Raw genomic sequence first — 64,588 nt, forward strand, 5'->3', positions numbered from 1 at the left:
GTGAAGGGGTTAATGGATTATCCCTACTTGGGTCACCGAACAGGAAAACATGCAAGTATATTTATCTACTCAGTGCAGGAGCATAGATTCATAAATGGTAACTATTTCATACAGGCAATTCAAATGATTTCCCACTCTGCTACAAACATCTCTATCATTGTCAAGACAATCAGAATGGGTATGCTCAAGTGCTCAATTGCAGCTACATTTGAGGTATATCATTCTCTTCTTTGATTAAAAAAAAAAAAATCAAAATATGTTTCACTCAGGAGAGACAACAGCTGGTTTACACATTCAAAAAAGGTGCAGTAATTCAAAAACAGGATCAACACTCTGGCAAGAACTAGACAGCAGCCTGAGGTGATAAAAAGTGCATTGATTTATAATTTGTTCCTATATAGATGAATCAAATAATCTAAAGGGGATGTTTCTCTTCAGGTAATGAATGAATGGATAAATGTAAATGTTGCAATTTGTATTATTATTAATAATATAATTGATATATTAAATAATAACTTATCATTGAGCCTTATTATTGACTGTATCATTCATGAATGTTTACATTACACAATGTGTAATTTATGACACAGGATCAAAGACGTGTCATGTCCTACTTTGATTTAATTACATTTCTGTAGGACATTTTTTTTCTGATGTAGACTTGTACAACAGTTTGAAGGCAAAGAATTCCATATTCAGTTAACGATTACAGAAGCATACTGTAATCGTAATAGAGTTTCTATTTCACTCAGCTTTAAATCTTTTTCCTTGAAAAGAAATCTATATAGAGAAAAGATTGTCATCACTTGACAAGAGCATCAATGAACTCTATTGAACTCCTTCACTCCTTGTCCGAACAACAGACTCTTAAGTTTTAGATCAGGATAAATTAATTCTGCATGAACACGATATCTTAAGAGTCCAATACAAACCCAAAGTCCTCTCATGCAACAATAATTAAATTGAATTATCTGTCATTACATTTAGAGTATATTTCATAAATAGATTACAACACTGAAAGTGAATCAAGTGACCACAAAGGCACTGCCTGTCATTTCTACTTTTACTGGACAATATCAAATATCAGTCCCCATTCTTAAGACCAGGGTCAGTTAGATTAGTGAAGGAGCAGATTTTGCCCAGCTGGTAGTGATCCATTATGGGCTCATCCACCTGCTCCTCCTGCCTCTTCTTCTTCCTTCCATTCTTTCTATCAAACTCTGCAGTGATCTCAGCGAGTGTCTTGCCTTTTGTCTCTGGTAAGGTGAGCCCCAAAATCACAGCAGCCACCAAACACACAGTCAAGAATGGCAGGAAGCTAAAATTCCCCAGGTTGTTGACGATGAAAGGAAACAACATTCCCGTAACGAACAGACTGATCCACATAAATGATCCGGTAATCATGTATGCTGCTGGCCGGGCTGACTGGTCAAAGATCTCAGCAGGCAAGATCCCTGTCACGCCCGCAGGACCCAAACCAAAACTAAGGATGCTGCAAAACACACATACCATGCTGAGATAGGACATCCCCGCCACCCCACGTCTTTGAAATGTGAGAGCTACAGTTAAGACTATAATCCAGCAAGACATGAGACTGTATCCTCCAACAAGAAGATACTTGCGGCCCACTCGTTCAATCAGAAGGTTACTCAGTATAGACGCAGTTAGCTCAGCTGCCCCAGTGCCGATAGTTGCGTACTGGACTTTCTCAAGAGGGATGCCTGCCTCAAGAAAGATGTAATAAGCGTAGAAATAGAAAGAGTCATTGCCACAGAGCATCATGGCACTACTAGCAGTTATAGCCATTTTGAGCTGGGTTCGCAGGTCAGGATCCTTAAAAAGAGACCACGGCGTCTTGGCAACTGCACACCCAGAATTTAAGTCAGTGGATACTTGCTGCTGCTCCTGAAGCATCTCCTCCATCTCCAAGACAGGAGCTGTCCCGCCACGGAGTCTCCTAAGTGCCCGGACACATGCCTCCCTGTCTCCCCGGTCAATGAGAAGGTATCTGGGGCTTTCAGGGAACCAGGGTAGGGTAAGCAGCTGGATTAACCCTGGCAAAGAGTTACTAGCTAGTAAGTAGGGCCAGAGAGGCTCTGTTCCCAACAGCTCAGTGAGTCCCACAACCTGACCTAAGAAAATCCCAAATGCAGTGAAAACAGCAGAGGAAAATGCCACAGCACCACGGAGATGTTTGGGGGCACTTTCCCCAAAGTACATAGGCTGGACATTCATACTTACACCTGCGTTTATCCCCACTAGAAATCGAGCGAGGATGATCATCTCAAATGATTTCGCCTTCCTGCATGTTAACACTAACACAGTGCCAACAAACAGAAAGGAATTGTTCAGAATTAATGAGTTCTTCCTCCCAAAGTGGACTGCCATTGGCCCTGCTAGGAGGGCCCCCAGTAAACCTCCTAGTGAGAAGGCAGAGACGATAATAGTCCATACTAGTGTCACCTGAGGTGTGTCCAAACCTTTGCCCCAACGCTCCATATAGGTATCATTAATGAAATTCTGGATGTAACTGGTGGGAGCGTTAATGACTGAGATATTGTACCCATACTGGAAGGTGCCTCCGATAGCAGCAGAGCACACAGTCAAAGCAAGAGTTCTGGCACTGCTGGAAGGTTTGTTGGTGTTCTCTGGCTCAGTATCTTCTGTGGAGTTCATCTGAAGCATGGCAGTCAGTCCTACAGGAAAATGAAAAATGAAACAATCGTGACCTTCCTCCTATGTGGGCTATCACTTGCTCCTTAAGGGCACTACAGTTAGCCCTCGCTAGCTTAAACTGAAACAATTACTTTTCTTACTTATACTTACTTATAAATACTGAAAGCGTGTTTTGTACCATACCCGAGCTACTGTTGTCATTGTCATGTCGCTTTATGAGGGTAGAGAAATGGATATTCTACTGATAAAACGGCTTTACTGATTATAGTTTATTCCCTCAGTAAGACTTGTCAGGCAACTACTTCAGTGATTCAGACTTCAAATAAGACAAGAAAACTACATCACATGGCCATAAAACACAAACTCAAATGCTCTAACGGTGGTATTGTACCAGTTGGTCCGTTCAACTGTTACCATTTCATTTTCTTTTTAAACAGCAGGGCTTAATAACTAGCCCGTGCAGTAGCGGAATATTTTCCTTACAGTCCTCAAAAAGGGAAAAATTCCCCCAATGTAGTTTATTGCTGCCCGCGTGCGTTCAACGTTTTGATTGGCGCCTTCTAAACTACAACATTACGTCATCTCTTTGAGCCCGTCCCTGTCGTGCATTGGTGAAAATATGTAAGTAAACGCCATCATTTCCATTTAATATTTGTTTTTAAAAATAATATCTATGTGTGAACAATAAGTAGCAATGACATAATGTCGTGTAAATACGGTATTTTGGTTGCAAGCACACGCAGAACACAATGAACGCAACAGCGAACGTGCACAAGTGTGTGTCAAGCTAACTGAATTAGCATTAAAGTGTCTTTAAGTTAACGTTTATTTGCTCCGAGTTGACCCAGTTTCATACTCTATTAGTGTATATTGATATCTTGGTTATTTTCAGTGGATATTAGAATCAATTGGCAGTACGTGATTGTATTAATATCAGGGCTGCTTCATCATTTTCTTTCATTCATTTTCAAATTAATCCTATTACGTGATTTATTCTATGACGCATAATTAATTACGCAGCCAACATGTCCATTCAGGAAAATAATTCAATTAATTTGTACATAGTATATTAAATATGATATGTTTTTGATATTGAAGTATTGTAATGTTACTCTTATACCACCAATGCAATTACATGTTACTATGACATGATATCTTAACGTAAGGAGGTAAAGAGCTGAAACGATTTTTTTTTTTTTTTTAATTGGTTTTATTTTTTATTATTTTGTGATATTTTTTCAAGGAATATTCCATAATATTTATGCCAAACTAAATCACTTTTCTTCATTTTATGTAATTGTAATATCTGTGTGGGATTCTGACCATAGGTTAAACACAGCAAAGTAATTTAATGATGTCAACTTGGCATTTTGGGAAAAGCTGACATGCAGTAATCAAAATAAGCACATTAATTATGCATGTTGTTTAAGTGTCAGACTTTACCTCGTCTAAGTAATGTCTAATCTTTTGAAGTGTAACTCTTGTTTTTTTCCTCTCCCACCAGGGCGCCTTCACCAACAAAGAGGAAGGATGATGACAAGAGTAAACAGCGAGGTAAAGAGAAATCAGGAACCACAAAAGAAGGGGCAGACAAAGATAGGGGAAGAGAGAAGAACCGCTCACGACGCAGTGCTTCCAGCGGGAGCAGCAGGTCAGAGTCTGTTCTTACTAAATACATCTGGATGCTGCCATGTTCCATTAAGCGTGTTCCATGCCCCATCTTTCCACATTGATTTATTGTTCAACCAATGAAAAGGAAATGTAGTGTAATTTATACAATGGATGATCAGTCTGCTTATACTGTCTTTTATGTGCTGACTTGTGCTTGTTTGGCTGTAGTATTTGCTTTGTACAGAAAAAGATGAACACTTCAAGTTTCTGCTACTCCCATCCTGAAACCCGCTGTGTTTTAGGTCCAGCTCAAGCTCCAGCAGTAGCTCAGGTTCCAGCTCCGGCTCCTCCAGCGGCTCCAGCTCCTCTGCCTCTAGCCACTCGGGCTCCTCCAGCTCCCGCTCATCTTCCTCTTCCTCCTCATCGTCATCGCCGAGCCCCAGCCGGCAGCGTCACAACAACAGACGACGGTCCCGCTCAAAGTACACAAATGATACTATTACTGATTATGTAATGATTACTATGCAATAGTTTAACTAACCCGAACCCTTACACACACACATACACACACACAACATCCAGGAAAAATTATTAATAATTATAACAAGGGAGAATAAACTTATTATGCTATTAACTGTAGATCAAAATCAGCAAAGAAGGATGACCGGGACCGACGACGAAGGAGTCCCACCCCTAAACCCACCAAGGTCTACCTGGGCCGGCTGACCAGAAATGTCATCAAGGTAAATAATTAACCACCACTGATATCAGATCACATCGCTGTGAGTCGGAATATCAGAACTTCTACACGAACAATCTAAACTGGTTTCTTGTGCTTACATTACACAACTCACTGATTCAAGCATAAAACACGTGTAACTGGTGGAAACAGTCCCTGAGCAAAGTTTCAAAGATCAGAAGAACCCCGGAACAAGTAACAAACAGCTTAAGCACAGCAAACCAGTGTCACAGTACAGAATGTACATCTTTTATGCCTTCAAAACCTTTTGCTCATGGTATTGAAAGGAGCCAATACAAAAAACAATTATTCACACAGTAAAAGAGGTGAAAGATGACACTACAGGGGTTATTGAGTGATGATTTCAGGCTTCTTGTTTGTCAATGAACTTGATTAAAAGCCTAAAAGAATTGAGACACAGATAGATGACCCAACCCCAATAATGTTTATACCTTCATCCTATTATGATTGAATTACTAGAGGGCCATTTTTAATAAGCCTCTGAGAGGAGGAAATCACCCCTAACTGGCCCAAATTCTCAGTGACACACTCTACTTTTAAGACAAGGAGTAAGAGCATTTGATCAATGTTCTTAAATTAGGAAATAATGCCTACCTCTACCAATATGTAGTAGAGCTATGAGTCTCTTTACAACTACATTAAAACAGGTACATGTTTTTCTTCTTAAACCTTAAGCATTGTTCCTCTAAATTGGGAACATACGTCTTGCAACACCTGTGCAATATGTACAAGATGCTGCAATGTTATAGGAATTGTAAAATCATGTGGTTGAACCGGGCCTGTTTCTTGGAACTGTTGAAACTGCAACTTCCCTCATCTGCCACTCACAGTAAACAGAAATGACGCTCTGGATCAATCTCTCAGCTGAATATGTATAAATCAACATGATGTTTGTGTGGAAGGTTTCAAAGCAATCACTTGTTGTGCTTTTTCAAGGAACACATCCAGGAAATCTTCTCCACCTATGGCAAGATCAAGATGATTGATATGCCAATGAACCGCGTCCACCCCCACCTGTCCAAGGGCTACGCTTATGTGGAATTCGAGACCCCCGAGGAGGCCGAGAAGGCGCTTAAACACATGGACGGAGGTGAGTGTGGTGTTGAGGAGACGAGACTGGCACTTACACTAATGTCTCAAAATGAACGTGATTATTTTTGATTGTTTTTTCCTCTTGTTTTGTTTTGTTTTGTTTTTCCAGGTCAGATTGATGGTCAGGAGATCACAGTCACAGCTGTGTTGGCCCCTACAGTGCGTCCTCCCCCTCGCAGGCTGTCTCCGCCTCGCAGAATGCCTCCTCCACCTCCGATGTGGCGACGCACCCCACCTCGAATGAGGAGAAGGTAAAGCAGTATGTGATGAGTGCCAGTGCTGGAGAGGAGGATGAGGCGGCGCCGCATTTAAGAAACAAATAATGTGTAGACTATGCCAAATACAACTGCTGCTCTTTTCCCTCACTTTTTATTCTTCTGTCCTAGATCCCGATCTCCACGGCGACGCTCTCCAGTGCGTCGCAGGTCACGATCGCCTGGCCGCCGCCGTCACCGGTCGCGCTCCAGTTCCAACTCCTCCCGCTAGAGATCAGGAAAACCCTCCTCCACCCTTCTGGATCTGCTAGTCTGCTGTGTTCTTTTTAATCAAAACAAACATGAAACAAATATTTTTATGGTTAACCGTCTCACACCCAAATCATTACTGTGTACCTTGGGCAGATTGTTTAGAGTCAGGGTTTTATGCTAATGTAACACTGAGAAAAAGAACTTAAAGGTGCTATAGGTAAGAACTGGCCACCTGTTGATATCATACTTCACAACAGTGACTCTAATGTCAGCAACATTGGTTAACCTGAGGACACATTGCAACATAAGTTAACAAGAAGTAAGTTTGCAACATACACCTGTGCAATATGTGCTGCAATGTTATGAATTGTGAAATCATATGGTTTGACCCCATAAAGAACATTACATTTTCCTAGGGCAAGCTGGGACTCACTATGGCCTAGATGTACAAGGTGATATTATGAGAAGGATTGGCTGGGGCTAGTTGGTTAGGATGCTAACTTAGTCGATATCTCTGCAACCCAATACATAGATGTCTCTGACATACTGTCAAAACTGTCCGTAATTGAGTAAAATTTTGAATGTTTTATACTAAAGTTCTTACATATAGCACCTTTAAATCGCTGTAAAGCTAAATAGCAGTTTACTGGTGAAGAATGAAGAAACTCTCCCACTGTACTCCACAAGGCAGCTTTCTACACCCACTTTCAATGTTAATAGAGGTCCTTTTGTTGAGAATAACTTAAGATTTTGATTTTCTGATAAATATCAATTTCCTCTTTTTTATTAGTATCCTAGTTAAATTTTTGGATTCATTTAAAGATGGATGGGTAGATTTAGCCAGTTAAATGCCAGAAAAAAAAGAAATACAGTATAAACGGATGAAGGCCAAAACTACATTTTGTCAAAAGGTCTAAAATGTCCTTGCTTTCACAAAATTGACTTCAATCCACTACTGCGTCTCACAGTGTTAACAATAACACTTCCCTCTCTCAAACAACTTTTTATTTTGACTGACTGTCATTGAAGTTTTTGCATGGAGACATGGGGTAAATCAGCAACTCCTGGGAACACATAAATGATTCTACCATCTGTTTTCTCATCACTAAACATAGAACAACATGGTAATCACAGTATGTTCTGAAATCCATTTGACAGGGCCTACATGTCCACCTTTTGGGTTCTCTAGGCTCAGTCAAAAAAAAAAATTAAATAGAGATTTTAAATGGTGCTAAGGGTCATAATTTAGATACCAATCAATCCTGTTTTTTAAGACCGTTTCTACTGTAACCCTCCTTTTTAGTTTAGAAGTCACACAGTCAATCTGATATTATGGCAATAAAGAGTCAACAGGAGGTTGGACAAAAAGACAGAAATATCACATAATACAATAGCCCTGCAGTAAAGTGCAATCTGGGAACATTTATGCTGTTTGTCTTTTTACACTCAGAGGCATGGATGGGATGGGGCTGGAATACTGTAACAGCTGTTGTCTTAAAGGGGCTTTCCCTGTGCTTGACATATGCTGTCATTTTGCAGCTTTTCTCATCATCATAAGACATAGCAGGAGTGTGTGAGTGTTACAGCAGGGTCTTGACTTACAGTAATTACAAATGATAAAGGCAGCTATACAGGTGAGTCATATGAAAGGTTAAATACCAGTTTATTGAACTGTAAGTCTAAAAATGACACTATTACATTATCAGATCCTGTACAAAAGGTTTTGTTCTTTTCTCCTCCTGCTTTTTAAACTGTGATCTTCTGATCCAGACGTTTGCGATGTGGAAATGATAATTGTGTTTTTGTTTTATCTCGCTGTGGTGGACCGATAAACCCTGTGTTACCGATCGTCCGTATCTGTGTGTGTGTGTGTGTGTGTGTGCGCACAATAGTATACGTTTTACACAAATCTCATTTTGTATAGCTAGCTAAATGTGCGGTTCAGCCTGTGGCTTGACAATAAAGGTCATGGTTCAAACGTTAAAAACATTGTTTTTTTGTGTGTGATGTCACTCCGTTATGCCTTCACTGAGGTCATTTTAATGAGGAACTTTGATCATCCAGTAACAAACACAGAGGTGTTGCTTCCTCTCTGCATGAGCAATGAGAGGGTGTGTGTTTCCTCCTATTTGCAGCATTTATACCCACAAGTGTTTGCCTTGTAAGTCAGAGATCTACCGCTCTGTGACCAGAACGTGATAGACCAGCGAGTGGTTGACTTTTACCAGATCTTTACTGTACAAAGACACGTTGATCACCTTGGACTCAGGATGGCTTTCTCCATTAGATTTGGACTGCTTTGCATGTGCTCTATCATGCTGCTTTTTCTCCCTGCACAAGGTGAGTGTGTCTTTGCCTACTAGTGAGTAAAGTAGTTTTTGAAGGATAACAGAATATGCATGTAAACTGTATGTTTCAAGGCTCAGATTGAAGTCTAACATGAATATCTGATGAGAGCCTTTATTATCAGTTATCACTGTATTCCTGGTTTAAAGGGTTAAGTAAATCACCACTTGTATTGGATGCTATAAATAGGTAAAACCGAATGTTTATCAAATTCAAATAGCTTTATTGGCATGACTGTAACTGTATATTATTGCTAAGGCACTGTATGAATAATGAATGTTGACAATAACAGAATATAAAACCTCTACATTTCTGTATTACATATTTTGTACAGTTTACAGAACTCCAACAGCAGAATTAACGTCTTTTCTTAATCAAGAAACTAACTGTACTTTTTGAAAGAAAAAGAATAAAGTTACACTGAAGAAAAAAACTCTTGACATAGTAGCTAGCAATTAGATTATTTTTGTCTTCTTTAATCCACATACTTTAGTGCTTATAAGGTTATTCTGTGTCTGTATGTGCTGTGTTTCAGGGCGATTTCAGCGTAAGAGGCGATACGTAGGGATTCCTGGTTGCTGTACCAGCACCTCAAAAGCCCGCATCAACTCTGCTGCCATCAGCTGCTTTCGTCAGAGCAAACTCGCATCACCTCTGTGTCCAGTAGATGCATACATGTAAGGGAAAGTATTCACTGACACATAAGCTTGTCTGTCTGTATTTGTGATGTCCTTGATCAATTTCAACTACAAATCTAATCATGAGCAAACACATGAGATTTAATGTGAAGAACTTTTCAGAATCACTCCTGGGAATCACATAAATAAATGTAGCCTTACATTGGTCTACTTTGACAGAGCTGTTTAAATCAACCATTTTGAGCCACATCATTTTACATTACCTATAATGTGACATCTTGCACATGTTCCACAGGACCATGTTGCAAACCATGAGCTGTGGTGCACTTTATTGCACCTTTTCTTCCACTGTGCAGTTCCCCTTTAATTATACCTCCTCTTAACTTATGTTACTGACATGATGTTGTTTAGATTCAGTAGCCTATCCAGCAAAGAGGACATGATTGTGTTCATATAAGCTTTATTTTGCTCTACTATGTCCCATGGAGCAATGTTGTCAAGAGTAGATCCTAATTTGACACAATGTACAATCCTCTCATTGGTGTGATGCTATGTTACTGATTGACAGATGGAGGAAAAGCACTGAAATATGCAGAGATGTATCTGTAAAGACAGTGAGGAATTAGATGCCTGCAAGTAAACACATGTTTTTTTAGAAAGTTAAATTCAGAAATGTTTTATGAGAAAGAAAATGCATTTAACATGTTTGTTAGACCTCAAATATACACATGATGCTTTAATTCATGAATGAGAAACACTCAATGTGAGCAGAAACTTTGTCCACTAGGAAACTTCACAAGTCACTTTTACATACTGAAATCACATAGGTGCATAGACCTGAATATCCTCAAAGAAATGGGACAATATTTAGTGAAGTGCTTTCTTGCCAAGACTTAGATGAGAAGATTGACAACTTATGATCATATGAATTGCATTGGCTTAGCTTAGTTCAGCATAAAACCAGTACATAAACATAAATGTAAAAGTTACAGTTTGTGGTTTTATGAGGCACTATTTCTCATGTACACCTGGGAATGAATTTACTTCCTAGAGTCTTGTCATCACCATGTTGATCATCAAGAGCCTGTTACATTATGGAACTACCTCTAAAACCATATACATTGTCATTTCTACATCTCTGTTTGTGTATGGATTAAATAAATGAGATACCATGTATTAATTAGTCTGGTTTGAGGTCCTACTTGGAGTAATTCAGTTAGTCAGGTTAGCTGTGTTGATGCTAAGCTAAGCTAATCACCCTCCAGCTTTAGAACTATACTTAATGTACAGACATGAAAGTGAGGTCAACTAACTCTCAGTAATAAAGTAAGAAATGTTAAAATGTTATAGTATGCTTTTATAGTTAATGCTGTTATCATGATTTAGGGCAAATTGTTTGTATGAAATATAAATGTTATTTTAGTCTCTAATTTGTCTTTTCAACCCTACAGCCTTGAAACGTACCAGCATAAGCAATACTGTGTGGATCCAACTGCTGAGTGGCTCCCACAGAGACTTGAGAGGTTAAGTCGGGTAAGTCTAGAGAATACACTCTTAAATTTACAGCTAAAAGAAACCTAAGAAGGAAATCTTGTTCTTGATGATTTTGTGTTTCTATATTCATGTTTACTTTTTTGATATACTGTCAAAAGTCAACAATAATCTTAATGATGTTGTTCATTTGGTAACACATTGTGAGATGCAGAAAACCTACCCAGTCTCCAAACTAGCTCCTCACAAGTTTTAATGTTTTGTCCTTTTTGGCATTTAGAAATTTTAGTGTGTGACTACAAATCGAATGCAACAACTTTTAACTAACCAAACTGATATGAACTCTTTTGCTCCACAGAAAGGAATAAAATGTACAGAGATTTAACAAAGCCTTCAATAACCAAGATGAGGATGATGCAACATGACCTTCTGAGCAGAATGGTGGCGCTAATTTCTGTTAAACTTTTCTAACTTTGATCAAATGTTTTACTTTCTCTATTTTTCAATACATATTTACCAGTGGCTTGGCAAAAATCTTACTATCTTATAAGCAAATTAAAAAACATGTGAAAAATGTTGTCTTGGTGCTGTTTCTGTACTGATATGCTGTATTCACAGCTTGGACACACATCACTGAACATACTGATGTATATTTATCATGTTATGAAGCCTGTCAGCTGTAGTGAGTTCTTCTAAAATAGGACTTATTTTCAAGTTTGGAATCAAGGAAAATATCATATCAGCAACATTTTGGTAAATACAGTTCTTCACTTTGTTGCTGAAAGTTAGTCTCATGTCTGTAGGATTAAGTTACAGTCAGTATTGCCTACCTTATAGTATAAAGACTGCTGGGAAACAACTAGTAAAGCACACTCTGTCCAAAGCTCAAATATCCACCTGCAACAGAGTTTGTTTGAGTTTTATGTGGAGTTGAACACAATTGGAATAAATATTTCCCCAAATGTTGATCAGTGTTTTTAATATTTCAGAAAATAAGGATTATAGCTAATAACTAATAGATCTGCAGTTTTAAACAGAAACACTTACCTGTATCTTGAAGAGGCTAAAATGCTGAATTTGTATCATTTTTACACCAAAGAAGTCAATGACACTTATTGAAAAGTCATTAAACATCCTTATTATAAAATATTTATTGACATGTCAAAACTACACTTTCATATATGATACATTTTAATGTTATACATGATTGATGAGAAGGAGGTCAAAAGTTAACATTGAAAAATGTTCTGAGCACAGTGATGTCACTAAAAAGTACCAACAGGTGGCTGATGCAGGTTCTACATCTGATTGGTGTTTTATTTATATACAATAAATATATGACAGGTGTCTTGTCCCAATCTTTCAGCTCACAGGCTGTTTATTTGAACACAACCTGTCTGATGCTCATCACCAGCGATGATGAGCGCACTGTGATCTTCTGATCCAGATGTTTGTGGATGTTAGATGTGGAAGTGATCATTATGCTTTTGTTTTACTCTTTGTGGTGGACCCATACACCCAGTGTGACCGGATGTCCGTATGTGTGTGTGTGTGTGTGTGTGTGTGTGTGTGTGTGTGTGTGTGTGTGTGTGTGTGTGTGTAATACTGTGTACATTTTCTACAAATCTCATTTTGTATAGCTAGGTAAGTGAGCGGTTCAAGCTGCGGCTTGACAATAAAGGTCATGGTTCAAACGTTAAAAACATTGTTTTTTTGTGTGTGATTTCACTCCGTTACGCCTTCACTGAGGTAACTTTAATGAGGAACTTTGATCATCCAGTAACAAACACAGAGGTGTTGCTTCCTCTCTGCATGAGCAATGAGAGGGTGTGTGTTTCCTCCTATTTGCAGCATTTATACCCACAAGTGTTTGCCTTGTAAGTCAGAGATCTACCGCTCTGTGACCAGAACGTGATAGACCAGCGAGTGGTTGACTTTTACCAGATCTTTACTGTACAAAGACACGTTGATCACCTTGGACTCAGGATGGCTTTCTCCATTACATTTGGACTGCTTTGCATGTGCTCTATCATGCTGCTTTTTCTCCCTGCACAAGGTGAGTGTGTCTTTGCCTACTAGTGAGTAAAGTAGCTTTTGAAGGATAACAGAATATGCATGTAAACTGTATGTTTCAAGGCTCAGATTGAAGTCTAACATGAATATCTGATGAAAGCCTTTATTATCAGTTATCACTGTATTCCTGGTTTAAAGGGTTAATTAAATCACCACTTGTATTGGATAGCAAGAAATTGGATGCTATGACATAAAAAGGTAAAACCATATGTTTATCAAATTCAAATAGCTTTATTGGCATGAGCATAACACAATGTATTGCCAACGCACTGTATAAGTAATGAAGGTTGACAGTTATAGAATACAGACACCTATACTTGTATATTTCTGTATAATATATTTTGAACTGTTTACCAAACTCCAACAGCAGAATTAACATCTTTCCTTAATTAAGAAATACTAACTGTACTTTTGGAAGGAACACTTAAAGAATAAAGTTACACTGAAGAAAAAGAAACTCCAGACATAGTAGCTCGCAATTAGAATTTGTCTTCTTTAAGCCACATACCTTAGTGCTTATTGGTGAGCTCTTATAACCGACAAATGTAGCTGAATGGCATTTGTATGTTGATGCAGCACAATTTAATGTCCTAATTAACTGATAGTATCTTATTACTGTACTAATGTTATTCTATGTCTGTATGTGCTGTGTTGTAGGGCGATTTCAGCGTACCACAAATGAGTCCCCAGAAGTTGGACTCATACCCACGTGCTGTACCAGTACCTCAAAAGCCCACATCAACTCTGCTGTCATCAGCTGCTTTCATCAGAAAAAGAACTCACACAAAGGTTGTCCAAAAGAGGCGTATATGTAAGGGAAAGTATTCACTGAAACATAAGCTTGTTTTATGACTGTATTTGTGGTGTGTTTGATCAGTTTTACCAACAAAGCTAATCATGAGCAGACAAACCAGATTTAATGTGAAGAACTTTTCAGAATCACTCTGCTCAGTCATTTTAGGATTAAAAACATTCCTACCTCAGAGCAGGACTAAACATTTATCAAGTGTGCTACTCTTACTTTCAGTCAGAAGATGACACCTAAGTGACAGTATGACATCTGTGTTTTGCTTCACTCAAATACACAAAGTAGAAACTCTACTAAGCTGTGGGGGGCATTTTGTCATCAAAACACCAAATGAGAGAATATCTTTTGGAAGAATGGTGTTCCTTCCTCCAGTAGAGTTCAGATACTTGGAGAATCAATGCCAAGGTGTACTGAAGCTGTTCTGGCAGTATGTTGTAATCCAACACCTTACTAAGACACATTATGTTGGTTTTTCATTTAATAGGTCACCTGTCTGTATTTACACGCTATGTAGACTGTGAACAAGGCTACTCACATTGGTTCAGATATTACATGTAGCCTTAGGTTGGCCTGCTTTGACTGAGCCACTTTCAACCACATCGTTTTACATTCCCTGTAATGTGGCATCTTGCACATGTTCCACAGGACCATGTTGCAAACCATGAGCTGTGGTGCAACACTATATTGCACCTTTTTGTTCCATTGTCCTCTCTACTGTGTCCCATGGAGCAATGTTGTCAAGAGTAGATCCTAATCTGACACAATGTACAATCCTCTCATTGGTGTGATGCTATGTTACTGATTGACAGATGGAGGAAAAGCACTGAAATATGCAGAGATGTACCTGTAAAGACAGTGAGGAGTTAGTCGCCTGCAAGTAAACAGATGTTTTTTTAGAAAGTCAACTTCAGAAATGTTTTATGAGAAAGAAAATGCATTTAACATGTTTGTTAGAAGTCAAATAATCTCATTATGTGTTAATGCATGAATGAGAAACACTTAATGTGAGCAGAAACTTTGTCCACTAGGAAACTTCACAAGTCACTTTTACATACTGAAATCACATAGGTGCATAGACCTGAATATCCTCAAAGAAATGGGACAATATTTACTGAAATGTGCTTTCTTGCCAAGGCTTAGATGAGAAGATTGACATTTTATGATTACATGAATTGCATTGGCTTAGCTTAGCTTAGCATAAAACCAGTACATAAACAGAAATGTAAAAGTTACAGTTTGTGGTTTTATGAGGCACTATTTCTCATGTACACCTGGGAATGAATTTACTTCCTAGAGTCTTGTCATCACCATGTTGATCATCAAGAGCCTGTTACATTATGGAACTACCTCTAAAACCATATACATTGTCATTTCTACATCTCTGTTTGTGTATGGATTAAATAAATGAAATACAATGTATTAATTAGTCTGGTTTGAGGTCCTACTTGGAGTAATTCAGTTAGTCAGGTTAGCTGTGTTGATGCTAAGCTAAGCTAATCACCCCCCAGCTTTAGAACTATACTTAATGTACAGACATGAAAGTGGGGTCAACTAACTCTCAGTAATAAAGTAAGAAATGTTAAAATGTTATAGTATGCTTTTACAGTTAAAGGGATAGTTCGGGTTTTTTGACATGAAGTTATATAACATCTTCACCATCAGTGTCGTGCATCAGTGGTGGCTTTTCCCCACTGCGTCCTGTGAGCAGAGTTTTGGCCTGCTTTTGGTTTTGAAGAAAGTAGTTCCGGCTAGTTTCTGGGGTCACAAAGATAAAGCGCTTTGTTCGAAAAACAATATGTGTTCAAAATAGTAATACATTTGCATCACAAAATCGTTGTCCATAAAAAAGTCAGACCTCACAATCACCTGGCACTATTTTCCCTCCCTTCGTATCACTGCGCGCTGCCGCCTGTTGACAGCTGGGCACCTTTCCATCAACTGTTTCACAGTGTTTACATGCTCAGATACGCGAGAGAGCTAAGGTGAGAACTAGAGAGAGGTGCATATATTATTAGACAAGAAAATATATAAAAAATGGTGCGGATTTGCGATTATGCAGACAGCAGCTGGTACGCTGGCCTCCTCATCAATTGAGAGATCTTGCATCTGTGGCATGACAAGTTCCCATTCATGGCAGCAGTAGCTCTCCACCTCCGTCAGCATTGATTGACACTTTGAACAAGTGCACCACCATTTATCACTCACTCTGTCTCTCATTACAGCTACAACTGCAGGTCCAACTTCAGCTTGGACCGCTTCTCTGTCTCTCTCCTCTCTCTCTGCCTGTTCTAACTCCATCTGACAAAGCTCGGTATCTGTATATTCGGGTTCATAAAGGTTTCTCTTTGGCTCTGTGGTAAAAGGAATGTCTTCATCACTTGTTTCATAGTCAGGCATATTTACGTTTACCATCTGAGCATGTAAACACCGTGAAACAGCTGATGGAAAGGTTCCCAGCTGTCAACAGGTGGCAGCGCGCAGCGATACGAAGGGAGGGAAAATAGTGCCAGGTGATTGTGAGGTCTGACTTTTTTACGGACAACGATTTTGTGATGCAAATGTATTACTCTTTTGGACACATATTGTTTTTTGAAGCAAAACACTTTATCTTTGTGACCCCAGAAACTAGCCGGAACTACTTTCTTCAACACCAAAAGCAGGCCAGAACTCTGCTCACAGGACACAGTGGGAGAAAAGCCACTGCTGGTGCACGACACTGATGGTGAGGATGTCATACAACTTCATGTCAAAAAACCCGAACTATCCCTTTATGCTGTGCTCATGACTTAAGGCAAATTGTTTGTATGAAATATAAATGTTATTTTAGTCTCTAATTTGTCTTTTCAACCCTGCAGCCTTGAAACGAACCAGCATAAGCAATACTGTGTGGATCCAACTGCTGTGTGGCTTCCAAGGAGACTTAAGAGGTTAGAACAGGTAAGTCTAGAGAATACACTCTTAAATTTACAGTTAAAAGAAACCTAAGAAGGAAATCCTGTTCTTGATGATTTTGTGTTTCTATATTCATGTTTACTTTTTTGATATACTGTCAAAAGTCAACAATAATCTTAAGGATGTTGTTCATTTGGTAACACATTGTGAGATGCAGAAAACCTACCCAGTCTCCAAACTAGCTCCTCACAAGTTTTAATGTTTTGTCCTTTTTGGCATTTAGGAATTTTAGTGTGTGACTTCAAATCGAATGCAGCAACTTGTAACTAACCAAACTGATATGAACTCTTTTGCTCCACAGAGAGGAATAAGATGTACAGACCTTTAACAAAACCTTCAATAACCAAGATGAGGATGATGCAACATGACCTTCTGAGCAGAATGGTGGCGCTAATTTCTGTTAAACTTTTCTAACTTTGATCAAATGTTTTACTTTCTCTATTTTTCAATACATATTACCAGGAAAGATTTTTACTAATTATATACTAATTTACAAATTAAAAAAAGATGTGAAAAATGTTGTCTTGGTGCTGTTTCTGTACTGATATGCTGTATTCCATGGGCGTAGGTTTGCATAGGGACGGTAGGGACATAACCCTACCAACTTTTCAAGAGGCCCAAATTGTCCCTACAACTTTTCAGCAACCTTATTTGCATTATCTTTGGAGTGCAGTTATATAGGTCATTTAGATTGTTTTCCCATATTTTGCAAAGATGGACTTGACCCGACCATTATTGAGTGAATTATTTGCATTATGTTCAAAGTCACAGTCTCATTTGACTGATGACCAAACAAACGCCCGCCTAGGCATGGGATGATAACCGTGTTCAAGGTACAGTATACCGCGATTTGAAAAACCACAATAACCGAAATCGCCAAATGTTCTGTCATAGCATTCCTGAGGTATGAGCTGTTTGGTCAGAGACAGGAAGTGCTGGTCAGAAATCTGTCAGGTGGTCACACACTGTCATTACAGATTCAGGTTAAATTAACATGTCTGTCTTTATTCTTCTTTCTTTTAGAAACATTTTAGAGCTGTAATCACAATACCACCATACCGTGAAACCATGAAACCGTGATATTGTTACTTATGGTTATCATACCGCGAGAATCTCATACCGGCCCATGCCTACGCCCGCCCACCCCCACACGCAGACATACACTGTACAGACAAATGCAGTCCGACCAGTCTGACAGACATGCAGGTAATGCTGCCCTACCAATGTTGAGACCAAACCTACGCCCTTGCTGTATTCACAGCTTGGACACACATTACTGAACATACTGATGTATATTTATCATGTTATGAAGCCTGTCAGCTGTAGTGAGTTCTTCTAAAATATGACTTATTTTCAAGTTTGGAATCAAGGAAAATATCATATCAGCTACATTTTGGTAAATACAGTTCTTCACTTTGTTGCTGAAAGTTAGTCTCATGTCTGTAGGATTAAGTTACAGTCAGTATTGCCTACCTTATAGTATAAAGACTGCTGGGAAACAACTAGTAAAGCACACTCTGTCCAAAGCTCAAATATCCACCTGCAACAGAGTTTGTTTGAGTTTTATGTGGAGTTGAACACAATTGTAATAAATATTTCCCCAAATGTTGATCAGTGTTTTTAATATTTCAGAAAATAAGGATTATAACTAATAACTAATAGATCTGCAGTTTTAAACAGAAACACTTACCTGTATCTTGAAGAGGCTAAAATGCTGAATTTGTATCATTTGTTCACCAAAGAAGTCAATGAAACTTATTGAAAAGTCATTAAACATCCTTATTATAAAATATTTATTGACATGTCAAAACTACACTTTCATATATGATACATTTTAATGTTATACATGATTGATGAGAAGGAGGTCAAAAGTTAACATTGAAAAATGTTCTGAGCACAGTGATGTCACTAAAAAGTACCAACAGGTGGCTGATGCAGGTTCTACATCTGATTGGTGTTTTATTTATATACAATAAATATATGACAGGTGTCTTGTCCCAATCTTTCAGCTCACAGGCTGTTTATTTGAACACAACCTGTCTGATGCTCATCATCGCTGGCTATCCCATCATTCTCCTCACCAGGGGTTTGCTGCTTAGTAGAAAATGAATAGGAGCTGCTGACTGCGTCCAGTTGTCACTTTCTGTGTGTTTTAAGGCCCAGCTGATTTTGCTGTTAAAAAGTTTTAGCACAGTAAGAAAATCACTTACATGAGCGTGTGAGTGATACAGCAGCATCATGGCTTACATCAATTCCCAATGACAAAGGCAGCTATACAGGTGAGTCTTATGAACTTAAATACCAGTTTAATGAACTGTAAGTGTTCCCCCTCTAACTTGATGGGTGTTAGAAGGAGTAGCTGGAAACCCGGCTGCCGCTGAAGCTATGGCGGTCGCTGTATATATTAACACAGTTAGGCAGAGTTAGGCAGACAACATTAGCTTCCTTTCCACTCGGCTGCAGGATTTATTTGTTTCACAAAAGTATAGTGAACAAGTATACAATTTTTATACAATTTCTTAACAATTCATTACACAAATGCATACTCTTTAGGGGAATATTAACCCACCTGTATATATTAACACAGAGGCAGACAACATCAGCTTCCTTTCCACACAGCTGCAGGATTTATTCTACTGCCTCTATGTGTGTTTTAAGTTCCCCCTGACTGCTATGCGCCCTCTGCTGACATCTTTTAGTATTACACAAACACTCTAACCAGTAAAGTACACTGTAATTTAAATCACGGTGTAGGACATAATTAAAATCAATTATTATTTTTTAACAATCATTGTAACATAGTCCCTTAATGAACTGACTTTTTTAACATCTTTGAAATTTCCTTTATATCACCTTTTAAATACATATGCTGCATTTTTTAACCCTTTACATGAGTCTAAAATGACTATTATCAGATTCTTTAAAAAAGGACCTGAATCACTGGTTAATGAGGCATTTCTGTTCTTTTCTCTGCATGCTTTCTAATCATCACATTGTGATCTTCTGATCCAGATGTTTGTGGATTTTAGATGTGGAAGTGATAATTGTGTTTTTGTTTTTCTCTCTGTGGTGGACACATACACCCAGTGTGACCGTCCGTCCGTATGTGTGTGTGTGTGTGTGTGTGTGTGTGTGTGTGTGTAATACTGTGTACGTTTCCCACAAATCTCATTTTGTATAGCTAGGTAAGTGAGCGGTTGAACTTGTGGCTTGACAATAAAGGTCATAGTTCAAACAGTCAAAACCTTTTTTTGTGTGTGATTTCACTCCGTTACGCCTTCACTGAGGTAATTTTAATGAGGAACTTTGATCATCCAGTAACAAACACAGAGGTGTTGCTTCCTCTCTGCATGGGCAATGAGAGGGTGTGTGTTTCCTCCTATTTGCAGCATTTATACCCACAAGTGTTTGCCTTGTAAGTCAGAGATCTACCGCTCTGTGACCAGAACGTGATAGACCAGCGAGTGGTTGACTTTTACCAGATCTTTACTGTACAAAGACACGTTGATCACCTTGGACTCAGGATGGCTTTCTCCATTACATTTGGACTGCTTTGCATGTGCTCTATCATGCTGCTTTTTCTCCCTGCACAAGGTGAGTGTGTCTTTGCCTACTAGTGAGTAAAGTAGCTTTTGAAGGATAACAGAATATGCATGTAAACTGTATGTTTCAAGGCTCAGATTGAAGTCTAACATGAATATCTGATGAGAGCCTTTATTATCAGTTATCACTGTATTCCAGGTTTAAAGGGTTAAGTAAATCACCACTTGTATTGGATAGCAAGAAATTGGATGCTATGACATAAACAACTTAAACCAATTTTTTATCAAATTTAAATAGCTTTATTGGCATGATCACAACACAACGTTTTGCCAAGGCACTGTATAAGTAATGGATGTTGTATTATATATTTTGAACTGTTTACGGAACTCCAACAGCAGAATTAACATCTTTCCTTAATCAAGAAACTAACTGTACTTTTTGAAGGAAAACTCAAAGAATAAAGTTACACTGAAGAAAAAAGAAACTCCAGACATAATAGCTAGCAATTAGAATTTTTGTTTGTCTTCTTTAAGCCACATACTGTACCTTAGTGCTTATTGGTGAGCTCTTGTAATCGACAAATGTAGCTGAATGGCATTTGTATGTTGATGTAGCACAATTTAATGTCCTGATTAACTGATAGAATAACATTAGTACAGTAATAAGATACTATGTCTGTATGTGCTGTGTTGTAGGGCGATTTCAGCGTACCACAAATGAGTCCCAAGACGTTGGATACAAACCTGTGTGCTGTACCAGTACCTCAAAAGCCCGCATCCCATCTGCTGCCATCAGCTGCTTTCATCAGAGAAAAATCACACACCCAGATTGTCCAATAGATGCGTACATGTAAGTAAAAGTATTCAATGACACATAAGCTTGTTTTCTATCTGTATTTGTGGTGTGTTTGATCAATTACACCAACAAATCTAATCATGAGCAGACACATGAGATTTAAAATGAAGAACTTTTCAGAATCACTCCTGGGAATCACACTGATCAGTCAATTTAGGATGAAAAAACACTCCTACCTCAGAGCAGGACTAAACATTTATCAAGTGTGCTACTCTTACTTTCAGTGAGATGACGACACCTATTGAGAGAATGATGTCTGTGTTTTGCTTCACTCCAAGCTACAAAGTAGAAACTTAAACTGTGGGGGGCATTTTGTCGAGGCACCTTATGTTTTTTTTTCCTTTGAATGAGTTATCTGTCTGTATCTACATGCTATGTAGTCTTCATAGACTGTAAACATGGCTACTCACTTGGGTTAAAACATTAAATGTAGCCTTACATTGGTCTACTTTGACATAGCTGTTTGAAATCAACCCTTTTGATCCGCATCATTTTACATTCCCTATAATGTGGCATCTTGCACATGTTCCACAGGACCATGTTGCAAACCATGAGCTGTGGTGCAACACTATATTGCACCTTTTCTTGCAAAGAAACTGTGCAGTTCCCCTTTAATTATACCTCCTCTTAACTTATGATACTGACATGATGTTGTTTAGATACAGTAGCCTATCCAGCAAAGAGGACATGATTGTGTTCATATAAGCTTTATTTTGCTCTACTATGTCCCATGGAGCAATGTTGTCAAGAGTAGATCCTAATTTGACACAATGTACAATCCTCTCATTGGTGTGATGCTATGTTACTGATTGACAGATGGAGGAAAAGCACTGAAATATGCAGAGATGTACCTGTAAAGACAGTGAGGAATTAGATGCCTGCAAGTAAACACTTTTTTTTTTAGAAAGTCAAATTCAGAAATGTTTTATGAGAAAGGAAATGCATTTAACATGTTTGTTAGGAGTCAAATATACACATGATGTGTTAATGCATGAATGAGAAACACTCAATGTGAGCAGAAACTTTGTCCACTAGGAAACTTCACAAGTCACTTTTACATACTGAAATCACATAGGTGCAAACACCTGAATAGCCTCAAAGAAATGGGACAACATTTACTAAAATGTGCTTTCTTGCCAAGGCTTAGATGAGAAGATTGACAATTTATGATTACATGAATTGCATTGGCTTAGCTTAGCTTAGCTTAAAACCAGTACATAAAGATAAATGTAAAAGTTACAGTTTGTGGTTTTATGAGGCACTATTTCTCATGTACACCTGGGAATGAATTTACTTCCTAGAGTCTTGTCATCACCATGTTGATCATCAAGAGCCTGTTACATTATGGAACTACCTCTAAAACCATGTACATTGTCATTTCTACAACTATGTTTGTGTATGGATTAAATAAATGAGATACCATGTATTCATTAGTCTGGTTTGAGGTCCTACTTGGAGTAATTCAGTTAGTCAGGTTAGCTGTGTTGATGCTAAGCTAAGCTAATCACCCTCCAGCTTTAGAACTATACTTAATGTACAGACATGAAAGTGGGGTCAACTAACTCTCAGTAATAAAGTAAGAAATGTTAAAATGTTATAGTATGCTTTTATAGTTAATGCTGTTATCATGATTTAGGGCAAATTGTTTGTATGAAATATAAATGTTATTTTAGTCTCTAATTTGTCTTTTCAACCCTACAGCCTTGAAACGTACCAGCATAAGCAATACTGTGTGGATCCAACTGCTGAGTGGCTCCCACAGAGACTTAAGAGGTTAAGAAAGGTAAGTCTAGAGAGCACACTCTTAAATTTACAGTTAAAAGAAACTTAAGAAGGAAATCTTGTTCTTGATGATTTTGTGTTTCTATATTCATGTTTACTTGTTTTATATGTTGTCAAAAGTAAAAAATCGAATGTAGCATATGTGGGAAAATGTTTCTATAATGTGGGACTTTTAACTAACCAAACTGATATGAACTCTTTTGCTCCACAGAAAGGAATAAAATGTACAGAGCTTTAACAAAGCCTTCAATAACCAAGATGAGGATGATGCAACATGACCTTCTGAGCAGAATGGTGGCAGTAATTTCTGTTAAACTTTTCTAACTTTGATCAAATGTTTTACTTTCTCTATTTTTCAATACATATCAACCAGTGGCTTGGCAAAAATCTTATGAGCAAATTAAAAAAGATGTGAAAAATGTTGTCTTGGTGCTGTTTCTGTACTGATATGCTGTATTCACAGCTTGGACACACATCACTGAACATACTGATGTATATTTATCATGTTATGAAGCCTGTCAGCTGTAGTGAGTTCTTCTAAAATATGACTTATTTTCAAGTTTGGAATCAAGGAAAATATCATATCAGCTACATTTTGGTAAATACAGTTCTTCACTTTGTTGCTGAAAGTTAGTCTCATGTCTGTAGGATTAAGTTACAGTCAGTATTGCCTACCTTATAGTATAAAGACTGCTGGGAAACAACTAGTAAAGCACACTCTGTCCAAAGCTCAAATATCCACCTGCAACAGAGTTTGTTTGAGTTTTATGTGGAGTTGAACACAATTGGAATAAATATTTCCCCAAATGTTGATCAGTGTTTTTAATATTTCAGAAAATAAGGATTATAACTAATAACTAATAGATCTGCAGTTTTAAACAGAAACACTTACCTGTATCTTGAAGAGGCTAAAATGCTGAATTTGTATCATTTTTACACCAAAGAAGTCAATGACACTTATTGAAAAGTCATTAAACATCCTTATTATAAAATATTTATTGACATGTCAAAACTACACTTTCATATATGATACATTTTAATGTTATACATGATTGATGAGAAGGAGGTCAAAAGTTAACATTGAAAAATGTTCTGAGCACAGTGATGTCACTAAAAAGTACCAACAGGTGGCTGATGCAGGTTCTACATCTGATTGGTGTTTTATTTATATACAATAAATATATGACAGGTGTCTTGTCCCAATCTTTCAGCTCACAGGCTGTTTATTTGAACACAACCTGTCTGATGCTCATCATCGCTGGCTATCCCATCATTCTCCTCACCAGGGGTTTGCTGCTTAGTAGAAAATGAATAGGAGCTGCTGGCTGCGTCCAGTTGTCACTTTCTGTGTGTTTTAAGGCCCAGCTGATTTTGCTGTTAAAAGATTTTAGCACAGTAAGAAAATCACTTACATGAGCGTGTGAGTGATATAGCAGCATCATGGCTTACATCAATTCCCAATGACAAAGGCAGCTATACAGGTGAGTCTTATGAACTTAAATACCAGTTTAGTGAACTGTAAGTCTAAAAATGACACTAACTATTATATTATCAGATTCTTAAAAAAGGACCTGAATCACTCATCCACCTGGTTTTTAATCATCACACTGTGATCTTCTGATCCAGATGTTTGTGGAGTTTAGATGTGGAAGTGATAATTGTGTTTTTGTTTTTCTCTCTGTGGTGGACCCATACACCCAGTGTGACCGTCTGTGTGTGTGTGTGCGTGTGTGTAATACTGTGTACGTTTTCTACAAATCTCATTTTGTATAGCTAGGTAAGTGAGCGGTTCAGCCTGTGGCTTGACAATAAAGGTCATGGTTCAAACGTTAAAAACATTGTTTTTTTGTGTGTGATGTCACTCCGTTACGCCTTCACTGAGGTCATTTTAATGAGGAACTTTGATCATCCAGTAACAAACACAGAGGTGTTGCTTCCTCTCTGCATGAGCAATGAGAGGGTGTGTGTTTCCTCCTATTTGCAGCATTTATACCCACAAGTGTTTGTCTTGTAAGTCAGAGATCTACCGCTCTGTGACCAGAACGTGATAGACCAGCGAGTGGTTGACTTTTACCAGATCTTTACTGTACAAAGACACGTTGATCACCTTGGACTCAGGATGGCTTTCTCCATTACATTTGGACTGCTTTGCATGTGCTCTATCATGCTGCTTTTTCTCCCTGCACAAGGTGAGTGTGGCTTTGCCTACTAGTGAGTAAAGTAGCTTTTGAAGGATAACAGAATATGCATGTAAACTGTATGTTTCAAGGCTCAGATTGAAGTCTAACATGAATATCTGATGAAAGCCTTTATTATCAGTAATCACTGTATTCCAGGTTTAAAGGGTTAAGTAAATCACCACTTGTATTGGATAGCAAGAAATTGGATACTATGACATAAACAACTTAACCCAATTTTTTATCAAATTTAAATAGCTTTATTGGCATGATCACAACACAAAGTTTTGCCAAGGCACTGTATAAGTAATGGATGTTGTATTATATATTTTGAATTGTTTACGGAACTCCAACAGCAGAATTAACATCTTTCCTTAATCAAGAAACTAACTGTACTTTTTGAAGGAAAACTCAAAGAATAAAGTTACACTGAAGAAAAAGAAACTCCAGACATAGTAGCTAGCAGTGATGCGTGGGTCGACCTGCGACCCGCGGATATCCGCGGGTTTATCCGTGGGTCGGGCGGGTTCGAGTTCAATTTTTAAAAACTATTGCGGGTGCGGGCGGGGCGGATCAAAAAGAGAAAACACATATTTCTCACTTAGGAACTTTCACTTGCCTATTTATGATAATCCATTTTTTATGTGAAAGAAGAAGAAGACAAACTTTAAAATAAAACTGTTATTAATATCGCTATGTGACTACTTTCGTGTGGACTGCTGTGTTTTGAATCTCCATGGCAACGGGTGAGAGCTGAAGCTTGATGGTGCCATTTTTCCACAATCTCTTCAGATCAAACCTGACTCTATGTCCTAACACAGTTGCGTGTCACTCCGAATCAACATTATGGTTGTGCTCAATCAATAATAACCTACACGGATGTGTTTCATAGCTTAGTGACGCTAAAGTTAAATTGTGATCAGAAGATTAATTCACCTCTCGATCTGTGAGAGTCATCAGCTATAAATATCATTATATGCTCTGCGCTTCTTCAATTTAAACATATAGCCTATGTTTTGTTGAAATATCATTGTTACCTACAGTATATTCTATTATCTATTACTTCAATTTAAACAAGTGATCAAAGATCAGTTCACTAAAATGTATCCTCTCAGATCTTATAGCAGATAGTTTTGACTACGTTTGGCACGTGAGCACACTTGTGTGTGTTTGTATTTGTGTGCACGGCAGAGAGATGCTTTCCGCAATCGTTCAATAAAGAACGATGTAAAAATCAATCTTACAGTGTATTTGTTGTTGTTTGGTATTCAATTAATTTTTCATGAAATTGTATCATAATCTTTACTGCGAATCCAGTGCAAATCCTTGTCTATCTATGGCTTACAGTGTCACAAATGAGTGCTCATCGGTAGGTTCCATGGCAATACGTTCACTGGCTTTATTTTTTTTTTCTCGGGTTGGGTCAGGTTCGGGTCATGATCAGCACATTTTTTTTGTGGGTCGGGCGGGGCGGGTTGGATCTCCTGGCGGGTCGGGTTGGGGCGGGTGTTAAAAAAAGCCGACCCACGCATCACTGGTAGCTAGCAATTCAAATTTTTTTTTGTCTTCTTTAAGCCACATACCTTAGTGCTTATTGGTGAGCTCTTATAACCGACAAATGTAGCTGAATGGCATTTGTATGTTGATGCAGTATGTTAATGTCCTAATTAACTGATAGTATCTTATTACTGTACTAATGTTATTCTATGTCTGTATGTGCTGTGTTGTAGGGCGATTTCAGCGTACCACAAATGAGTCCCAAGAAGTTGGACCCATATCCACGGTCTGTACCAACACCTCAAAAGCCCCCATCAACTCTACTGTCATCAGCTGCTTTCATCAGAAAAAGAATGCACACAAAGATTGTCCAATAGAGGCGTACATGTAAGGGAAAGTATTCACTGACACATAAGCTTGTTTTATGACTGTATTTGTGGTGTGTTTGATCAGTTTTACCAACAAATCTAATCCTGAGCAGACAAACCAGATTTAATGTGAAGAACTTTTCAGAATCATGCCGCTCAGTCAATTTAGGATTAAAAACACTCCTACCTCATAGCAGGACTTAACATTTATCAAGTGTGCTACTCTTACATTCAGTCAGAAGATGACACCTAAGTGACAGTATGACGTCTGTGTTTTGCTTCACTCCAAGCCACAAAGTATTTGGGCATTTTGTGATCAAAACACCAAATGAGAGAATATCTTTTGGAAGAATGGTGTTCCTCCCTCCAGTAGAGTTCAGATACTTGGAGAATCAATGCCAAGGTGTACTGAAGCTGTTCTGGCAGTATGTTGTAATCCAACACCTTACTAAGACACATTATGTTGGTTTTTCATTTAATATGTCACCTGTCTGTATTTACACGCTATGCAGACTGTGAACAAGGCTACTCACATTGGTTCAGTTATTAAATGTAGTCTTAGGTTGGCCTGCTTTGACTGAGCCACTTTCAACCACATCATTTTACATTCCCTATAATGTGGCATCTTGCACATGTTCCACAGGACCATGTTGCAAACCATGAGCTGTGGTGCAACACTATATTGCAACTTTTTGTTCCACTGTCCTTTCTACTTTGTCCCATGGAGCAATGTTGTCAAGAATAGATCCTAATTTGACACAATGTACAATCCTCTCATTGGTGTGATGCTATGGTACTGATTGACAGATGGAGGAAAAGCACTGAAATATGCAGAGATGTACCTGTAAAGACAGTGAGGAATTAGATGCCTGCAAGTAAACACGTGTTTTTTTAGAAAGTCAACTTCAGAAATGTTTTATGAGAAAGAAAATGCATTTAACGTGTTTGTTAGACCTCAAATATACACATGATGTGTTAATGCATGAATGAGAAACACTCAATGTGAGCAGAAACTTTGTCCACTAGGAAACTTCACAAGTCACTTTTACATATTGAAATCACATAGGTGCATAGACCTGAACATACTCAAAGAAATGGGACAATATTTTGGTGAAATGTGCTTTCTTGCCAAGGCTTAGATGAGAAGATTGACATTTTATGATTACATGAATTGCATTGGCTTATCTTAGCTTAGCATAAAACCAGTACATAAACAGAAATGTAAAAGTTACAGTTTGTGGTTTTATGAGGCACTATTTCTCATGTACAACTGGGAATGAATTTACTTCCATGAGTCTTGTCATCACCATGTTGGTCATCAAGAGCCTGTTACATTATGGAACTACCTCTAAAACCATGTACATTGTCATTTCTACAACTATGTTTGTGTATGGATTAAATAAATGAGATACCATGTATTAATTAGTCTGGTTTGAGGTCCTACTTGGAGTAATTCAGTTAGTCGGGTTAGCTGTGTTGATGCTAAGCTAAGCTAATCACCCCCCAGCTTTAGAACTATACTTAATGTACAGACATGAAAGTGGGGTCAACTAACTCTCAGTAATAAAGTAAGAAATGTTAAAATGTTATAGTATGCTTTTATAGTTAATGCTGTTATCATGACTTAAGGCAAATTGTTTGTATGAAATATAAATGTTATTTTAGTCTCGAATCTGTTTTTTTAACCCTGCAGCCTTGAAACGGACGAGCATAAGCAATACTGTGTGGATCCAACTGCTGAGTGGCTCCCACAGAGACTTGAGAAGTTAAAACAGGTAAGTCTAGAGAATACACTCTTAAATTTACAGCTAAAAGAAACATAAGAAGGAAATATTGTTCTTGATGATTGTGTGTGTCTATATTCATGTTTACTTTTTTGATATACTGTCAAAAGTCAACAATAATCTTAAGGATGTTGTTCATTTGGTAACACATTGTGAGATGCAGAAAACCTACCCAGTCTCCAAACTAGCTCCTCACAAGTTTTAATGTTTTGTCCTTTTTGGCATTTAGGAATTTTAGTGTGTGACTTCAAATCAAATGCAGCAACTTTGAACTAACCAAACTGATATGAACTCTTTTGCTCCACAGAGAGGAATAAAATGTGAATAACCTCAACAAAGCCTTCAATAACCAAGATGAGGATGATGCAACATGACCTTCTGAGCAGAATGGTGGCGCTAATTTATGTTAAACTTTTCTAACTTTGATCAAATGTTTTACTTTCTCTATTTTTCAATACATATTTACCAGTGGCTTGGCAAACATCTTATGAGCAAATTAAAAAAGATGTGAAAAATGTTGTCTTGGTGCTGTTTCTGTACTGATATGCTGTATTCACAGCTTGGACACACATCACTGAACATACTGATGTATATTTATCATGTTATGAAGCCTGTCAGCTGTAGTGAGTTCTTCTAAAATATGACTTATTTTCAAGTTTGGAATCAAGGAAAATATCATATCAGCTACATTTTGGTAAATACAGTTCTTCACTTTGTTGCTGAAAGTTAGTCTCATGTCTGTAGGATTAAGTTACAGTCAGTATTGCCTACCTTATAGTATAAAGACTGCTGGGAAACAACTAGTAAAGCACACTCTGTCCAAAGCTCAAATATCCACCTGCAACAGAGTTTGTTTGAGTTTTATGTGGAGTTGAACACAATTGTGATAAATATTTCCCCAAATGTTGATCAGTGTTTTTAATATTTCAGAAAATAAGGATTATAACTAATAACTAATAGATCTGCAGTTTTAAACAGAAACACTTACCTGTATCTTGAAGAGACTAAAATGCTGAATTTGCATCATTTTTACACCAAAGAAGTCAATGACACTTATTGAAAAGTCATTAAACATCCTTATTATAAAATATTTATTGACATGCCAAAACTACACTTTCATATATGATACATTTTAATGTTATACATGATTGATGAGAAGGAGGTCAAAAGTTAACATTGAAAAATGTTCTGAGCACAGTGATGTCACTAAAAAGTACCAACAGGTGGCTGATGCAGGTTCTACATCTGATTGGTGTTTTATTTATATACAATAAATATATGACAGGTGTCTTGTCCCAATCTTTCAGCTCACAGGCTGTTTATTTGAACACAACCTGTCTGATGCTCATCATCGCTGGCTATCCCATCATTCTCCTCACCAGGGGTTTGCTGCTTAGTAGAAAATGAATAGGAGCTGCTGACTGCGTCCAGTTGCCGCTTTCTGTGTGTTTTAAGGCCAAGCTGATTTTGCTGTTATAAGGACACAGTAAGAGTAAGAAAATTGCCTACAAAAATGTTAGTCTATTGTAATCCCTAAGCAGCTGTTTTTATTATTAGTAGTAATTCAAAGTAGAAATACTTTAGTACAAAAGCAGTATATGACTGATATTCATGCTGAGTTTTACAGTATTTCAAACTTATTTGAATTGCTCATTGAGAATTTATCCTATTTAACATGAGAAACTTGATTTCTTTGTAGATCTCAACATTAATTGGGGCATATTAAAGTTTTAAGAAAGAGGATCACAGCTGTGGTGGTTACTCAATGTTTCCTCCCTAAAGGGATTTAAAAAATGTATTGTACATACAACTGATATAATGTAATTCATAATTAATTGTTTTGACACCATGGCTACATTTTGACACCATGGCTACATTTCACCATTTCACCTTTCTTTATTTCCACATTTGTGGTTTTAACATTGAAATATCTTTTTTGCCTCACAGTGATTTCAACACATCATACCGGTTCAATACAATACATTTTTTTAATGTCTTTATGGAGGAAAGATTAAGTAACCACTCAGAACAGATGTGTTCCGCTTTCTCTGGAATGATTATGTCCTCCACATAGGAACATTTCTTCATCTCGCAAGTCACTGCTTTACTCCAGGAGAAGCTCTTCATCATTCACTTTTACTAGATTTCTATTCTTAAGAAACACATCCCAGGACACAAGATGTTGTTCTCTGTTAGCTTTGGAAGTCTCTCATGTTTAACCATGCTGCTTTTCCTTTGTGCACAAGGTGAGTGTGGCTTTGTCTACATTGGGTGTGCAATTTCAAGAGTTAAGAAAATCATATAAATTGTATCATGTAAAAGAAGAAAACTTAGCCTGTATGAATGTTGCATTATAGTGCATCCTCAATGTTACACCCCTGTGCCAAGGGGTGCAGGACGTGTCGCTCCCTCCTGCCAGGGGTGGATTGGCCTTAGGGAGTACCGGGACTTTTCCCGGTGGGCCGGTCAATAATGGGCCGGTGGCTGCCGTTTTTTAATTTTTTTCATTTGTTTATTTAGTTTTTGCTGCGCCTTGCCATGGTTACTCTCCCGGCCCAGAGCAGAGACATGCACCGGCCCACAGAGCTCCGCTGCAGCCTGCAGACACAGCAGAGGCCCATTGGCTTGTCTGTCTAAAGAATACCTGGTCCAATGGCTTTATGATAGGCTACAGAGGCCCAGGATTCCCACCCACGCTGGTTCTTGACTCTCCCCCCTAACCCCCCTCCCTCATCCAATCACCTTTGATGACATGCAATCAGATGAGAGATAGTGAGAGATACTACAACAAAATGGACAATGCGGCTAAAAAGCGAAAAGGCGGAGCGGAAAAACAAAGAGATAAAAAAAGAAAAGCTCTAGCAACCGACGCTGCTACGAGCAAAAACATTTCAGAAATGTTGCCATCGTGGCCGGAGCGGCTTCAGGAGTGGGTCCCTCTCAGCAGCAGGTGTCGGACAGTGAGTCAAGTGAGGCTCCCGCTGCCATGGTGGTGCAGGAGCAGCAGGTTGAGGAAGACTCTCCACCATGTGGAAGTGGTGATAGAGTTTTAAGCAGGTGTGATCCTGCCAGCATGGTGTGGATAAACACTCATTAAATGTTCAGAATGGTTACTAACTGTCTATGAACTTTACTTAACATAATAAATAACTCTGCATAGTGTGGTGTGTTAGAACTAGGCCTAAATCTAGTTATCTAAAGTATTAGAAAACAATCATATTCATATACTATCCTGATGAATTGATTAGTTGCTTTTATTAACCACTTAACCACCATTTTCATCAAAGGATGCCACATAATTACAAATCTGCAAGCTTACAACTCACATGTTGTAATGTGATGTGGTTTGAGCATGTAGATCTGCTATTTTCACAATTTTTGATAATTTCTACCTATGATGACATCTGCCAAATCAGGTCACCAGAGTTAAAGTGTTGTAAGTGTCAATATGCACCTTTCTTTGTGCCCACAGTCCAATTTGTTCATGAAGGACATTGATCTAACAACATAACACATATGTAGTCTATGATGCTTTACATATTTTTTTCAGTCAGTGTTTATGGTTTATTGTCCGTTCAACAGTTTCACATTATACAGTTAAAACTAATTCAAGCCTATTCAAGTATCCAGAATATAAGGGATATTGTTCAGTATACTACTGTTATTAAGGGCTTGTGTGTTTAAATGTACATCAACGTCAGTTGGCACAGTATCTGAGCATGGATTGCAATGGGCCGGTCTGGACCAAAAAGTCCAGGGCCGAATTTTTGTCCCAGTCCAGGCCTGCCTCCTGCTGTACAGCGGTCTCAAATGCTGCCATTCACAAACCTGTCAATGCTTGCTACGAACAGAAGGAAATCACATTTGTGGGCTGTAGAATACATGCTTATATGTAAGTAAAAGTACACTCACACAATACTACATTTTTTCGCTCAGTGCATTTGGGGTGTTAGTGTCGAAATTTCTGATTGGGAACTTGGAAATTCTGACTTAGAGCTAAAGCAAGAAGAGGGGTTGAACAGAATTGTAATATTTCCCCAAATGTTGATCAGTGTTTTTAATATGTCAGAAAATAAAGATTATAACTAATAACTAATAGATCTGCAGTTAAAACCAAATGTTTATAAAAATTCAAATAACTTTATTAGCATGACTGTAACTGTAGGCAAGGCAAGGCAGTTTTATTTATAAAGCGCATTTCATACACAATGGCAATTCAATGTGCTTTACATAAAACAGAAAAACATGTAATTTGACATAATTTAAAACATACAATTAACCCCCCCCCCCCCCACCCACCCCCCACCCCCCACCCCATAATAAAAACAAAGTACAGAAAAATAGAAAGACATAAATAAAATGATTGCAGCATAAAATAATAAATTAGCTTTAAAATCATTAAAAGGACAAAGAGTGCAAATGAAAGATTAAAATGTAAAGTGCTTTAAAAGAGCTCAATCGTAAGCACAGGAGAAGAGAAATGTTTTTAACCTGGATTTAAAAGTGTTCACAGTTGGGGCTGATTTCAGTTCTGCTGGTAGTTTGTTCCAGTTGTGTGCAGCATAACAGCTAAAAGCTGCTTCACCATGTTTAGTTTGAACTCTGGGCTCAACTATCTGACCTGAGTCAGTAGATCTCAGAGCTCTACTGGGTTTATATTCTACTAACATGTCATTTATATATTCTGGACCTAAACCATTCAGTGATTTGTAGACCAGTAGCAGAACTTTAAAATCTATTCTATAGCTGACTGGGAGCCAGTGTAGAGACTTTAGAACTGGAGTAATGTGCTCTGATCTCTTTGTTCTGGTTAAAACTCAAGCTGCAGCGTTCTGAATGAGCTGCAGCTGTTTAATGCTTTTTTGTGGGAGTCCAGTCAGAAGACCGTTACAGTAGTCGAGTCTACTTGAGATGAAAGCATGAATCAACTTCTCCTGGTCTGTTTGAGACATAAAACCCTTCACTCTGGATATGTTCTTAAGCTGATAGAAGGCTGTTTTGGTGATTGATTTGATGTGACTGCTGAAAGTCAAATCTGAGTCTATCAGCACGCCAAGGTTTCGTACTTGGTCCCTAGTTTTTAGAGAGAGTGACTCGAGATGTTTACTGACAGCAATCCTCTTCTCTTTATTGCCAAAAACAATGACCTCAGTTTTGTCCTGATTTAATTGAAGGAAATTTTGGTTCATCCAATTAGTTACTTGCTCTAAACAGTGACACAATGACTGTATTGGACTGTAGTCATCTGGGGACAGTGCTAGGTATATCTGTGTGTCATCTGCATAACTGTGATAGTCTACATTAGAGTTCTGCAGAATTTGACCCAAGGGCAGCATATATAGACTGAACAGAAGGGGTCCAAGAACTGACCCCTGAGGAACTCCACACGTCATAGCCACTCGATCAGATTCATAACTTCCAATGGTCACAAAATAACTCTCTTCCAAGTAGGACCTGAACCAGTCTAGGACTGTTCCGCTGAGTCCTGCCCAAGTTTCCAACCTGTTCAACAGTATACTGTGGTCCACAGTGTCAAACGCAGCACTGAGATCCAACAGGACCAGAACTGACACCTTGCCTGAGTCAGTGTTCAACCGTATGTCATTTAACACTCTAATAAGAGCTGTTTCTGTACTGTGGTTAGGTCGGAAGCCTGATTGAAATTTGTCAAAAAGTCCACTGGAGTTCAAGAAATTACTGAGTTGATTAAAAACCACTTTCTCAACGATCTTGGCTATAAAAGGAAGATTTGAGATAGGTCTGTAGTTGGTTAACATGGAAGCATCCAGCGTTCTCTTTTTTAAGAGTGGCTTAATGGCAGCTACTTTTAGGAGTTTAGGAAACACACCTGATTTAAGTGAGCTATTTATTACTTGTCGCAAATCTGTTTGGACAGAGTTCACAATAGTTTTAAAGAAATCTGATGGCATTGTGTCAAGACAGCATGTTGATGGTTTTAGATGCTGCACTGTTTCCTCTATGGTTTTTTGGTCAACTGTTTTAAATTCTGACATTGCAGTTGAGTTATTCCTGGGAGGTCTGAGGGATTGTGTCATTTTATTGTTTTGTTGATTTGTGTTGATATTTAACCTTATGGACTGGATTTTTTCACTGAAAAAGCAAATTCATTGCATTTTTCTGTGGAAAGGAGTTCTGGAGCTATCTGTTTAGGGGGGTTTGTAAGCTTATCAACCGTAGCAAACAGAGTACGAGTGTTGTTGATCTTATTAATTATTTCAGAAAAGTGTTGCTGTCTAGCTTTGAGTAACTCATATTTAAAATTACAAAGACTTTGTTTGTAGAGGTCAAGGTGAATTTGAAGTTTAGTTTTTCTCCACTTACGCTCTGCTTCCCTGCATTCTGTTTTTAAAGCCTTTATCATCATAGTGTTCCTCCATGGTGTTTTCTTTCTGCTCAAGGTTGTCTTAGTTTTAATAGGTGCAACAGCATCCATGACATTTGAGATTTTCCAGTTAAATTTATCCAGGAGTTCATCAACTGACTCTGCACTCACAGTTGGTGACATAGCTATAGCCTCCATAAATTTTGCACTGGTATTCTCATTTATGTACCTTCTCCTAACAGACACAGAGGTTAACTGAACATTTGGAATGATTTGTAAGTCAAAGAATACACAGAAATGATCAGAAAGAGCCAAGTCCTTAACATCAACAGAAGAAATATCAACACCTTTAGAGATAACCAGATCCAGAGTGTGGCCTCGAGTGTGTGTGGGCCCTTTCACATGTTGCAAGAGGCCAAAAGTGTCAAGTAGAGCAGAGAGTTCTTTGGCGTTACTGTCCATGTTATTGTCTATATGAATGTTAAAATCCCCTGTTATGATAAAAAAGTTGTAGTCAGTGCAGATAACTGACAGCAGTTCAGCAAACTCATCAATGAATTTTCCTGAATATCTTGGAGGTCTATAAATGATTAAAAAAGAACTTTTGGATCACCTTTTAATAAAAAACAGAGATGTTCAAAAGAGCTAAAATCACCTAATGTAATTTCCTTGCACTGAAATACAGATTTAAAGATGGCAGCAACTCCCCCGCCTTTCTTACCAGTTCGACACTTGTTCATAAAACTAAAATTTGTTGGTGCTGCCTCATTGAGAATAGCACAACAGCTACATTCAGTCAGCCATGTTTCACTAAGAAGTAAAAAATCTAGATCATAGGTCATAATGACGTCATTAACTAGCAGTGATTTGTTTGCTAGCAATCTGATATTGAGTGGAGCTAACCTTGTGGAGATAACAGGAGACACTGGTATATTTTGAGGTTGACATGCTATACTTAATAAATTAGCAGATTTAATTGAACTCTTGTTATTTCTCACCAGTTTAACCATTCTTCTGTTACCTGTCATCACAGGGATTGAGAAAACTACCTGAACTCCATAGGGCCCTGACTTTTCCTGGGGGAGAACATAATTGGTATCAGTATTGCAGCCTGGACCCGGCACATATCAGTCAGACTCACAGATGATCTGAGTCAAAGGAGGTGGGGGGGCTCTGTGACTCTTGGATGATGGTTGTTTCCAGCGTGGTGGAATGGGAGGGGCTTGACGATGGGGGAAGTTGAGGGGAGAAAAAATGAGATTTGGGCGTGGTGTGAGTTGGATTCCAGCATTGACAAGGTCATTCATCCTGTCGGTGAAATCCAGAAGTGGGGAGTCCTGACTAAGTGGAGAGAATAAAAGGCTGGAAGGGGTCCTGGTGGGTGAAAGTTGGTAGTCTCCAGGTGGGGCTAGGGGAGACTCCACTTGTCGGGTTGTTGGGGCTGGGGGAGACTCCACTTGTTAGGTTGTTGGGGCTGGGGGAGACTCCTCCTGTTGGGTTTTTAGGGCTGGGGAAGAATCCTCCTGTTGGGCTGTTGGGGCTAGGGGAGACTCCTTGTGTTGGGGCAAGGATGATGACGTTAAATCCTCTCTCTAGGTGTGCTGACTTTCATGGTCAGTCCTTATCTCAGGCGGTAGCAATTCTTCTCCAGAACGCTGTCTTATCTGTTGTTTTGGATTGTCTTGTCTTGTCTTGTCCTTGACAGGGACTGCTGGTGACTGACGCACAAAATCAAAAATGTTGTAGCTTAACAGCTGTACTCCTGACTTGTTAAGGCAAAATCCATCTGCCTTAAAGAGGTGTCTGCGTTCCCAAAAAATGTTGAAATTGTCAATGTATATTATTGCTAAAGCACTGTATGAATAATGAATGGTAAAATGGACTGTACTTATAATCTTATAATTTATATATAGCGCTTTTCTAATCGTTATGATCACTCAAAACACTTTTACACTTCGTCTCATTGACCCATTCACACACTGATGGCAGGGGCTACCATGCAGGGTGCCAACCTACTCATCATTCATACACATTCACACACAGTTGGCACAGCAACGGGAGCAATTTGGGGAGTTAAGTGTCTTGCCCAAGGACACATCGACATGTGGACTGGAGGAGCCGGGAATTGTACCACCAATCTTCCAATTGGTGGACGACCGCTCTACCTCCTGAGCCACAGACAACAGTTTATATTCTCTAATTGAATGATGACTACAGAACTCCAACAGCAGAATTAACATATTTTATTCATCAAAAAAACTAACTGTACTTTTGGAAGGAACACTTAAAGAATAAAGTTATACTTAAGAAAACGAACCATTTGACATAGAAGCTAGCAAATAGAATGTGTTTGTCTTCTTTAAGCCACATACCATAGTGCTTATTGGTGAGCTCTTAGACAAATGTAGCTAAATGACATTTGTGTGATTCTGCAGCATACCTTACTGTCCTGACTCCTAACTTATTTATAGTATCTTACTACTGTACTAATGTTGTTCTCTCTGTATGTGATGTGTTGTAGGGCGTTTTCAGCGTACCACGAGTGAGTCCCCGGAAGAACCAATGAACCCCACGTGCTGCACGGAGTGCTCCAAAGCCAGAATCAACAGCACTGTCATCAGCTGCCATATACAGAAGAAAATCACACACCTTGGGTGCAAAATAGATGCGTACATGTAAGGGAAAGTATTCAATGACACATAAGCTTGTTTTCTATCTGTATTTGTTGTGTGTTTGATCAATTTCACCTACAAATCTAATCATGAGCAAACACATGAGATTTAATGTGAAGAACTTTTCAGAATCACTCCTGGGAATCACACTGATCAGTCAATTTAGGATTAAAAACATTCCTACCTCAGAGCAGGACTAAATATTTATCAAGCGTACTCCTCTTACTTTCAGTGAGATGACGACACCTATTGAGAGCATGATGTCTGTGTTTTGCTTCAATCCAAGCCACAAAGTAGTTAAACTGTGGGGGGCATTTTGTCGAGGCACCTTATGTTGTTTTTTTCTTTGAATGAGTTATCTGTCTGTATCTACATGCTATGTAGCCTTCATAGACTATAAACACGGCTACTCACATGGGTTAAAGAATTAAATGTAGCCTTACATTGGTCTACTTTGACATAGCTGTTTGAAATCAACCCTTTTTGAGCCACATCATTTTACATTCCCTGTAATGTGGCATCTTGCACATGTTCCACAGGACCATGTTGCAAACCATGAGCTGTGGTGCAACACTATATTGCACCTTTTCTTCCACTGTGCAGTTCCCCTTTAATTATACCTGCTCTTAACTTATGTTACTGACATGATGATCTTTAGATTCAGTAGCCTATCCAGCAAAGAGGACATGCCTGCAAGTAAACACATGATTTTTTAGGAAGTCAACTTCAGAAATGTTTTATGAGAAAGAAAATGCATTTAACATGTTTGTTAGACCTCAAATATACACATGATGTGTTAATTCATGAATGAGAAACACTCAATGTGAGCAGAAACTTTGTCCACTAGGAAACTTCACAAGTCACTTTTACATACTGAAATCACATAGGTGCATAGACCTGAATATCCTCAAAAAATGCAACAACATTTTGTGAAATGTGCTTTCTTGCCAAGGCTTAGATGAGAAGATTGACAACTTATGATTACATGAATTGCACTGATTTAGCTTAGTTTAGCTTAAAACCAGTACATAAACAGAAATGTAAAAGTTACAGTTTGTGGTTTTATGAGGCACTATTTCTCATGTACACCTGGGAATGAATTTACTTCCTAGAGTCTTGTCATCACCATGTTGATCATCAGGAGCCTGTTACATTATGGAACTACCTCTAAAACCATATACATTGTCATTTCTACATCTCATCATCATGTTTGTGTATGGATTAAATAAATGAGATACCATGTATTAATTAGTCTGGTTTGAGGTCCTACTTGGAGTAATTCAGTTAGTCAGGTTAGCTGTGTTGATGCTAAGCTAAGCTAATCACCCCCCAGCTTAATGTACAGACATGAAAGTGGGGTCAACTGACTCTCAGTAATAAAGTAAGACATTTTAAAATGTTATAGTATGCTTTTACAGTTAATGCTGTTATCATGTTTTAGGGCAAATTGGTGTATGAAATATAAATGTTATTTTAGTCTCTAATTTGTCTTTTCAACCCTACAGCCTTGAAACGGACCAGCATAAGCAATACTGTGTGGATCCAACTGCTGAGTGGCTCCCAAAGAGACTTGAGAGGTTAAGAAAGGTAAGTCTAGAGAATACACTCTTAAATTTACAGCTAAAAGAAACCCAAAGAGGAAATCTTGTTCTTGATGATTTTGTGTGTCTATATTCATGTTTACTTGTTTTATATATTGTCAAAAGTCGAATGTAGCATATGTGGGAAAATGTTTTCTATAATGTGGAACTTTTAAATAACGAAAAAGTTATGAACTCTTTTGCTCCACAGAAAGGAATAAAATGTACAGAGCTTTAACAAAGCCTTCAATAACCAAGATGAGGATGATGCAACATGACCTTCTGAGCAGAATGGTGGCGCTAATTTCTGTTAAACTTTTCTAACTTTGATCAAATGTTTTACTTTCTCTATTTTTCAATACATATTTACCAGTGGCTTGGCAAAAATCTTATAAGCAAATTAAAAAAGATGTGAAAAATGTTGTCTCGGTGCTGTTTCTGTACTGATATGCTCTATTCACAGCTTGGACACACATCACTGAACATACTGATTGTGGTGTATTTTGAGTTACCATGACACCCGTAGTTTGATCACGCAATGCATATTGGGTAACCCCTGCTCCCGAGTTGTTATTCAGCCATGTGCTACAAGTCATGTTGCTATGCTAATAAATAGTTAACATTGCGTCGGAGTCTGGATTATCATTGTTATATTAAGTAACATGGAAGAGTGAAAGATATAACACTGATGTATATTTATCATGTTATGAAGCCTGTCAGCTGTAGTGAGTTCTTCTAAAATAGGACTTATTTTCAAGTGTGGAATCAAGGAAAATATCATATCAGCTACATTTTGGTAAATACAGTTCTTCACTTTGTTGCTGAAAGTTAGTCTCATGTCTGTAGGATTAAGTTACAGTCAGTATTGCCTACCTTATAGTATAAAGACTGCTGGGTGTTACGGCCCTTGGCCGTTTGTATGGTTTCTCCCCTTCCTCTGTGTGTATGTGCTCCGTTCCGAGGTTTCCGGTGGACCAGTGAAGCAGACCGTTGGCGGCTGATGGATGAGGCTGATTGGTGCGGGCGTCTCCAATCAGCGTGCGACAGCTTTAAAAGCCTGGCGTGCCCTCCAGACGCCGGCAGACACCTCAGTAGCAGCAATAGTAGTAGTAGTATTAGTGGTAGTTCATCGAATAATAGCTTGTGTTTTGGTTACCCAGATTTGGGCCTGGGTAAGATTAGTTCTTTATTTCTTTCTTATTTGTGTCACTGTGTTTTCTGGTTAGGTTTAGGGGTGCTGATTACTTGTATTTCTGTTTGGTATAGCGTTAGTGCAGTTAGTTAGGTTTTTGGTTTAGGCATATTTGATTTGTTGTTTATTATTCTCTAAATACTTGAGACAGTTAGCTCCATTTTTATTTGTAGGGAGTCCTCTTTTTGTTATATTTTGTTATTGATTTATCAGCACCTGGCAAGCCCTTTTCTGTTGGTTGTTGTATTAAATTCCACATTGTCCTAATTTCTTATAATAAATACCTCTTTTATTTTACAACCAGTTTCCATCGGTTGTGTTTGTTACTTTCCCTTTTCCCCATCGAGCTGGGTTTGTAACACTGGGAAACAACTAGTAAAGCACACTCTGTCCAAAGCTCAAATATCCACCTGCAACAGAGTTTGTTTGAGTTTTATGTGGAGTTGAACACAATTGGAATAAATATTTCCCCAAATGTTGATCAGTGTTTTTAATATTTCAGAAAATAAGGATTATAACTAATAACTAATAGATCTGCAGTTTTAAACAGAAACACTTACCTGTATCTTGAAGAGGCTAAAATGCTGAATTTGTATCATTTTTACACCAAAGAAGTCAATGAAACTTATTGAAAAGTCATTAAACATCCTTATTATAAAATATTTATTGACATGTCAAAACTACACTTTCATATATGATACATTTTAATGTTATACATGATTGATGAGAAGGAGGTCAAAAGTTAACATTGAAAAATGTTCTGAGCACAGTGATGTCACTAAAAAGTACCAACAGGTGGCTGATGCAGGTTCTACATCTGATTGGTGTTTTATTTATATACAATAAATATATGACAGGTGTCTTGTCCCAATCTTTCAGCTCACAGGCTGTTTATTTGAACACAACCTGTCTGATGCTCATCGCCAGCGATGATGAGCGCACTGTGATCTTCTGATCCAGATGTTTGTGGAGTTTAGATGTGGAAGTGATAATTGTCTTTTTGTTTTACTCTTTGTGGTGGACCCATACACCCAGTGTGACCGGCTGTCCGTATGTGTGTATGTGTGTTTGTACATTTTCTACAAATCTCATTTTGTATAGCTAGGTAAGTGAGTGGTTCAACCTGCGGCTTGAAGATAAAGGTCATAGTTCAAACATTCAAAACCTTTTTTTGTGTGTGATTTCACTCCGTTACGCCTTCACTGAGGTAATTTTAATGAGGAACTTTGATCATCCAGTAACAAACACAGAGGTGTTGCTTCCTCTCTGCATGGGCAATGAGAGGGTGTGTGTTTCCTCCTATTTGCAGCATTTATACCCACAAGTGTTTGCCTTGTAAGTCAGAGATCTACCGCTCTGTGACCAGAACGTGATAGACCAGCGAGTGGTTGACTTTTACCAGATCTTTACTGTACAAAGACACGTTGATCACCTTGGACTCAGGATGGCTTTCTCCATTACATTTGGACTGCTTTGCATGTGCTCTGTCATGCTGCTTTTTCTCCCTGCACAAGGTGAGTGTGTCTTTGCCTACTAGTGAGTAAAGTAGTTTTTGAAGGATAACAGAATATGCAATAACATGAATATCTGATGAAAGCCTTTATTATCAGTTATCACTGTATTCCTGGTTTAAAGGGTAAAGTAAATCACACATTGTATTGGATGCTATAAATAGGTAAAACCGAATGTTTATCAAATTCAAATAGCTTTATTGGCATGACTGTAACTGTATATTATTGCTAAGGCACTGTATGAATAATGAATGTTGACAATAACAGAATATAAAACCTCTACATTTCTGTATTACATATTTTGTACAGTTTACAGAACTCCAACAGCAGAATTAACGTCTTTTCTTAATCAAGAAACTAACTGTACTTTTTGAAAGAAAAAGAATAAAGTTACCCTGAAGAAAAAATCTCTTGACATAGTAGCTAGCAATTAGATTATTTTTGTCTTCTTTATGCCACATTCCTTTGTGCTTATTAGGTTATTCTGTGTCTGTATGTGCTGTGTTTCAGGGCGATTTCAGCGTAAGAGGCGATACGCAGGGATTCCCGTTTGCTGTACCAGCACCTCAAAAGCCCGCATCAACTCTGCTGCCATCGACTGTTTTTTTCAGAGCAATGACACATTTCATCAGTGTCCAATAGAGGCGTACATGTAAGGGAAAGTATTCATTGTCACATAAACTTGTTTTCTATCTGTATTTGTGGTGTGTTTGATCAATTTTACCAACAAATCTAATCATGAGCAAACACATGAGATTTAATGTGAAGAAATTTTCAGAATCACCCCTGGGAACCAAATAAATAAATGTAGCCTTACATTGGTCTACTTTGACAGAGCTGTTTGAAATTTTTGATCCACATCATTTTACATTACCTATAATGTGACATCTTGTTATTTTAGTCTCTAATATGTCTTTTCAACCCTACAGCTTTGTAACAGACCAGCATAAGCATTACTGTGTGGATCCAACTGCTGAGTGGCTCCCACAGAGACTTGAGAGGTTAAGAAAGGTAAGACTAGAGAACACACTCTTAAATTTACAGCTAAAAGAAACCTAAGAAGGAAATATTGTTCTTGATGATTTTGTGTTTCTATATTCATGTTTACTTTTTTGATATACTGTCAAAAGTCAACAATAACCTGAAGGATGTTGTTCATTTGGTAACACATTGTGAGATGAAGAAAACCTACCCAGTCTCCAAACTAGCTCCTCACAAGTTTTAATGTTTTGTCCTTTTTGGCATTTAGGAATTTCAGTGTGTGACTTCAAATCGAATGCAGCAACTTTTAAATAACCAAACTGATATGAACTCTTTTGCTCCACAGAGAGGAATAAAATGTACAGAGATTTAAAAAAGCCTTCAATAACCAAGATGAGGATGATGCAACATGACCTTCTTAGCAGAATGGTGGCGCTAATTTCTGTTAAACTTTTCTAACTTTGATCAAATGTTTTACTTTCTCTATTTTTCAATACATATTTACCAGTGGCTTGGCAAAAATCTTACTATCTTATAAGCAAATTAAAAAAGATGTGAAAAATGTTGTCTTGGTGCTGTTTCTGTACTGATATGCTGTATTCACAGCTTGGACACACATCACTGAACATACTGATGTATATTTATCATGTTATGAAGCCTGTCAGCTGTAGTGAGTTCTTCTAAAATATGACTTATTTTCAAGTTTGGAATCAAGGAAAATATCATATCAGCTACATTTTGGTAAATACAGTTCTTCACTTTGTTGCTGAAAGTTAGTCTCATGTCTGTAGGATTAAGTTACAGTCAGTATTGCCTACCTTATAGTATAAAGACTGCTGGGAAACAACTAGTAAAGCACACTCTGTCCAAAGCTCAAATATCCACCTGCAACAGAGTTTGTTTGAGTTTTATGTGGAGTTGAACACAATTGGAATAAATATTTCCCCAAATGTTGATCAGTGTTTTTAATATTTCAGAAAATAAGGATTATAACTAATAACTAATAGATCTGCAGTTTTAAACAGAAACACTTACCTGTATCTTGAAGAGACTAAAATGCTGAATTTGTATCATTTGTTCACCAAAGAAGTCAATGACACTTATTGAAAAGTCATTAAACATCCTTATTATAAAATATTTATTGACATGTCAAAACTACACTTTCATATATGATACATTTTAATGTTATACATGATTGATGAGAAGGAGGTCAAAAGTTAACATTGAAAAATGTTCTGAGCACAGTGATGTCACTAAAAAGTACCAACAGGTGGCTGATGCAGGTTCTACATCTGATTGGTGTTTTATTTATATACAATAAATATATGACAGGTGTCTTGTCCCAATCTTTCAGCTCACAGGCTGTTTATTTGAACACAACCTGTCTGATGCTCATCATCACTGGCTATCCCATCATTCTCCTCACCAGGGGTTTGCTGCTTAGTAGAAAATGAATAGGAGCTGCTGACTGCGTCCAGTTGTCACTTTCTGTGTGTTTTAAGGCCCAGCTGATTTTGCTGTTAAAAGATTTTAGCACAGTAAGAAAATCACTTACATGAGCGTGTGAGTGATACAGCAGCATCATGGTTTACATCAATTCCCAATGACAAAGGCAGCTACAGTATACAGGTGAGTCTCATGAACTTAAATACCAGTTTAATGAACTGTAAGTCTAAAAATGACCATAACTATATTATATTATCAGATACTTAAAAAATGACCTGAATCACTCATCCACCTGCTTTCTAATCATCACATTGTGATCTTCTGATCCAGATGTTTGGGGATTTTAGATGTGGAAGTGATAATTGTGTTTTTGTTTTTCTCTCTGTGGTGGACACATACACCCAGTGTGACCGTGTGTGTGTGTGTATTTGTGTGTGTGTGTGTGTGTGTGTGTGTGTGTGTGTGTGTGTGTGTAATACTGTGTACATTTTTTACAATCTCATTTTGTATAGCTTGGTAAGTGAGTGGTTCAACCTGCGGGGAAAAGCCACTGCTGGTGCACGACACTGATGGTGAGGATGTCATACAACTTCATGTCAAAAAACCCGAACTATCCCTTTATGCTGTGCTCATGACTTAAGGCAAATTGTTTGTATGAAATATAAATGTTATTTTAGTCTCTAATTTGTCTTTTCAACCCTGCAGCCTTGAAACGTACCAGCATAAGCAATACTGTGTGGATCCAACTGCTGTGTGGCTTCCAAGGAGACTTAAGAGGTTAGAACAGGTAAGTCTAGAGAACACACTCTTAAATTTACAGCTAAAAGAAACCTAAGAAGGAAATCCTGTTCTTGATGATTTTGTGTTTCTATATTCATGTTTACTTTTTTGATATACTGTCAAAAGTCAACAATCATCTTAATGATGTTGTTCATTTGGTAACACATTGTGAGATGCAGAAAACCTACCCAGTCTCCAAACTAGCTCCTCACAAGTTTTAATGTTTTGTACTTTTATGCATTTAGGAATTTTAGTGTGTGACTTCAAATCGAATGTAGCATATGTGGGAAAATGTTTCTATAATGTGGGACTTTTAACTAACCAAACTGATATGAACTCTTTTGCTCCACAGAGAAGAATATACTGTACAGAGCTTTAACAAAGCCTTCAATAACCAAGATGAGGATGATGCAACATGACCTTCTGAGCAGAATGGTGGCGCTAATTTCTGTTAAACTTTTCAAACTTTGATCAAATGTTTTACTTTCTCTATTTTTCAATACATATAACCAGGAAAGATTTTTACTAATTATATACTAATTTATAAATTAAAAAAAGATGTGAAAAATGTTGTCTTGGTGCTGTTTCTGTACTGATATGCTGTATTCCATGGGCGTAGGTTTGCATAGGGACGGTAGGGACATAACCCTACCAACTTTTCAAGAGGCCCAAATTGTCCCTACAACTTTTCAGCAACCTTATTTGCATTATCTTTGGAGTGCAGTTATATAGGTCATTTAGATTGTTTTCCCATATTTTGCAAAGATGGACTTGACCCGACCATTATTGAGTGAATTATTTGCATTATGTCACAGTCTCATTTGACTGATGACCAAACAAACGCCCGCCTAGGCATGGGATGATAACCGTGTTCAAGGTACAGTATACCGCGATTTGAAAAACCACAATAACCGAAATCGCCAAATGTTCTGTCATAGCATTCCTGAGGTATGAGCTGTTTGGTCAGAGACAGGAAGTGCTGGTCAGAAATCTGTCAGGTGGTCACACACTGTCATTACAGATTCAGGTTAAATTAACATGTCTGTCTTTATTCTTCTTTCTTTTAGAAACATTTTAGAGCTGTAATCACAAAACCACCATACCGTGAAACCATGAAACCGTGATATTGTTACTTATGGTTATCATACCGCTAGAATCTCATACCGGCCCATGCCTACGCCCGCCCACCCCCACACGCAGACACACACTGTACAGACAAATGTAGTCCGACCAGTCTGACAGACATGCAGGTTATGCTGCCCTACCAATGTTGAGACCAAACCTACGCCCTTGCTGTATTCACAGCTTGGACACACATTACTGAACATACTGATGTATATTTATCATGTTATGAAGCCTGTCAGCTGTAGTGAGTTCTTCTAAAATATGACTTATTTTCAAGTTTGGAATCAAGGAAAATATCATATCAGCAACATTTTGGTAAATACAGTTCTTCACTTTGTTGCTGAAAGTTAGTCTCATGTCTGTAGGATTAAGTTACAGTCAGTATTGCCTACCTTATAGTATAAAGACTGCTGGGAAACAACTAGTAAAGCACACTCTGTCCAAAGCTCAAATATCCACCTGCAACAGAGTTTGTTTGAGTTTTATGTGGAGTTGAACACAATTGGAATAAATATTTCCCCAAATGTTGATCAGTATTTTTAATATTTCAGAAAATAAGGATTATAACTAATAACTAATAGATCTGCAGTTTTATACAGAAACACTTACCTGTATCTTGAAGAGACTAAAATGCTGAATTTGTATCATTTTTCCACCAAAGAAGTCAATGACACTTATTGAAAAGTCATTAAACATCCTTATTATAAAATATTTATTGACATGTCAAAACTACACTTTCATATATGATACATTTTAATGTTATACATGATTGATGAGAAGGAGGTCAAAAGTTAACATTGAAAAATGTTCTGAGCACAGTGATGTCACTAAAAAGTACCAACAGGTGGCTGATGCAGGTTCTACATCTGATTGGTGTTTTATTTATATACAATAAATATATGACAGGTGTCTTGTCCCAATCTTTCAGCTCACAGGCTGTTTATTTGAACACAACCTGTCTGATGCTCATCATCGCTGGCTATCCCATCATTCTCCTCACCAGGGGTTTGCTGCTTAGTAGAAAATGAATAGGAGCTGCTGACTGCGTCCAGTTGTCACTTTCTGTGTGTTTTAAGGCCCAGCTGATTTTGCTGTTAAAAGGTTTTAGCACAGTAAGAAAATCACTTACATGAGCGTGTGAGTAGCTATGGCGGTCGCTGTATATATTAACACAGAGGCAGACAACATTAGCTTCCTTTCCACTCGGCTGCAGGATTTATTTGTTTCACAAAAGTATAGTGAACAAGTATACAATTTTTATACAATTTCTTAACAATTCATTACACAAATGCATACTCTTTAGGGGAATATTAACCCACCTGTATATATTAACACAGAGGCAGACAACATCGGCTTCCTTTCCACTCGGCTGCAGGATTTATTCTGCAGCAAAGCCTCTATGTGTGTTTTAAATTCCTCCTGACTGCTATGCGCCCTCTGCTGACATCTTTTAGTATTACACAAACACTGTAACCAGTAAAGTAAACTGTAATTGGCATTTAAATCACGGTTTAGGACACAATTAAAATCAATTATTATTTTTTAACAATCGTTGTAACATAGTCCCTTAATGAACTGACTTTTTTAACATCTTTGAAATTTCCTTTATATCACCTTTTAAATACATATGCTGCATTTTTTAACCCTTTACATAAGTCTAAAATGACTATTATCAGAATCTTAAAAAAGGACCTGAATCATTGGTTAATGAGGCATTACTGTTCTTTTCTCTGCCTGCTTTTTAATCATCACACTGTGATCTTCTGATCCAGATGTTTGTGGATTTTAGATGTGGAAGTGATAATTGTGGTTTTGTTTTTCTCTCAGTGGTGGACACATACACCCAGTGTGACCGTCCGTCCGTATGTGTGTGTGTGTGTGTGTGTGTGTGTAATACTGTGTACGATTTCCACAAATCTCATTCTGTATAGCTAGGTAAGTGAGCGGTTGAACTTGTGGCTTGACAATAAAGGTCATAGTTCAAACAGTCAAAACCTTTTTTTGTGTGTGATTTCACTCCGTTACGCCTTCACTGAGGTAATTTTAATGAGTAACTTTGATCATCCAGTAACAAACACAGAGGTGTTGCTTCCTCTCTGCATGAGCAATGAGAGGGTGTGTGTTTCCTCCTATTTGCAGCATTTATACCCACAAGTGTTTGCCTTGTAAGTCAGAGATCTACCGCTCTGTGACCAGAACGTGATAGACCAGCGAGTGGTTGACTTTTACCAGATCTTTACTGTACAAAGACACGTTGATCACCTTGGACTCAGGATGGCTTTCTCCATTAGATTTGGACTGCTTTGCATGTGCTCTATCATGCTGCTTTTTCTCCCTGCACAAGGTGAGTGTGGCTTTGCCTACTAGTGAGTAAAGTAGTTTTTGAAGGATAACAGAATATGCATGTAACCTGTATGTTTCAAGGCTCAGATTGAAGTCTAACATGAATATCTGATGAGATCCTTTATTATCAGTAATCACTGTATTCCAGGTTTAAAGGGTTAAGTAAATCACACATTGTATTGGATAGCAAGAAATTGGATGCTATGACATAAACAACTTAAACCAAATTTTTATCAAATTTAAATAGCTTTATTGGCATGATCACAACACAAAGTTTTTCCAAGGCACTGTATAAGTAATGGATGTTGTATTATATGTTTTGAATTGTTTACGGATCTCCAACAGCAGAATTAACATCTTTCCTTAATCAAGAAACTAACTGTACTTTTTGAAGGAAAACTCAAAGAATAAAGTTACCCTGAAGAAAAAAGAAACTCCAGACATCATAGCTAGCAATTAGAATTTTTGTTTGTCTTCTTTAAGCCACATACTGTACCTTAGTGCTTATTGGTGAGCTCTTATAACCGACAAATGTAGCTGAATGGCATTTGTATGTTGACGCAACACAATTTAATGTCTTGATTAACTGATAGAATAACATTAGTACAGTAATAAGATACTAAGTCTGGATGTGCTGTGTTGTAGGGCGATTTCAGCGTACCACAAATGAGTCCCAAGACGTTGGATACAAACCTGTGTGCTGTACCAACACCTCAAAAGCCCGCATCAACTCTGCTGCCATCAGCTGCTTTCGTCAGAGAAAAATCACACACCCAGATTGTCCAATAGATGCGTACATGTAAGTAAAAGTATTCAATGACACATAAGCTTGTTTTCTATCTGTATTTGTGGTGTGTTTGATCAATTTCACCAACAAATATAATCATGAGCAAACACATGAGATTTAAAATGAAGAACTTTTCAGAATCACTCCTGGGAATCACACTGATTAGTCAATTTAGGATTAAAACATTCCTACCTCAGAGCAGGACTAAACATTTATCAAGTGTGCTACTCTTACTTTCAGTGAGATGACGACACCTATTGAGAGAATGATGTCTGTGTTTTGCTTCACTCCAAGCTACAAAGTAGAAACTGTTAAACTGTGGGGGGCATTTTGTCGACGCACCTTATGTTGTTTTTTTCTTTTAATGAGTTATCTGTCTGTATCTACATGCTATGTAGCCTTCATAGACTGTAAACACGACTACTCACATGGGTTAAAACATTAAATGTAGCCATAGGTTGGTCTACTTTGACAGAGCTGTTTGAAATCAATCCTTTTGATCCACATCATTTTACATTCCCTGTAATGTGGCATCTTGCACATGTTCCACAGGACCATGTTGCAAACCATGAGCTGTGGTGCAACACTATATTGCACCTTTTCTTCCACTGTGCAGTTCCCCTTTAATTATACCTGCTCTTAACTTATGTTACTGACATGATGGTGTTTAGATTCAGTAGCCTATCCAGCAAAGAGGACATGATTGTGTTCATATAAGCTTTATTTCACTCTACTATGTCCCATGGAGCAATGTTGTCAAGAGTAAATCCTAATTTGACACAATGTACAATCCTCTCATTGGTGTGATGCTATGTTACTGATTGACAGATGGAGGAAAAACACTGAAATATGCAGAGATGTACCTGTAAAGACAGTGAGGAATTAGATGCCTGCAAGTAAACAGATGTTTTTTTAGAAAGTCAAATTCAGAAATGTTTTATGAGAAAGAAAATGCATTTAACATGTTGGTTAGACCTCAAATACTCACATGATGCGTTAATTCATGAATGAGAAACACTCAATGTGAGCAGAAACTTTGTCCACTAGGAAACTTCACAAGTCACTTTTACATACTGAAATCACATAGGTGCATACACCTGAATATCCTCAAAGAAATGGGACAACATTTTGTGAAATGTGCTTTCTTGCCAAGGCTTAGATGAGAAGATTGACATTTTATGATTACATGAATTGCATTGGCTTAGCTTAGCTTAGCTTAAAACCAGTACATAAACAGAAATGTAAAAGTTACAGTTTGTGGTTTTATGAGGCACTATTTCTCATGTACACCTGGGAATGAATTTACTTCCTAGAGTCTTGTCATCACCATGTTGATCACCAAGAGCCTGTTACATTATGGAACTACCTCTAAAACCATATACATTGTCATTTCTACATCTCTGTTTGTGTATGGATTAAATAAATGAGATACCATGTATAAATTAGTCTGGTTTGAGGTCCTACTTGGAGTAATTCAGTTAGTCAGGTTAGCTGTGTTGATGCTAAGCTAAGCTAATCACCCTCCAGCTTTAGAACTATACTTAATGTACAGACATGAAAGTGGGGTCAACTAACTCTCAGTAATAAAATAAGAATGTTAAAATGTTACAGTATGCTTTTATAGTTAATGATGTTATCATGATTTAGGGCAAATTGTTTGTATGAAATATAAATGTTATTTTAGTCTCGAATCTGTTTTTTCAACCCTGCAGCCTTGAAACGGACCAGCATAAGCAATACTGTGTGGATCCAGCTGCTGAGTGGCTCCAAAAGAGACTTAAGAGGTTAGAACAGGTAAGTCTAGAGAACACACTCTTAAATTTACAGTTAAAAGAAACTTAAGAAGGAAATCTTGTTCTTGATGATTTTGTGTTTCTATATTCATGTTTACTTGTTTTATATATTGTCAAAAGTAAAAAATCGAATGTAGCATATGTGGGAAAATGTTTTCTATAATGTGGAACTTTTAACTAACCAAACTGATATGAACTCTTTTGCTCCACAGAGAGGAATAAAATGTACAGAGCTTTAACAGAGCCTTCAATAACCAAGATAAGGATGATGCAACATGACCTTCTGAGCAGAATGGTGGCGCTAATTTCTGTTAAACTTTTCTAACTTTGATCAAATGTTTTACTTTCTCTATTTTTCAATACATATTTACCAGTGGCTTGGCAAAAATCTTACTATCTTATAAGCAAATTAAAAAAGATGTGAAAAATGTTGTCTTGGTGCTGTTTCTGTACTGATATGCTGTATTCACAGCTTGGACACACATCACTGAACATACTGATGTATATTTATCATGTTATGAAGCCTGTCAGCTGTAGTGAGTTCTTCTAAAATATGACTTATTTTCAAGTTTGGAATCAAGGAAAATATCATATCAGCTACATTTTGGTAAATACAGTTCTTCACTTTGTTGCTGAAAGTTAGTCTCATGTCTGTAGGATTAAGTTACAGTCAGTATTGCCTACCTTATAGTATAAAGACTGCTGGGAAACAACTAGTAAAGCACACTCTGTCCAAAGCTCAAATATCCACCTGCAACAGAGTTTGTTTGAGTTTTATGTGGAGTTGAACACAATTGGAATAAATATTTCCCCAAATGTTGATCAGTGTTTTTAATATTTCAGAAAATAAGGATTATAACTAATAACTAATAGATCTGCAGTTTTAAACAGAAACACTTACCTGTATCTTGAAGAGACTAAAATGCTGAATTGGTATCATTTGTTCACCAAAGAAGTCAATGAAACTTATTGAAAAGTCATTAAACATCCTTATTATAAAATATTTATTGACATGTCAAAACTACACTTTCATATATGATACATTTTAATGTTATACATGATTGATGAGAAGGAGGTCAAAAGTTAACATTGAAAAATGTTGTGAGCACAGTGATGTCACTAAAAAGTACCAACAGGTGGCTGATGCAGGTTCTACATCTGATTGGTGTTTTATTTATATACAATAAATATATGACAGGTGTCTTGTCCCAATCTTTCAGCTCACAGGCTGTTTATTTGAACACAACCTGTCTGATGCTCATCATCGCTGGCTATCCCATCATTCTCCTCACCAGGGGTTTGATGCTTAGTAGAAAATGAATAGGAGCTGCTGACTGCGTCCAGTTGTCACTTTCTGTGTGTTTTAAGGCCCAGCTGATTTTGCTGTTAAAAGGTTTTAGCACAGTAAGAAAATCACTTACATGAGCGTGTGAGTGATACAGCAGCATCATGGTTTACATCAATTCCCAATGACAAAGGCAGCTATACAGGTGAGTCTCATCAATTTAAATACCAGTTTAATGAACTGTAAGTGTTGCCCCTCTAACTTGATGGGAGTTAGGAGGAGTAGCTGCCGCTGAAGCTATGGCGGTCGCTGTATATATTAACACAGAGGCAGACAACATTAGCTTCCTTTCCACTCGGCTGCAGGATTTATTCTGCAGCAAAGCCTCTATGTGTGTTTTAAGTTCCCCTGACTGCTATGCGCCCTCTGCTGACATCTTTTAGTATTACACAAACACTGTAACCAGTAAAGTACACTGTAATTGGCATTTAAATCATGGTTTAGGACACAATTAAAATCAATTATTATTTTTTAACAATCGTTGTAACATAGCCCCTTAATGAACTGACTTTTTTAACATCTTTAAAATGAAGTGTGGGAGGGGAACAGCACTGAGATGACCTGGAAGAGAGTAGCTTGGCATCAGCGAGTTTACTCCTGCATCCCACTGCTGGTATGATGGCTGACCCAGTGTGCCATAATTGGACATCTGTCTTGGCCTGCCTGTCCATCGGGATCTTCTGATGGTTTCTGCCTCTGCTTGATGTTCATCTTCCTCTACTATTATGTTATCCAGTAGCCTGTATTGTGGTTCCTCCTCCGCTTGATGTTCCTCCTCCAATGTCACATCCTCTAGAGCTCTGTCCTGTGCTTGTGATACATTTTCCCTCTGGTCCAGGGTGTCTGTTTCCTCTCTGACAGCGGGGTGAAACTCACAAGCTTTGGCCCTTAGTCTTTGCTCTGTCTGTGGATGGTGTTCTGTTTGTTGCTGCTCTGTCTGTTGAAATCTCACTAACCTGTAGCATGGGATCGGTTTAGGACCCAATTAAAATCAATTATTATTTTTTAACAATCGTTGTAACATAGTCCCTTAATGAACTGACTTTTTTTAACATCTTTGAAATTTCCTTTATGTGACCTTTTAAGTACATGCTGCATTTTTTAACCCTTTACATAAGTCTAAAAATGACTATTATCAGATTTTAAAAAAAGGACCTGAATCACTGGTTAATGAGGCATTTCTGTTCTTTTCTCTGCCTGCTTTTTAATCATCACACTGTGATCTTCTGATCCAGATGTTTGTGGATTTTAGATGTGGAAGTGCTAATTGTGTTTTTGTTTTTCTCTCTGTGGTGGACACATACACCCAGTGTGACCTTCCGTCCGTATGTGTGTGTGTGTGTGTGTGTGTAATACTGTGTACGTTTCCCACAAATCTCATTTTGTATAGCTAGGTAAGTGAGTGGTTCAACCTGCGGCTTGACAATAAAGGTCATAGTTCAAACAGTCAAAACTTTTTTTGTGTGTGATTTCACTCCGTTACGCCTTCACTGAGGTAATTTTAATGAGGAACTTTGATCATCCAGTAACAAACACAGAGGTGTTGCTTCCTCTCTGCATGAGCAATGAGAGGGTGTGTGTTTCCTCCTATTTGCAGCATTTATACCCACAAGTGTTTGTCTTGTAAGTCAGATATCTACCGCTCTGTGACCAGAACGTGATAGACCAGTGAGTGGTTGACTTTTACCAGATCTTTACTGTACAAAGACACGTTGATCACCTTGGACTCAGGATGGCTTTCTCCATTACATTTGGACTGCTTTGCATGTGCTCTATCATGCTGCTTTTTCTCCCTGCACAAGGTGAGTGTGGCTTTGCCTACTAGTGAGTAAAGTAGCTTTTGAAGGATAACAGAATATGCATGTAAACTGTATGTTTCAAGGCTCAGATTGAAGTCTAACATGAATATCTGATGAGAGCCTTTATTATCAGTAATCACTGTATTCCTGGTTTAAAGGGTTAAGTAAATCACACATTGTATTGGATAGCAAGAAATTGTATGCTATGACATAAACAACTTAAACCAAATTTTTTATCAAATTCAAATAGCTTTATTGGCATGATCACAACACAAAGTTTGGCCAAGGCACTGTATAAGTAATGGATGTTGTATTATATATTTTGAACTGTTTATGGAACTCCAACAGCAGAATTAACATCTTTCCTTAATCAAGAAACTAACTGTACTTTTTGAAGGAAAACTCAAAAAAAAAAAGTTACACTGAAGAAAAAAGAAACTCCAGACATAGTAGCTAGCAATTAGAATTTTTGTTTATCTTGTTTAACCCACATACCTTAGTTCTTATTGGTGAGCCCTTATAACTGACAAATGTAGCTGAATGGCATTTGTATGTTGATGCAGCACAATTTAATATCCTAATTAACTGATAGTATCTTATGTCTGTATGTGCTGTGTTGTAGGGCGATTTCAGCGTACCACAAATGAGTCCAAAGAAGGCCTCATATCCACGATCTGTACCAACACCTCAAAATACCGCATCAACTCTGCTGTCATCGACTGCTTTCATCAGATAAAATACAGATTCTGTAAATGTCCAATAGAGGCGTACATGTAAGTAAAAGTATTCACTGACGCATAAGCTTGTTTTATGGCTGTATTTGTGGTGTGTTTGATCAATTTCACCTACAAAACTAATCATGAGCAGACAAACCAGATTTAATGTGAAGAACTTTTCAGAATCACGCTGCTCAGTATTTTAGGATTAAAAACACTCCTACCTCAGAGCAGGACTAAACATTTATCAAGTGTGCTACTCTTACTTTCAGTCAGAAGATGACAACTAAGTGACAGTATGACGTCTGTGTTTTGCTTCACTCCAAGCCACAAAGTAGAAACTCTACTAAGCTGTGGGGGGCATTTTGTCATCAAAACACCAAATGAGAGAATATCTTTTGGAAGAATGGTGTTCCTTCCTCCAGTAGAGTTCAGATACTTGGAGAATCAATGCCAAGGTGTACTGAAGCTGTTCTGGCAGTATGTTGTAATCCAACACCTTACTAAGACACATTATGTTGGTTTTTCATTTAATAGGTCACCTGTCTGTATTTACACGCTATGCAGACTGTGAACAAGGCTACTCACATTGGTTCAGATATTAAATGTAGCCTTAGGTTGGCCTGCTTTGACTGAGCCACTTTCAACCACATCGTTTTACATTCCCTGTAATGTGGCATCTTGCACATGTTCCACAGGACCATGTTGCAAACCATGAGCTGTGGTGCAACACTATATTGCACCTTTTCTTCCACTGTGCAGTTCCCCTTTAATTATACCTCCTCTTAACTTATGTTACTGACATGATGTTGTTTAGATTCAGTAGCCTATCCAGCAAAGAGGACATGATTGTGTTCATATAAGCTTTATTTTGCTCTACTATGTCCCATGGAGCAATGTTGTCAAGAGTAGATCCTAATTTGACACAATGTACAATCCTCTCATTGGTGTGATGCTATGTTACTGATTGACAGATGGAGGAAAAGCACTGAAATATGCAGAGATGTACCTGTAAAGACAGTGAGGAATTAGATGCCTGCAAGTAAACACATTTTTTTTTAGAAAGTCAAATTCAGAAATGTTTTATGAGAACGAAAATGCATTTAACGTGTTTGTTAGACCTCAAATATACACATGATGTGTTAATGCATGAATAAGAAACACTCAATGTGAGCAGAAACTTTGTCCACTAGGAAACTTCACAAGTCACTTTTACATACTGAAATCACATAGGTGCAAACAGCTGAATAGCCTCAAAGAAATGGGACAATATTTAATGAAATGTGCTTTCTTGCCAAGGCTTAGATGAGAAGATTGACAATTTATGATTACATGAATTGCATTGGCTTAGTTTAGCTTAGCTTAAAACCAGTACATAAACATAAATGTAAAAGTTACAGTTTGTGGTTTTATGAGGCACTATTTCTCATGTACACCTGGGAATGAATTTACTTCCTAGAGTCTTGTCATCACCATGTTGATCATCAGGAGCCTGTTACATTATGGAACTACCTCTAAAATCATATACATTGTCATTTCTACATCTCTGTTTGTGTATGGATTGAATAAATGAGATACCATGTATTAATTAGTCTGGTTTGAGGTCCTACTTGGAGTAATTCAGTTAGTCAGGTTAGCTGTGTTGATGCTAAGCTAAGCTAATCACCTTCCAGCTTTAGAACTATACTTAATGTACAGACATGAAAGTGAGGTCAACTAACTCTCAGTAATAAAGTAAGAAATGTTAAAATGTTATAGTATGCTTTTATAGTTAATGCTGTTATCATGATTTAGGGCAAATTGTTTGTATGAAATATAAATGTTATTTTAGTCTCTAATTTGTCTTTTCAACCCTACAGCCTTGAAACGGACCAGCATAAGCAATACTGTGTGGATCCAACTGCTGAGTGGCTCCCACAGAGACTTGAGAGGTTAAGAAAGGTAAGACTAGAGAATACCCTCTTAAATTTACAGCTAAAAGAAACCCAAAGAGGAAATCTTGTTCTTGATGATTTTGTGTTTCTATATTCATGTTTACTGGTTTTATATATTGCCAAAAGTCAATAATCGAAAGCAATATATGTGAGAAAATGATTTCTATAATGTGGGACTTTTAACTAACCAAACTGATATGAACTCTTTTTCTCCACAGAAAGGAATATACTGTACAGAGTTTTAACAAAGCCTTCAATAACCAAGATGAGGATGATGCAACATGACCTTCTGAGCAGAAAGGTGGCGCTAATTTCTGTTAACTTTTTCTAACTTTGATCAAATGTTTTACTTTCTCTATTTTTCAATACATATTTACCAGTGGCTTGGCAAAAATCTTATGAGCAAATTAAAAAAGATGTGAAAAATGTTGTCTTGGTGCTGTTTCTGTACTGATATGCTGTATTCACAGCTTGGACACACATCACTGAAAGTACTGATGTATATTTATCATGTTATGAAGCCTGTCAGCTGTAGTGAGTTCTTCTAAAATATGACTTATTTTCAAGTTTGGAATCAAGGAAAATATCATATCAGCTACATTTTGGTAAATACAGTTCTTCACTTTGTTGCTGAAAGTTAGTCTCATGTCTGTAGGATTAAGTTACAGTCAGTATTGCCTACCTTATAGTATAAAGACTGCTGGGAAACAACTAGTAAAGCACACTCTGTCCAAAGCTCAAATATCCACCTGCAACAGAGTTTGTTTGAGTTTTATGTGGAGTTGAACACAATTGGAATAAACAAATGTGGAACGAAAGGAAAGAAAGGTGAAACTGTGAAATGTAGCCAACACCTTTTACAAGGCGTTAACAATACAACAGTTAACATTGAAAAATACTCATGTATTCATAGCAATACAATTTCATCATTAATTGTTTTGACACCATGGCTGCATTTCGACACCATGGCTACATTTTACCATTTCACCTTTCTTTATTTCCACATTTATGGTTTTAACATTGAAATATCTTTTTTGCCTCACAGTGATTTCAACACATCATACCGGTTCAATACAATACATTTTTTTAATCTCTTTAGGGAGGAAACATTGAGTAACCACTCAGACCAGCTGTGTTCCGCTTTCTCTGGAATGATTATGTCCTCCACATAGGAACATTTCTTCATCTCGCAAGTCACTGCTTTACTCCAGGAGAAGCTCTTCATCATTCACTTTTACTAGATTTCTATTCTTAAGAAACACATCCCAGGACACAAGATGTTGTTCTCTGTTAGTTTTGGAAGTCTCTCATGTTTAACCATGCTGCTTTTCCTTTGTGCACAAGGTGAGTGTGGCTTTGTCTAGATTGGGTGTGCAATTTCAAGAGTTGAGAAAATCATATAAATTGTATCATGTAAAAGAAGAAAACTTAGCCTGTATAAATGTTGCATTATAGTGCATCCTCAATGTTACACCCCTGTGCCAAGGGGTCCTGGACGTGTCGCTCCCTCCTGCTGTACGGCGGTCTCAAATGCTACCATTCACAAACCTGTCAATGCTTGCTACGAACAGAAGGAAATCACATTTGTGGGCTGTAGAATACATGCTTATATGTAAGTAAAAGTACACTCACACAACACTACATTTTTTCGCTCAGTGCATTTGGGGTGTTAGTGTCCCCTACCAAGCTTACAATGAGCAGGCAACTCAAGAATGACATTGGAAAATACATGTACTTAGGGTTAAATAAGACAGTTAGCACTCTTATGTCTTTCTTGGAGGGTTAGGGTGTATGTGTTTGTGTGTGTGTGGGTGGGGGTGGGCTGGGGGGTGGGGGTGGGGGTGTTGCATTCTATTCGGCACTGAGAGCGTAGAGAGAGAGAGAGAGGACATGTGTTATGTAAGCATTAGGCTAACGGGGAATCCCAAGCAATCGTGTTGAGTTCCATTTACCTCGGATGCTGGTAGTCAGATCTGGGAATGATGTGTTCCAGTCAAATTGATCACAAGAACGGTGAGAAAAAAATCCCAAAACCACACGGGGGGACCTAGTGAATGACCTGCAGAGAGCTGGGACCAAAGTAACAAAGGCTACCATCAGTAACACACAAATCCTGCAGTGCCAGACGTGTCCCCCTGCTTAAGCCAGTACATATCCAGGCCCGTCTGAAGTTTGCTAGAGAGAATTTGGATGATCCAGAAGAGGATTGGGAGAATGTCATATAGTCAAATGAAACCAAAATAGAACTTTTTGGTAAAAACTCAACTTGTCGTGTTTGGAGGAGAAAGAATGCTGATTTGCATCCAAAGAACACCATACTTACTGTGAAGCATGGGGGTGGAAACATCATGCTTTGGGGCTGTTTATCTGCAAAGGGACCAGAACGACTGATCCGTGTAAAGGAAAGAATGAATGTGGCCATGTATCGTGAGATTTTTAGTGAAAACCTCCTTCCATCAGCAAGGGCATTGAAGATGAAACGTGGCTGGGTCTTCCAGCATGACAATGATCCCAAACACACCGCCCGGGCAACAAAGGAGTGGCTTTGTAAGAAGCATTTCATGGTCCTGGAGTGGCCTAGCCAGTCTCCAGATTTCAACCCCACAGAAAATCTTTGGAGGTAGTTGAAAGTCCGTGTTGCCCAGCGACAGCCCCAAAACATCACTGCTCTAGAGGAGATCTGCATGGAGGAATGGGCCAAAATACCAGCAACAGTGTGTGAACCTTGTGAAGACTTACAGAAAATGTTTGACCTGTCATTGCCAACAAAGGGTATAACAAAGTATTGAGATGAACTTTTGTTATTGACAAAATACTTATTTTCCACCATAATTTGCAAATAAATTCTTTAAAAATCAGACAATTTGATTTTCTGGATTTTTTTTTTTTTTTCTCATTTTGTCTCTCATAGTTGAGGTATACCTATGATGAAAATTACAGGCCTCATCTTTATAAGTGGGAGAACTTGCACAATTACTGGCTGACTAAATACTTTTTTGCCTGACTATATTACTACAACTATTCTGTTGATGCATAGGGCTTGGATCTTGGATTTTGAGGTTGGGGCTAGTGAGCTTCTTCTAATGTTCTGAGTCGAAAATCTGACTTCAGGGGGCATTCCAGTTGAAATTTCCGATTGGGAACTTGGAAATTCTGACTTAGAGCTAAAGCAAGAAGAGGGATTGAACAGAATTGTAATATTTCCCCAATAATAATAATAATAATAAATTTTATTTGTAATGCACTTTTCATAAAAACAATCTCAAAGTGCTACAGAGTAAAAATGACACATAAAATCAGCAATCATATGCTTTTTTAAAAAGGTGGGTTTTCAGGCCACATTTAAAAGTGTCAGTAGCCTGTGGTGCCCTCAGGTGGTCTGGGAGGGCGTTCCAAAGACGGGGGGCGGCGGAGCAGAAAGCCCGATCTCCCATTGTGTGGAGCTTAGTCCTTGGGGTTTTAAGGAGATGGGTGGAGGAAGAACGGAGGGAACGTGTGGATGTCTGAGGAGTGAGGAGATCCTTGAGGTATGTGGGGGCAGTTCCATGGAGGCACTGGTGGGTGAGGAGGGAGACCTTATACTCAATGCGGAGTGAGACAGGGAGCCAGTGGAGTGTTTTTAGAATGGGAGTGATGTGATTGAATTTCCGCACCCTCATCAGGATCCTAGCAGCGCTGTTCTGGATGTATTGGAGCTTTTGAATGCTCTTGCTAGGGATCCCGATGAGGAGTGCGTTGCAGTAGTCCAGCCTGGAGGAGACAAAGGCATGGACCAATTTTTCTGCGTCTGCGAGGGTGAGTGACGGACGGAGTTGAGCGATGTTCTTGAGGTGGTAGAATGAGGTTTTGCAGAGCTGTTTGATGTGGTTGTCGTAGGTGAGATGGGAGTCCATTTTTACACCAAGGTTGGTGACGAATGTTGATCAGTGTTTTTAATATGTCAGAAAATAAGGATTATAACTAATAACTAATTTGAACTAACTGTTTGAAATCAACCCTTTTGATCCACATCATTTTACATTCCCTATAATGTGGCATCTTGCACATGTTCCACAGGACCATGTTGCAAACCATGAGCTGTGGTGCAACACTATATTGCACCTTTTTGTTCCATTGTCCTCTCTACTTTGTCCCATGGAGCAATGGTTTCAAGAGTAGATCCTAATTTGACACAATGTACTATCCTCTCATTGGTGTGATGCTATGTTACTGTTACTGATTGACAGATGGAGGAAAAGCACTGAAATATGCAGAGATGTACCTGTAAAGACAGTGAGGAATTAGATGAATTAGAAAGTCAAATTCAGAAATGTTTTATGAGAAAGAAAATGCATTTAACATGTTTGTTAGACCTCAAATATACACATGATGTATTAATGCATGAATGAGAAACACTCAATGTGAGCAGAAACTTTGTCCACTAGGAAACTTCACAAGCCACTTTTACATACTGAAATCACATAGGTGCATAGACCTGAATAGTCTCAAAGAAATGGGACAACATTTACTGAAATGTGCTTTCTTGCCAAGGCTTAGATGAGAAGATTGACATTTTATGATTACATGAATTGCATTGGCTTAGCTTAGCTTAGCTTAAAACCAGTACATAAACATAAATGTAAAAGTTACAGTTTGTGGTTTTATGAGGCACTATTTCTCATGTACACCTGGGAATGAATTTACTTCCTAGAGTCTTGTCATCACCATGTTGATCATCAAGAGCCTGTTACATTATGGAACTACCTCTAAAACCATATACATTGTCATTTCTACATCTCTGTTTGTGTATGGATTAAATAAATGAGATACCATGTATTAATTAGTCTGGTTTGAGGTCCTACTTGGAGTAATTCAGTTAGTCAGGTTAGCTGTGTTGATGCTAAGCTAAGCTAATCACCCTCCAGCTTTAGAACTATACTTAATGTACAGACATGAAAGTGAGGTCAACTAACTCTCAGTAATAAAGTAAGAAATGTTAAAATGTTATAGTATGCTTTTATAGTTAATGCTGTTATCATGATTTAGGGCAAATTGTTTGTATGAAATATAAATATTATTTTAGTCTCTAATTTGTCTTTTCAACCCTACAGCCTTGAAACGAACCAGCATAAGCAATACTGTGTGGATCCAACTGCTGAGTGGCTCCCACAGAGACTTGAGAGGTTAAGTCGGGTAAGACTAGAGAACACACTCTAGAATCCTGTTCTTGATGATTTTGTGTTTCTATATTCATGTTTACTTGTATTATATGTTATCAAAAGTCAAAAATCGAATGCAGCATATGTGGGAAAATGTTTCTATAATGTGGGACTTTCAACTAACCAAACTGATATGAACTCTTTTGCTCCACAGAAAGGAATAAAATGTACAGAGCTTTAACAAAGCCTTCAATAACCAAGATGAGGATGATGCAACATGACCTTCTTAGCAGAATGGTGGCGCTAATTTCTGTTAAACTTTTCTAACTTTGATCAAATGTTTTACTTTCTCTATTTTTCAATACATATTTACCAGTGGCTTGGCAAAAATCTTACTATCTTATAAGCAAATTAAAAAAGATGTGAAAAATGTTGTCTTGGTGCTGTTTCTGTACTGATATGCTGTATTCACAGCTTGGACACACATCACTGAACATACTGATGTATATTTATCATGTTATGAAGCCTGTCAGCTGTAGTGAGTTCTTCTAAAATATGACTTATTTTCAAGTTTGGAATCAAGGAAAATATCATATCAGCAACATTTTGGTAAATACAGTTCTTCACTTTGTTGCTGAAAGTTAGTCTCATGTCTGTAGGATTAAGTTACAGTCAGTATTGCCTACCTTATAGTATAAAGACTGCTGGGAAACAACTAGTAAAGCACACTCTGTCCAAAGCTCAAATATCCACCTGCAACAGAGTTTGTTTGAGTTTTATGTGGAGTTGAACACAATTGGAATAAATATTTCCCCAAATGTTGATCAGTGTTTTTAATATTTCAGAAAATAAGGATTATAACTAATAACTAATAGATCTGCAGTTTTAAACAGAAACACTTACCTGTATCTTGAAGAGACTAAAATGCTGAATTTGTATCATTTTTCCACCAAAGAAGTCAATGAAACTTATTGAAAAGTCATTAAACATCCTTATTATAAAATATTTATTGACATGTCAAAACTACACTTTCATATATGATACATTTTAATGTTATACATGATTGATGAGAAGGAGGTCAAAAGTTAACATTGAAAAATGTTCTGAGCACAGTGATGTCACTAAAAAGTACCAACAGGTGGCTGATGCAGGTTCTACATCTGATTGGTGTTTTATTTATATACAATAAATATATGACAGGTGTCTTGTCCCAATCTTTCAGCTCACAGGCTGTTTATTTGAACACAACCTGTCTGATGCTCATCATCGCTGGCTATCCCATCATTCTCCTCACCAGGGGTTTGCTGCTTAGTAGAAAATGAATAGGAGCTGCTGACTGCGTCCAGTTGTCACTTTCTGTGTGTTTTAAGGCCCAGCTGATTTTGCTGTTAAAAGGTTTTAGCACAGTAAGAAAATCACTTACATGAGCGTGTGAGTGATACAGCAGCATCGTGATTTACATCAATTCCCAATGACAAAGGCAGCTACAGTATACAGGTGAGTCTTATGAACTTAAATACCAGTTTAATGAACTGTAAGTCTAAAAATGACACTAACTATATTATATTATCAGATACTTAAAAAATTACCTGAATCACTCATCCACCTGCTTCTTAATCATCACATTGTGATCTTCTGATCCAGATGTTTGTGGATTTTAGATGTGGAAGTGATAATTGTGTTTTTGTTTTTCTCTCTGTGGTGGACCCATACACCCAGTGTGACCGTGTGTGTGTGTGTTTGTGTGTGTGTGTGTGTGTGTGTGTGTGTGTGTGTAATACTGTGTACATTTTTTACAATCTCATTTTGTATAGCTAGGCAAGTGAGTGGTTCAACTTGTGGCTTGACAATAAAGGTCATAGTTCAAACAGTAAAAATCTATTTTTGTCTGTGATGTCACTCCGTTACGCCTTCACTGAGGTAATTTTAATGAGGAACTTTGATCATCCAGTAACAAACACAGAGGTGTTGCTTCCTCTCTGCATGAGCAATGAGAGGGTGTGTGTTTCCTCCTATTTGCAGCATTTATACCCACAAGTGTTTGCCTTGTAAGTCAGAGATCTACCGCTCTGTGACCAGAACGTGATAGACCAGCGAGTGGTTGACTTTTACCAGATCTTTATTGTACAAAGACACGTTGATCACCTTGGACTCAGGATGGCTTTCTCCATTACATTTGGACT

General features: G+C 37.9%; 4 protein-coding genes and 1 long non-coding RNA gene across 5 annotated transcripts; 4 read left to right on the forward strand and 1 right to left on the reverse strand.

Annotated features, from left to right (window-relative positions):
* Positions 1–899: 899 nt before the first annotated feature.
* Positions 900–2,676, reverse strand: LOC128381397 (solute carrier family 2, facilitated glucose transporter member 11-like). The gene has a single exon (XM_053341407.1). It carries the CDS (start codon positions 2,674–2,676, stop codon positions 1,084–1,086), a length of 1,593 nt encoding a protein of 530 aa, XP_053197382.1. The 3' UTR covers positions 900–1,083.
* A 594-nt stretch (positions 2,677–3,270) lies between these two features.
* Positions 3,271–7,013, forward strand: LOC128381732 (RNA-binding protein with serine-rich domain 1-like). The gene is made up of 7 exons (XM_053341771.1): positions 3,271–3,297; positions 4,181–4,327; positions 4,590–4,769; positions 4,928–5,030; positions 5,984–6,137; positions 6,249–6,390; positions 6,526–7,013. Coding segments are annotated over exons 1-7 (828 nt in total). The 5' UTR covers positions 3,271–3,295; the 3' UTR covers positions 6,626–7,013.
* Positions 7,014–25,107: 18,094 nt separating this feature from the next.
* On the forward strand, positions 25,108–39,928 carry LOC128381737 (C-C motif chemokine 8-like). Its single transcript, XM_053341775.1, has 4 exons — positions 25,108–25,283; positions 27,002–27,155; positions 28,830–28,911; positions 39,727–39,928. Exons 1-4 carry the CDS (start codon positions 25,214–25,216, stop codon positions 39,751–39,753), a joined length of 333 nt encoding a protein of 110 aa, XP_053197750.1. The 5' UTR covers positions 25,108–25,213; the 3' UTR covers positions 39,754–39,928.
* An 8,743-nt stretch (positions 39,929–48,671) lies between these two features.
* On the forward strand, positions 48,672–57,592 carry LOC128381736 (C-C motif chemokine 8-like). The gene is made up of 4 exons (XM_053341774.1): positions 48,672–48,894; positions 49,539–49,692; positions 57,193–57,274; positions 57,486–57,592. Exons 1-4 carry the CDS (start codon positions 48,825–48,827, stop codon positions 57,510–57,512), a joined length of 333 nt encoding a protein of 110 aa, XP_053197749.1. The 5' UTR covers positions 48,672–48,824; the 3' UTR covers positions 57,513–57,592.
* Positions 51,414–51,901, forward strand: LOC128381744 (uncharacterized). The gene is made up of 2 exons (XR_008323587.1): positions 51,414–51,474; positions 51,686–51,901. It is a non-coding gene; the product is annotated as an uncharacterized LOC128381744 (long non-coding RNA).
* Positions 57,593–64,588: the final 6,996 nt, after the last annotated feature.

This window comes from Scomber japonicus, chromosome 20 (genome assembly GCF_027409825.1).
Source record: "Scomber japonicus isolate fScoJap1 chromosome 20, fScoJap1.pri, whole genome shotgun sequence".
Taxonomy (NCBI): Eukaryota; Metazoa; Chordata; class Actinopteri; order Scombriformes; family Scombridae; genus Scomber; species Scomber japonicus.

Coding starts and splice junctions, on each gene's coding strand:
- LOC128381397 (XM_053341407.1), bottom strand. CDS start 2,676: ATGAACTCCACAGAAGATACTGAGCCAGAGAACACCAACAAACCTTCC.
- LOC128381732 (XM_053341771.1), top strand. Junction 4,328..4,589: donor GCTTCCAGCGGGAGCAGCAG/GTCAGAGTCTGT, acceptor GCTGTGTTTTAG/GTCCAGCTCAAGCTCCAGCA. Junction 5,031..5,983: donor TGACCAGAAATGTCATCAAG/GTAAATAATTAA, acceptor TGCTTTTTCAAG/GAACACATCCAGGAAATCTT.
- LOC128381737 (XM_053341775.1), top strand. CDS start 25,214: ATGGCTTTCTCCATTACATTTGGACTGCTTTGCATGTGCTCTATCATG. Junction 25,284..27,001: donor GCTTTTTCTCCCTGCACAAG/GTGAGTGTGGCT, acceptor GCTGTGTTGTAG/GGCGATTTCAGCGTACCACA. Junction 27,156..28,829: donor TGTCCAATAGAGGCGTACAT/GTAAGGGAAAGT, acceptor TTAACCCTGCAG/CCTTGAAACGGACGAGCATA.
- LOC128381736 (XM_053341774.1), top strand. CDS start 48,825: ATGGCTTTCTCCATTAGATTTGGACTGCTTTGCATGTGCTCTATCATG. Junction 48,895..49,538: donor GCTTTTTCTCCCTGCACAAG/GTGAGTGTGGCT, acceptor GCTGTGTTGTAG/GGCGATTTCAGCGTACCACA. Junction 57,275..57,485: donor GACTTGAGAGGTTAAGAAAG/GTAAGACTAGAG, acceptor TTTTCTCCACAG/AAAGGAATATACTGTACAGA.